Source organism: Bos grunniens, chromosome X, assembly GCF_055505025.1.
Source record: "Bos grunniens cultivar Pamir isolate PY7600 chromosome X, Bosgru_T2T1.0, whole genome shotgun sequence".
Lineage (NCBI taxonomy): Eukaryota > Metazoa > Chordata > Mammalia > Artiodactyla > Bovidae > Bos > Bos grunniens.
In genome coordinates, this window is record NC_141194.1 from 115904056 (window position 1) to 115976144 (window position 72089).

Here is a 72089-nt window from a genome sequence, read left to right on the forward strand (position 1 = left end):
GTCACGAACCTCCATCCATAGTTCATCAGGCACTCTATCTATCAGATCTAGTCCCTTAAATCTATTTCTCACTTTCACTGTATAATCATAAGGAATTTGATTTAGGTCATACCTGAATGGTGTAATGGTTTTCCCTACCTTCTTCAATTTAAATCTGAATTTGGCAATAAGGAGTTCATGATCTAAGCCACAGTCAGCTCCCAGTCTTGTTTTTGCTGACTGTATAGAGCTTCTCCATCTTTGGCTGCAAAGAATACAATCAATCTGATTTTGGTGATGACCATTTGGTGATGTCCATGTGTAGAGTCTTCTCTTGTGTTGTTGGAAGAGGGTGTTTACTATGACCATTGTGTTCTCTTGGCAAAACTCTATTAGCCTTTGCCCTGCTTCATTCCGTATTCCAAGGGCAAATTTTCCTGTTCCTCCAGGTGTTTCTTGATTTCCTACTTTTGCATTCCAGTCCCCTATAATGAAAAGGACATCTTTTTTTGGGTGTTAGTTCTAAAAGGTTTTGTAGGTCTTCATAGAACCGTTAAACTTCAGCTGCTTCAGTGTTACTGGTTGGGGTATAGGCTTGTATTACTGTGATATTGAATGGTTTGCCTTGGAAACGAACAGAGATCATTCTGTCATTTTTGAGATTCCATCCAAGTACTGCATTTCAGACTCTTTTGTTGATCATGAGGGCTACTCCATTTCTTCTAAGATATTCCTGCCCACAGTAGTAGATATAATGGTCTAGAACAAAGCTAGAACTAGAACTAGAACTAGAACAAAGAACTTGTTCTAGGTCTAGAACTAGAACAAAGCTAGTGGAGGCAATGGAACTCCAGTTGAGCTATTTTGTATCCTGAAAGATGATGCTGTGAGTGTTCTGCACTCAATATGCCAGCAAATTTGGAAAACTCAACAGTGGCCACAGGACTGGAAAAGGTCAGTTTTTATTTAAATCCCAAAGAAAGGCAATGCCAAAGAATGCTCAAACTACCACACAATTGCACTCATCTCACACGCTAGTAAAGTAATGCTCAAAATTTCCCAAGCCAGGCTTCAGCAATACGTGAAGTGTGAACTTCCTGTTCACGCTGGTTTTAGAAAAGGCAGAGGAACCACAGATCAAGTTGCCAACATCCGCTGGATCATGGGAAAAGCAAGAGAGTTCCAGAAAAACATCTATTTCTGCTTTATTGACTATGCCAAAGCCTTTGACTGTGTGGATCACAATACACAGTGGTAAATTCTTCAAGAGATGGGAATACCAGACCACCTGACTTGCCTCTTGAGAAACCTATATGCAGGTCAGGAAGCAACAGTTAGAACTGGACATGGAACAACAGACTGGTTCCAAATAGGAAAAGGAGTATGTCAAGGCTGTATAGTGTCACTCTGCTTATTTAACTTATATGCAGAGTACATCATGAGAAATGCTAGGCTGGAAGAAGCACAAGCTGGAATCAAGATTGCTGGGAGAAATATACATAACCTCAGATATGCAGATGACACTACCCTTATGGCAGAAAGTGAAGAGGAACTAGAAAGCCTCTTGATGAAAGTGAAAGTGGAGAGTGAAAAAGTTGGCTTAAAGCTCAACATTCAGAAAACGAAGATCATGGCATCTGGTTCCATCACTTCATGGGAAATAGATGGGGAAACAGTGGAAACAGTGTCAGACTTTATTTTTCTGGGCTCCAAAATCACTGCAGATGGTGATTGCAGCCATGAAATTAAAAGACGCTTACTCCCTGCAAGGAAAGTTATGACCAACCTAGATAGCATATTGAAAAGCAGAAACATTACTTTGCCAACAAAAGTCCATCTAGTCAAGGCTATGGTTTTTCCAGTGGTCATGTATGGATGTGAGAGTTGGACTGTGAAGAAAGCTGAGTTTCAAAGAATTGATGCTTTTGAACTGTGGTGTTGGAGAAGATCCTTGAAAGTCCCTTGGACTGCAAGGAGATCCAACCAGTCCATCCTAAGGATATCATTCCTGGGTGTTCTTTGGAAGGAATGATGCTAAAGCTGAAACTCCAATACTTTGGTCCCCTCATGTGAAGAGCTGACTCACTGGAAAAACTCTGATGCTGGGAGGGATTGGGGGCAGGAGGAGAAGGAGACGACAGAGGATGAGATGGCTGGATGGTATCACAGACATGATGGACATGAGTTTGAGTAAACTCCTGGAGTTGGTGATGGACAGGGAGGCTGGTGTGCTGCATTTCATGGGGTCGCAAGGAGTCGGACATGACTGAGTGACTGAACTGAACTGAACTGATAGGCTTTTCCCTTATGATTTAAGATGCACTATAAAGATTCGTCTATTTATGTTAGGATCTCTGTAAACAAAGTCCCATCTAAAGTATTGGATCTAAGTGCCTGAAGTATTCTGACTCATACAATTGCAGCATCTAAGATGATATGTCTGTCCTTAAATACTGGAAGTGAAAATAAGATTTCTCTGATCATTGATGCCTCCTAAGTTGCTAAGTCACTTCAGTCGTGTCTGATTCTGTGTGACCCCATAGACGGCAGCCCACCAGGCTTCCCCCTCCCTGGGATTCTCCAGGCAAGAACACTGGAGTGGGTTGCCATTTCCTTCTCCAGTGCATGAAAGTGAAAAGTGAAAGTGAAGTAGCTCAGTCATGTCCAACTGTTAGCGACCCCATAGACTGCAGGCTACCAGGCTCCTCTGTCCATGGGATTTTACAGGCAAGAGTACTGGAGTGGGTTGCCATTGCCTTCTCCTATCAAATACTAAAAAATTGAACAGGCAGGACTGGGGCTCTGACTGGTTATTTTCCCACTTGCTTTTAGAAATCTTCTTCCCTCAAATATACCATCATCATTCCTGTAGCAAGAACAATGCCTTTTCCTGAAGTTATCCAGAAAGTCAAAGGGAAAATTAAGTTATAAACTTGGTCCACTTTTTTTCTTAGACGTGTGATATTCCCAAGTAATTTGACTTGTCTAGGTTTCAGTTCTTTATGTAAAATATTTTAAAAATATATGATTATCAAGAGGATTAAATAAAAGTCTCCTGCATAGCATGTAAGATACTAACTCTCTCCAATACAGTTCCACAAAACCAGGAGTTATTCTCTATTATCCCGATTGATGTGCCCAGGAAAATCCTTGGCACAAAGTAGTTAATCAATAAATATTTCTGGAATGGATAAATTAATTTGATCTTATTTTATCTGACTTAAAGTTGTAAATAAAAAGCAAAAAGAAAAAGAAAACAAGACATACAGAAAAACATTTACATCAGTAAAAATGGGTAAAACTATTTCATGGAAACCGTGAGATCATAATATAGTTGCTTTGAATGGGAAACACCAAATCTGACCAAGTAGAAAATCTTAAAATATGCAAAAGAGGAGCATTCTGTGTCATAATTTCTATTCATCTCAGTTTTTAAATAAGCTTACAGTAAGAAACCAAAACAAAATAAACTTTCACCAGGAGGTAGGAGTTTTGAATATTTTTAATGCATTCTTATGTGTATTTTCTGAATTGTCTACTCTCTTCAATTAGTTTCATAAGCTAACACCACGTTTTGCCATTACCAAGTATGTCTCACCCCCAACTATGCCACCTGTGGTCACTGTGCTGCTGGTGTTTGTAATGTAGAAAGCTTAAATGCTAGGACAATTCTTTTTATGAATGAATGTTGCAAACAGGTCTATTTTTTATTTATCCGTGTATCAGACTGGAGATCCTCACATCATTTTACAAATCTTTTTCCCTTTCCATAAATTGATTTCTTTTCCTCTTTCTTTTGCTTAAACATTAGCTGCATGTTCTTTTTAAAATGCCTCTATGTTTTAGTGATTTAGATATTTAGCCCTGAATTCATTTCAATTTTTCATCATCCACTGAAGTCTAATAAACTTCCTGAATAATTTAGTGGTTGCCCAAGCGTCTGCAATATAAATTTCCTACTGATCCAATTCACCTTTCAGATAACACTATAGCATTTCATGGATAATGAAGGTAACATAACAGATGTAACCAACTCTTCGTCCTGTCCATTATAACATTGCTGTCATTCATTTAACTTATCTGTATGCTATAATCACCTAATACATTGTTAGCATTATTACTTTGAACAGTTATATAGAATATCAATGAAGAAGAAGTAAAATATCTTACTTTCCCTTCATGTATTCCTTCTCTGATGGTTGCTTTCCTTACATAGATCGAAACTTATGACCCACATCATCTTTCTTCTTGAAGAACTTTTAACATTACTAGCAGGGCAAACTTATTGGAGATAAATTCTTTCTCTTTTAATGATTCAGACTATATTTCCTCTTCACTTTCAAAGAATTATTTTGCAGGATATGGAATACTAGGTTGGTATCCATTTTCTTTAAATATTTTAATATTTCACTCTCCTCCTTCTTTGTTTGTGTGTATTTTTATGAGAAGTCCTCTGTACAGTTCTTGTTCTTGTTCTTCAATAGGTTAGGTTTCTTACCTTTTAACTTCTTTCAAGTTTTCCCTTAATCCTAGGTTTTCTCAAGGTTTAATATTGTATTCTTTTTATGGTACTTTATTATTGGAATATAATTGCTTTACAAAATTGTGTTAGTTTCTGCTGCACAACAATGTGACTCAGCCATATGTATACATATGGTATGCTTCTAAATACATATGAGAATATATATACATATATAAGCATATAAAATCTATATGTATGTAATTTTGGACTTTATCCTGCTTGGTGTTTTCTGAGCTTTTTTGTGTGCATGGTTTAGTGTCTGTCATTAATTTTGGAAAGTTCTCAGCCAATATTACCTCAATTATTTCTTCTACTCCATTCTCTACTTTACTTCTAATATTCTAATTATGTGTATGTTATATTTTTTTGAAATTATCCCAGAGTTCTTGGATGTTCTGTTCTGTTTCTTTGTTTCTTCTTTTTTTCTTTGCATTTCAGTTTAGAAACCTTTTTTTATTGATGCAACTTTAAGCTTACACGGAGAAGGCAATGGCACCCCACTCCAGTACACTTGCTTGGAAAATCCCATGGACGGAGGAGCCTTTAGGCTGCAATCCATGGGGTCGCTAAGAGTCGGACACGACTGAGCGACTTCACTTTCACTTTTCACTTTCATGCATTGGAGAAGGAAATGGCAGCCCATTCCAGTGTTCTTGCCTGGAGAATCCCAGGGACGGGGGGGGCCTGGTGGGCTGCCGTCTATGGGGTCGCACAGAGTCGAACACGACTGAAGTGACTTAGCATAGCATAGCATTAAGCTTACAAATTTTTTCCTTGACTGTTCAATTTATTTATGTGCCCAACAACGCTACTATTCATTTCTATTATGGTATGCTGGATTTCTGTCATTTTCTTTTAACATATTATTCGCATTTCCATCTTTCTACTACCATTGCTCATCTGTTCTTGTACATTTTCCACTTTTTCTATTAGCGCTGTTAACATTTTTATTAAAGTTATTTTAAATTCCGTGTCTGATAATTCCAAAATCTGTATCATACCTGAATCTTATTGTGATGACTTGCTAGTCTCATTAGACTGTGTTTTGGTCTTGCCTTTTAGGGTGCCTTGTAATGCTTTGTTGAAATATAGATGATATAGCAGGTAATATGGAATATATTAATTAGAATTCTCCAGGTAGACAGACCAAAACATTCATTCAGGTTTTCCCATAAGATGTTATGGACTATATATATTATATATATTTCATGAACCTTGAAAGAAGTAATTGATAAGTTGGGCTTCATTAAAGTGAAAAACTTCTGTTCTATAAAATGCAATGTCCAGACCATGCGAAGACAAGCTGCAGACTGGGAGAAAATATTTGAAAAAGACACATTTCATAAAGGACTGTTATCTAAAGCATACAGATAACTCTTAATACTCAAAAATAAAAAAAATCTGATTACAAAATGAATCAAAGATCTTAACAGACACTTTGCTGAAGAAGATATATAGAAGGGGAAAAAATATGAAAAGATACTCCACATCAGGGAATATGTCATCAGAGAAATGCAAAATAACACAACAGCGAGATACCATTACACATCTATTAGAATGACCAAAATCAAAAACACTGACGTTACCAATGGATGTGAAGTAAGGATGTAAAACAATAAGCACTCTTTTTTAAATTAATTAATTAATTTTAATTGAAGGCTAATTACTTTACAATACTCTGGTGGTTTTTGCCATATATTGACATGAATCAGCATGGGTGTACCTGTGTCCCTATCCCGAACCCCTCCCACCTAACTCCCCATCCCATTCCTCTGGGTTGTCCCAGTGCACCAGCTATGAGTGCCCTGCTTCATGCATTAAACTTGGACTGTTCATCTGTTTCACATATGGTAAAATAATGTTTCAGTGCTATTCTCTCAAATCATCCCACCCTCACCTTCTCCCAGAATCCAAAAGTCTTATTCACTACAGGTGAAAATGCAACACAATATAGCCACCTTAGAAGACAGTCTTGTGTTTCTTACAAAACCAAGCATATGTTTAACATACAGTCAAGCAATTGTGCTCATTGGTATTTATCCCAAGAAGTTGAAAACTTAAGTCCATACAAAATAATTTATATACAAATATTTGTGAAAGACTTATTCATAATTGTGAAAACTTGGAGGCAACCAAGAGGTCCTTCAGTAGGTGAATGGATAAACTGTGGTACATTCAGATAATGAAATATTAATCAGTCCTAAAAGTTAATGAGCAATGAAGCCATGAAAGACATGGGGAAATCGTAAATGCATATTACTAGGTGAAACAAGCCAATCTGAAAAGGCTACCTGCTGTATGATTCCAACTATAGAACATTATGAACAAAAGCAAAAGTCTAAAGAATGAAAAGATCAGTGGTGACAGAGGGGTGTGGAGGGATGTGTAGGTAGAGCACAGAGAATTTTTAGGTCAGTGAAATTAGACTGTATGATACTATAATGATGGATACATATCATTATACAGGAGGTCAAATTCATGGACTATGCAATACCAAGAGTGAACCCTAATGTAGATTAAGGAATTTGGGTGAAAATGATCTACCGATGCAGATTCATCAACTGGAACAAATGTACCACACTTGTAGGGGTTGTTGAGAATCATTTCAGTTCCTTTGCCTTGTCGTGTCTGACTCTTTGCGATCCTATGGACTGCAGCACACCAAGCTTCCTTGTCCATCACCGAGTGCTGGGGTTTACTTTGACTCATGTTCATTGAGTCGGTGATGCCATCCAACCACCTCACAGTCTATTGTCACCTTCTCCTTCTGCCTTCAATGGTTCCAATGAATATTTAGGAATGATTTCCTTTAGGATAGACAAGTTGGATCTCCTTGCTGTCCAAGGGACTCTTAAGAGTCTTCTCCAACACCACAGTTCAAAAAATTCTTAGGTGCTCAGTTTTATTTATAGTCCAACACTCACATCCATACATGACTACTGGAAAAACCATAGATTTGACTAGATGGACTTTTATTGGAAAAGTAAGGTCTCTGCTTTTTAATATGCTGTCTAAGTTGGTCATAACTTGTCTTCCAAGGAGCAAGCCTCTTTTAATTTAATGGCTGCAGTCACCATCTGCAGTGATTTTGGAGCCCCAAAAGACAGTCTGTCACTGTTTCTATTGTTTGCCAATTTCTTTCCCATGAAGTGTTGGGACCAGATGCCATGATCTTAGTTTTCTGAATGTTGAGTTTTAAGCCCACTTTTTCACTCTCCTCTTTCACTTTCATCAAGAGGCTCTTTAGTTCCTCTTCACTTTCTGCCATAAGGTTGGTGTCATCTGCATATCTGAGGTTTTGATATTTCTCCCAGCAATGTTAATTCCAGCTTGTGCTTCATCCAGTCAGGCATTTCTCATGATGTACTCTGCATATAAGTTAAACAAGCAGGGTGACAATATCCAACCTTCATGTACTCCTTCTCCTATTTGGAACCAGTCTGTTGTTCCATGTCCAGTTCTAACTGTTTCTTCTTGACCTACATACGGATGTCTCAGAAGGCAGGTCAAGTTGGTTGGTATTCCCATCTCTTTAAGAAGTTTCTACAGTTTTCTGTGATCCACACAGCCAAAGGCTTTGGCATAGTCAAGAAAACAGAAGTAGATGTTTTTCTGGAATTCTCTTGCTTTTGCAATGATCCAACAGATGTTGGCAATTTGATCTCTTGTTTCTCTGTCTTTTATAAATCCAGGTTGTACATCTGGAAGTTCACCATTCTCGTACTTTTGAAGCATGGCTTGCAGAATTTTAAGCATTACTTTGCTCGCATGTGAGATGAGTGCAATTGTGCAGTAGTTTGAACATTCTTTGGTATTTCCTTTCTTTGGGATTGGAATGAAAACTGAACTTTTCCAGTCCTGTGGTCACTGATGAGTTTTCCAAATTTGTTGGCATATTGAGTGCAGCACTTTCACAACATCATCTTTTAGGCTTTGAAATAGCTCAACTGGAGTTCCATCACCTCCACTAGCTTTGTTCATAGTGATGCTTCTTAAGGCCTACTTGACTTCACATTCCAGGATGCTTGGCTCTAGGTCAGTGATTACAGAATCATGGTTATCTGGGTCATGAAGATCTATTTTGTGTAGTTCTGTGTATTTTTGCCACCTCTACATAATATCTTCTACTTCTGTTAGGTCCATACCATTTCTGTCCTTTATTGAGGCCATCTATGCATGAAATTTTCTGTTCTTATCTCTAATTTTCTTGAAGAGATATCTGGCCTTCCCATTCTATTGCTTTCTTCTATTTCTTTGCATTGATCACTGAGGAAAGCTTTCTTACCTCTCCTTGCTATTCTTTGTAACTCTGCATTCACATGGGTATATCTTTCCTTTTCTCCTTTGCCTTTCATGTCTTTTCTTTTTTCAGCTATTTGTAAGGCCTCCTAAGAAAACCATTTTGCCTTTTGCATTTCTTTTTCTTGGGGATTGCCTGAATCACTGCCTCCTGTACAATGCTGTGAACTTCCGTTTATAGTTTTTCAGGCACTCTGTTTATAAGATCTAATCCCTTAAATAATCATAAAGGATATGATTTAGGTCATGCTTGAATTGTCTAGTGGTTTCTCTATTTTCTGCAATTTGAGTCTGAAATATCAATAAGGAGTTCATGAATTGAGCCACTGTCAGCTACCGGACTTGTTTTTGCTGACTGTGTAGAGCCTCTCCATCTTTGGCTGCAAAGAATATAATCAATGTGGTTTCAGTATTGACCATCTGGTCATGTCCATGTGTAGAGTCTCCTCTTGTATTGTTGAAAGAGGGTGTTTGCTAAGACCAGTGTGTTCTCTTGGCAAAACTCTGTTAGCCTTTGCCCTGCTTCATTTGGTACTCCATGGCAAAATTGGCCTGTTACTCAAGGTATCTCTTGGCTTCCTACTTTTGCATTCCAGTCCCCTATAATGAAAAGGAAATCTTTCTTGGGTGTTCTAGAATGTCTTGTATGTCTTCAGCAAACCGTTCAACTTCAACTTCTTCCACATTACTGGTCAGGGCATAGACTTGGATTACTGTGATATTGAATTGTTTGCCTTGGAAATGAACAGAGATCATTCTGTCGTTTTTGAGATTGCATCCAAGTACTGCATTTTTGACACTTTTGTTGACTATGAGGGCTACTCCATTTCTTCTAAGGGATTCTTGCCCACAGTAGTAGATATAATGGTCATCTGAGTTAACTTCACTGATTCCAGTCCATTTTAGTTTGTTGATTCCTAAAGTGTTGATGTTCACTCTGGCCATCTCCTGTTTGACCACTTCCATTTTGCCTTGATTCATGGAACTAATATTCCAGGTTCCTATGCAATATTGCTCTTTACAGCATCAGACTTTACTTCCATCACCAATTAAATCCACAACTGGTTGTTGTTTTTGCTTTGGCTCCATCTCTTCATTCTTTCTGGAGTTATTTCTCCATTGATCTCCAATAATATATTGGGCACCTACCAACACGGGCAGTTCATCTTTCAGTGTCCTATCATTTTGCTTTTTTATACTGTTCATGGGATTCAGAGTGCAAGAAAATCAAGTTGTTTGCCATTCCCTTCTCCAGTGGACCATGTTTTGTCAGAGCTCTCCGCCATGAGCTATCTGTCTTGGGTGGCTTTACATGGCATGGTTCATAGATTAATTGAGTCAGACAACACTGTGGCCCATGTGATCAGATTGGTTAGTTTTCTTTGATTGTGGTTTTCATTTTTCCTGCCCTTTGCTGGAAAAGGATAAGAGACTTATGGAAGCTTCCTGATGGGAAAGACTCACTGAGGGGGAACATGGGTCTTGTTCTGATGGTAGAGGCCATACTCAGTAAATCTTTAATCCAGTTTTATGCTGAAGGGCTGTGTTCCCTCCCTGTTATTTGACCTGAGGCCAAACTATTCTAGAGGTAATTAAGATAATGTCACCTCCTCCAAAATGTCCCATGCAGGCACTGCTACACTCAGTACCTCCAACCCTGCAGCAGGCCACCACCAAACCACACCTCTGCCAAAGCCTCCTGGACACTCACAAGCAAGTCTGGGTCATTCTCTGTTGGTGTCATTGCTCCTTTCCCTGGGTCCTGGTACACACAAGTTTCTGTTTGTGCCCTCTAAGAGTCTCTTTCCCCAGTCTTGTGTAACTTCTGGCAGCTCTATTGTGGGTTTAATGGTGACCTCCTCCAAGAGGGCTTATGCCATAACCTGGTCTACTGCACCCAGAGCCCCTGCCCCTACAGCAGTCTACTGCTGACCTGTACCTCTGTGGGAGATATTCAAACACAGTTCTGTCTCAGTCTCTGTGGATCTCTGGGTCCTGGTGCATACATGGTTTGTTTGAGCCCTTGCAAAGTCTCTGGCGGGTATGAAATTTGATTCTAAACATGATTTCGCCCCTCCTACCATCTTGCTGAGGCTTCTTCTTTGCACTTTGACATGGGGTATCTTTTTTTAATGGGATCTGACATTCTCCTATTGACGGTTGTTCAGCAGCGAGTTGTAATTTTGGAGTTCTTGCAGGCGAAGTTGAACGTATGTCCTTCAAGTCCGCTATCTTGGAGAAAATACTGAGAATGGAGAAGGCTATACATGTGTGGACACAGGGAGTATATGGGAGATATCTGTACCTTCCTCACAATTTTGCCATGAATCTAAAACTACTCTAAAAATAATGATCCTAAAAATGAAACAAATAAAGAACATATATTCACGGGTCACTTAATTTGTCTAAGGCTTCTAGGGCACCCAAAGTTGGATAAGCTATGTCCTTGATCCAGGTGACTGCTCTCAGATCCTACCACTCTTCTTTAAATTCTCCTATTCTCTATCAGGTTGCAGGGGGGTAGTGAAAGTATAAAAGAGAAGCACAAAGAAGTTCCTTTTTGGTGATGAAACAGCTCTGTATCTTGACTGTGCTGTAGTTACATGCACTTAACACATTTGACCACATATCCAGGCACTATGGCTAAGCCAAGTTGACAAACAAAGTTAACCATGACAGGGACTGAGATTTATAAATTGCCTTTATTGTGAGCTTTGTTGGATAAAAAACAAATATGCTCTAAAGTAATGAGGGAGTTGATTTGAAAAGATGATTACAATATGTATAATGAACAAAATCTGAAAGTGTCTCCTAGTCAGCCAGAAAGGAATTTAATTTTTGTAACAAGGAATTAACAAGGCTAGAAAGAATTGTTTATGGAAGAGTGACGTGAACCAGTGGCATGATCAGACAGTTTATATGATGTTTAGGCTCATAAGATGCTGTGAGAGGAAACTAGAGTCAAAAATGTTTTTCCTGACAGTCCACACATTCTCAAGAAGGATCCATTTGGGAGTGTTGCTTCAAGGTTCATTTGTTATTTGTTTAAGCATCCCAATATTTGTTTAAACTTAGGGCTTCCCTGGTGGCTCGCTCAAGATGTGGGAGACCCGGGTTCAATCCCTGGGTCAGAAAGATCCCATGGAGAAGGAAATGGCAACCCACTCCAGTATTCTTGCCTGGAGAATCCCATGGACGGAGGAACCTGGTAGGCTACAGTCCACGGGGTCGCAGAGAGTTGGACACGACTGAGTGACTTCACTTTCACTTTCTTTGAGGGATGAGTTAAAGTTCAGAACCATATACACAGAAGACAAACTTTAAAATTTGTTCAAGTTACAGTTCTCACAAATCACTGGGGCAAACAGTTCAGCTAATTAATGATTTACAAGACAAACAATGTGAAATTGGAGGGTCTGTGCCTGAGTTGTTCTAGGTAAACAAGGGGATGACCTACAAATCTTAGCTAGGTTATCAGGGAAAGAGTTACACTTTGCTATTTCTCAGACCACAAAACATGGTGGGATTTCTTTAATAATAATGGTTTTACAGGATCACAGGGCTCTGGTAAATTTCAAAATTGCCGGGTTTCATGTTAATCTGATTATGATTTAGACTTATTTAAGATCTCCTCTTGATAAGAGGCTTCAAAGACCTCTAGTTCTGTCCGTGGATTTCTCTCTTCTGTTGCCTTAGGTTTCCCTAATAATGCCTTCTTAAATAACAGCAGCAAATTATAAATTTGAGCTATAATCTACTGTTGATTAGGTGGGAAAGTATTCAGTTCAGTTAAGTTGCTCAGTTGTGTCTGACTCTTTGCAAACCCATGGACTGCAGCATGCCAGGCTTCCTGTCCATCACCAACTCCTGGAGCTTGCTCAAACTCATATCCATCAAGCAGGTGATGAAATCCAATTATTTATCCTTCTGTCATTCCCTTTTCTTCCTGCGTTGACTTTTAACCATCATCAGTGTTTTTTCCAATGAGTCATTTCTTCACATCAGGTGGCCAAAGGACTGGAGCTTCAGGCTCAGTATCAGTCCTTCCAATGAATATTCAGGACTAGTTGCATGTAGGACTAACTGATTTGGTCTCCATGCAGTACAATGGACTTTGAAGAGTCTTCCCCAACACCACAGTTCAAAAGCACCAATTCTTCAGTGCTCAGCTATCTTTACAGTCCAACTCTCACATCCATACAAGAATATGGGGAAAACCAAATCTTTGACTAGATGGACCTTTGTTGGCAAAGTAATGTCTCTGCTTTTTAATATTCTGCCTAGGTTTGTCATAGTTTTTCTTCCAAGGAGCAAGCCTCTTTTAATTTCATGGCTGCAGACACCATCTGAAGTGATTTTGGAGGCCAAGAAAATGTCTGTCACTTTTTCAGTTGTTTCCCCATCTCTTTTCCCAGAAGTGATAGGACCAGATGCCATGATCTTCATTTCTTTGAATGCTGAGTTATAATCCAGATTTTTCACTCTCCTCTTTCACTTTCGTCAAGAGGTTTTTCAGTTCTTCTTCACTTTCTGCCTTTAAGCATGGTGTCATCTGTATATTTGACTTTATTGATATTTCTCCTGGCAATCTTGATTCCAGCTTGTGTTTCATCCAGTTCAGCATTTCTCATGATGTACTCTGCAAATAAATTAATTAAGCAGGGTGACAATACAAAACCTTGACATACTCCTTCCCCAATTTGGAACCAGTCTGTTATTCCATGTCCAGTTCTAACTGTTTCTTCTTGACCTGCATACAGATTACTCAGGAAGCAGGTCAGGCGGTCTGGTATTCCCATCTCTTTAAGAGTTTTCCACAGTTGTGATTTACACAGTTAAAGGCTTTGGCATAGTCAATAAAGGAGAAGTAGATATTTTTCTGGAACTCTATTCCTTTTTTTGATGATCCAGCAGATTTTGCCAATTTGATCTCTGGTTTCACTGCCTTTTCTAAATTCAGCTTGAACATTTGGAAGTTCACAGTTCATGCATGGTTGAAGCCTGGCTTGGAGAATTTTAAGCATTATTTTGCTAGAGTGTGAGATGAGTGCAATTGTGTGGTAGTTTGAGCATTCTTTGGCATTGCCTTTCTTTGGGATTGAAATGAAAACTGACCTTTTGCAGTTCTGTGGCCACTGCTGAGTTTTCAAATTTGCTCTCATATGAGTGTATCACTTTCACAGCACCATCGTTTAGGCTTTGAAAAGCTCAACTGGAATTCCATCACCTCTACCAGCTTTGTTCATAGTGATGCTTCCTAAGGCCCATTTGACTTCACATTCCAGGATATGTGGCTCTAGGTGAGTGATCAGACCATCTTGATTATCTCGTTTGTAAAGATCTTTTTTCTATAGTTCTTCTGTGTATTCTTGTCACCTCTTCTTGATATCTTCTACTTCTGTTAGGTCCATATGTTTTCTGTACTTTATGTAGCCCATCTTTGCATGAAAAGTCCCCTTGGTATTTCTAATTTTCTTGAAGAGATCTCTAGTCTTTCCCATTCTATTGTTTTCCTCTATTTCTTTGCACTGATCTTATCTCTCCTTGCTGTTCTTTGGAACTCAGTATTCAAATGGTTATATCTTTCCTTTTCTCTTTTGCCTTTCACGTCTTTTTTTTTTTTTTTTTTTTCCTCCAACTATTTGTAAGGCCTCCTCATACCACCTTTTTGACTTTTTGCATTTGTTTTTCTTGGGGATGGTCTTGATCACTGTACAATGTCATGGACTTCCATCCATTATTCTTCAGGCACTCTATCAGATCTAATCCCTTGAATCTATTTGTCACTTACACTGTACAATCGTAAGGGATTTGATTTAGGTCATACCTGAGTGGTCTAATGGTTTTCCCTACTTTCTTCAATTTCAGTCTAAATTTGGCAATAAGTGTTCATGATCTGAGCCACAGCCAGCTCCTGGTCTTGTTTTTGTTGACTGTATAGAGTTTCTCCATCTTTGGCTGCAAAGAATACGATCAATCTGATCTCAGTATTCACCATCTCGTCCTGTCCATGTGTAGAGTCTTCTCTTGTGTTGTGGGAAGAGGGTGTCTGCAACAACCAGTGTGTTCCTTTTGCAAAACTATGTTAGCCATTGCCCTGCTTCATTCTGTACTCCAAGGCCAAATTTGCTTGTTACACCAGGTGTTTCTTGATTTCCTACTTTTGCATTCCAGCCCCCTATAATGAAAAGGACATCTTTTTTTTGTTGTTGTTAGTTTTAGAAAGTGTTGTAGGTCTTCATAGAACCATTCAACTTTAGCTTCTTCAGCATTACTGGTTGGGGAATAGACTTGGATTTCTGTGAGACTGAATGGTCTTCCTTGGAAATGAACAGAGTTCATTCTGTTGTTTTTGAGATTACCTCCAAGTACTCCATTTCAGACTCTGTTCTTGATTATGATGACTACTCCATTTCTTCTAAGGGATTCTTACCCACACTAGTAGATATCATGGTCATCTACTGAATGAGTAAGTTAAATTCACCCGTTCCAGTCCATTTTAGTTCACTGATTCCTAAAATGTCGATGTTCACTTGATGGCACCTCCTGTTTGACCACTTCCAATTTGCCTTGATTCATGGACCTAACATTCCAGGTTTCTATGCATTATTGCTCTCACAGCATTGGACTTTACTTGTGCCATGCTGGATTGACTGGGAGCAGATACCCCACACCTGCTGCTCAGCACTTGAACAGCAGTTACGCAGTGCTGGAGTGACTGTGAGGAGATATCTCACATCCAAGGGAAAAGGAGAAGCCCCAGAAAGATGGTAAGAGGAGCGAGATTGCGTTTAGAAACAAACCCCATAACTTTCAGAGACACTCAGAGCTCAAACACACCTGGTGCACGCCAGGACCCAGACACCACACAGAGACTGAGACAGAACTGTGTTTCAGTGTCTCCTGAGGAGGTATGGGTCAGCAGTGGACTGCTGTGGGGGCAGGGGCTCTGGGTGCAGCAGACCTGGGTTTGGCATAAGCACTCTTGGGGGAGGACACCATTAACCCCAACACAGAGCCACCAGAACTTGCACAGGTCTGGGGAAACAGATTCTTGGAGGGCAAAAACAGAATCTTGTGTGCACCAGGACCCAGGAGAAAGGAGCAGTGACCCTACAAGAGACTGACCCAGACTTCCTGTGAGTGTTCAGGAGTCCGTGGTGGAGGCGTGGGTCAGTGGTGGCCTGCTGCTGGGTTGGGGATACTGAGTGCAGCAGTGCTTGCATGGGACATTTTGAAGCAGATTGCCATTATCTTCATTACCTCTAGGATAGTTTGGCCTCAGGTCAAATAACAGGGAGGGAACACAGCCCTTCAGCAGCAAATTGGGTTAAAGATTTACTGAGCATGGCCCCTATCATCAGAACAAGACCCATGTTCCCCCTCAGTGAGTCTCTCCCATCAGGAAGCTTCCATAAGCCTCTTATCCTTCTCCATCAGAGGGCAGATGGAATGAAACCCACAATCACAGAAAACTAACCAATCTGATCACATGGACCACAGCATTGTCTAACTCAATTAAACTATGAGCCGTGCCATGTAGGGCCACCCAAAAACAGACGGGTCATGGCGGAGAGCGCTGACAAAATGTCCACTGGAGAAGGGAATAGCAAACCACTTGCCTTGAAAACCCCATGAACAGTATGCAAGGGAAGAAAGATAGGACACTGAAAGATGAACTTCCCAGGTCAGCAGGTGACTAATATGCTATTGGAGATCAATGGAGAAATAACTCCAAAAAGAATGAAGAGACGGAGCCAAAGCAAAAACAACACCAAGTTGTGGAGGTGACTGGGGATGGAAGTAAAGTTCGATGCTGTAAATAAACAACTGAACCTAATATATAAATGAATTAGAAAAGGAAAAATAAATGGAGCCCCAAATCCTCAGAATTAAGGCAGTAATAAAGATCAGAGGGGACAATAATAAAATAGAGGACCCCCCCACCCTTCCCTAAAGTAAAAAAGATCAATGAAAGAAAGATATATATTTTTTGAAACATAAACATAATAAGGAAGTCCTTAGCCAGGTTAATCTAAAATAAAAGAGAGATGACTGAACTAAACAAAATAATAAATGCAAAGGATAAATTACTAACAATATCACAGCAATATGAAAAAAGTCATAAAATAATACTATAAATTTTATAGTTTTTTTTTTTTTTGTCCAACAAATTGGACAACTTAGAAGAAATTGACAAATCTCTAGGAACTCACAGCATTCCAAAACTGAATCAGGGAAAGTGTATAACTTGAACAGATGAACCACTAGCAGTGAATTTGAACTTATATTTAAAAATCTCTTTAGTTCAGTTCAGTTCAGTCACTCAGTCATGTCCGACTCTTTGCGACCCCATGAATCCCAGCACGCCAGGCCTCCCTGTCCATCACCAACTCCCGGAGTTCACTGAGACTCATGTCCATCGAGTCAGTGATGCCATCCAGCCATCTCATCCACTGTCGTCCCCTTCTCCTCCTGCCCCCAATCCATCCCAGCATCAGAGTCTTTTCCAATGAGTCAACTCTTCGCATGAGGTGGCCAAAGTACTGGAGTTTCAGCTTTAGCATCACTCCTTCCAAAGAAATCCCAGGGCTGATCTCCTTCAGAATGGACTGGTTGGATCTCCTTGCAGTCCAAGGGATTCTCAAGAGTCTTCTCCAACACCACAGTTCAAAAGCATCAATTCTTCAGCGCTCAGCCTTCTTCACAGTCCAACTTTCACATCCATACATGACCACTGGAAAAACCATAGCCTTGACTAGATGGACCTTTGTTGGCAAAGTAATATCTCTGCTTTTGAATATGCTATCTAGGTCGGTCATACTTTCCTTCCAAGGAGTAAGCGCCTTTTAATTTCATGGCTGCAGTTACCATCTGCAGTGATTTTGGAGCTCCCTCAAAATAACAATAAAAATAAAGTCTAACACTGTTTCCACTGTTTCCCCATCTATTTCCCATGAAGTGATGGGACCAGATGCCATGATCTTCGTTTTCTGAATGTTGAGCTTTAAGCCAACTTTTCCACTCTCCTCTTTCACTTTCATCAAGAGGCTTTTGAGTTCCTCTTCACTTTCTGCCATAAGGATGGTGTCATCTGCATATCTGAGGTTATTGATATTTCTCCCCGCAATCTTGAGTTCAGCTTGTGTTTCTTCCAGTCCAGTGTTTCTCATGATGTACTCTGCATATAAGTTAAATAAGCAGGGTGACAATATACAGCCTTGACATACTCCTTTTTCCTATTTGAAACCAGTCTGTTGTTCCATGTCCAGTTCTAACTGTTGCTTCCTGACCTGCATGCAAATTTCTCAAGAGGCAGATCAGGTGTTCTGGTATTCCCATCTCTTTCAGAATTTTCCACAGTTTATTGAGATCACACAGTCAAAGGCTTTGGCATAGTCAATAAAGCAGAAATAGATGTTTTTCTGGAACTCTCTTGCTTTTTCCATGATCCAGTGGATGTTGGCAATTTGATCTTTTAGCAAAATAAAAATCAGGTCCACACAGCTTCATAACAGAATTTTCCAAGCATATAAAGAATAGTTTATATCCAAACTTCTCAAACTATTCCTAAAAACTGAGAAGATGGAGTATCTCCAAATTCATTCTACAAAGCCACCATTATCCTGACACAAAAACAAGACTAAGACACCATCAAAAAGAAAATTAAATGCTAGTATTTCTGCTGAATACAGATGATAAAATTCTTAACAAAATATTAGAGAACCAAATTCAACAACACATTGAAACCATAACACACCATGATCAAGTTGGAGTTATTCCAGGGGTACAAAGATGGTTCAATATCTACAAATAAAAAAAATTTTATGATTATCTAAATAGATGCTGTAAGACCATTTGGCAAAATTCAATATTCATTCATTACAAAAACTCTCATCATACTTGATATGGAGGGAATATATCTGAACATAATAAAGGTCATTTATAACAAACCCAACTAATATATTCAGTTGCAAAAAGCTGAAAGCTTTTCCTCTAAAATCAGGAACAAGGTAAGGATGCCTACTCTTGCCACTTCTAAAATAATGGATGTTCTAGCCTCGTAATCATTCAAGGAAAAGAAATAAAAATTATCTAAATTTATAGGAAGAAGTAAAACCATCACTACTTGCAGTTGACATGATACTATATGCAGAAAATTATAAACCACCACCAAAAAACTATTAGAATTAATAAATGAACTCAAAATGAATTCAAGCCCTAAATGAAAGACTAGAAACTATAAAACTCCTAGAATAAAAACATAGGAAGAGCACTCTTTGACATAAATCATAGCAATATTTTTTTTCATCTGTCTCCTAAGGCAAAAGAAACAAAAGAAAAAAATGAAATCTAATTAAATTTAAAAGCTTTTCCACATCAAGCAAAAACATTTACAAAATGAAAAGACAGTCTACTGAATGGGAGTAAATATTTGCAAATGACATGACAATAAGGGGTCAACATACAAAATATATAAACAGAGTATACCACTCAATATTTAAGAAAAAAAATACTAAACAATGGGAAGTTCTGAATTTATCCAAAGAAGATATGTAGAGGACTAATAGGCAAATGAAAAAATGCTGAACATCACTAAACATCAAATAAATGGAAATCAAAATCACAAGAAGATATCACCTCACATCCATCAGAATGGCTATCATCAAATCAAAATGTCTGAAAATACAAATGTTGGCAAGGATGTGGAGAAAAGGAAGCCCTTGTACTTAATTGGTGGGAATGTAAATTTGTGCAGTCACTAAGGAAAACATCATGGAAGTTTCTAAAAAAATTAAAAATAGAACTACCATGTGACCCAACAATTCCACTCCTGTTGCTGCTGCTGCTGCTAAGTCGCTTCAGTCATGTCCAACTCTGTGCAACCCCATAGACGGCAGCCCACCAGGCTCCCCCATCCCTGGGATTCTCCAGGCAAGAACACTAGAGTGGGTTGCCATTTCCTTCTTCAGTGCATGAAAGTGAAAAGTGAAAGTGAAGTTGCTCAGACATGTCTGACTCTTAGCAACCCCATGGACAGAAGCCTACCAAGTTCCTCTGTCCATGGGATTTTCCAGGCAAGAGTACTGGAGTGGGGTGCCATTGCCTTCTCTGATCCCATTCCTAGGTAAATATAAGAAGAAAATGAACACTAATTTGAAAAGATACATGAACCTCAATGTGTATTACAGCCATATTTACAGTAGAAAATATATGGAAGCAACCAGTGAACAAGACACACATGGTTCCCGTCTTCATAACACTAGTATGGGATAAGCAAGCATTTGAACACTATAGTAATCCTTAGAAATAATGGCAGATACATGTTCGTTGAGATAGAAAAATTCTCCCAGCATATTGTATAGAAAAGGATGGCTACAACATAACATACAGTTTGATTCAATTTGTCTAAATTAAAAAAAAAATCACTGATGTATATATGCTCATCCAAATATAAGTGTATTACATATATATTTAGCATTATACAACATATATAATATATATGTTATAGATATTTAGATAGAACAACAAAGACAAAATATTAACAGTATATATTTCTATTGACACACTTATTGATGTTCTCTAATTTCATTTTTATACTTCCTTTTGAATTTCCATATTGCTTTGCCTCAAGTATATATTTACAGTTAGAAACCATTAATAATGCTCCTTCAAAGCAGAGTAACCCAGACATTAAATTAACATATGCCCAGCTGTCCCTTCAAGTTCTTCTCTTTACCTTTAAGGCCATGTTTCTTCACAATTTGCCCATCATACCTTATTGCAGTCATATTCAATGCATGTATAACCAGCTTTCTTGGGTCTCAGTGCCTTTACATTTTCTCCCCCCTGTCTGGGAAGCACTTTCACACCTTTTCACTTGGTGATCTATCTACTTTAGGTGGTTCAGGCTTCATCTCGGGTGTCTTTACTTAAAAGTACCCTTCCCCCACCTCCTTGCCATCAGACTATGACAAATGCCTCTCCTCTTTACCACCACAGCCCAGTGCGGTTTGTGTACTGTGAACCAATTCATTACATTACATAAATAGAATGATAAGTTTAATATTGCTTTCCTCCTTTTCCTGCCCTGTTCTCTCTCAACAGCAGCTCATCACTTCCTAGTCTCGTCCTCACTCACCTGGTCCCACTTGCACCAACCTCCTTGTTCTATTGGAAGGACACAGACAATACCAATCGGGGACTTTTGCCCTGGCTATTTTCTCTCCCCAGAATTATTTCCCCAAGATAATCACAAGGTCAGTCCCTCATGTCTTTAATTAAGTCTTTGCTCAAATGTCCTGGATTAAAAAGGCCTTTCCTCACTAACTTCTGGGGAGGAAAAACTCCCCATTTCTCATAACTCATAAGGTTCTCTCTATACTTTATAATTCACTATTTTGTCATTAATGTTAACCTTCCATCTTCCCTAACTAGAATGTAAGCCCCACGAGAGCAGGGTCATGGATATTGGTTAGTGATGTGCCCCTTGTACCCACAACAGTGCTTGAAACATTGCAGGGGGTTAATTAATACCTGTTAAGTTGCAAATAAACATTACACCAAAGAATTTATGTCCATTTTTACTATTTAATAAAAACAAATCCAGACTAATATAAGAAGAAATTGATTTGAAATTACTATGGTGATAGGGTAATCTCTCATACTATCAAAGTAATGCTGCAAATTCTCCAAGACAGGCTTCAACAATACTTGAACCAAGAACTTTCAGATGCTCAAGATGGATTGAGAAAAGGCAGAGGAAAAAGATCAAATTGCCAACATCCTTTGGAACATAGAAAAAGGAAGAGAATTGCAGAAAAATATCTCTTTCACTGACTACGTTAAACTATCCGACTGTACGGGTCACAAGAAATTGTGGAAAATTATTAAAGAGATGGGAATACAAGACCATCTTACCTGTATGCAGGGCAAGAAGCAACAGTTAGAAGCAGACATGGAACAACAGACTGGTTCCAAATTGGGAAAGGAGTATGTCAAGAACGTATACTGTCACCCTGTTTATTTAATTTACATGCAGAGTATATCCTGCAAAATGTTGGACTGGATGAAGCCCAAGATGGAATGAAGACTGCCTGGAGAAATATCAATAAACTCAATATGCAGATGACACCACTCTTAAGGCATAAAGCAAAGAGGAACTAAAGAGCCTCTTGATGAGGGTGAAAGAGGAGAGTGAAAAAGCTAGCTTAACTCAACATTCAAAAAATTAAGACCATGGCATCCAGTCCCATCACTTCATGGTAAATAGATGGGGAAACAATGGGAAAAGTGGCAGACTTTATTTTCTTGGGCTCCAAAATCACTGAAGATGGTGAAATTAAAAGATGCTTGCTCCTTGGAAGAAAACCTATGACCAAGAAAGACAGCATATTAAAAAGCACAGACATTACTTTACCGACCAAGGTCTGTAGGTCAAAGCTAAGGTTTTTTTAGTAGTCATGTATTGATGTGACAGTTGGACAATAAAGAAAGCTGAGTGCCAAAGAATTGATGCTTTTGGACTGTGCTGTTGGAGAAGACACTTGGGAGTCCCTTGGACTGCAAGGAGATCAAACCAGCCAATCCTAAAGGAAATCAGTCCTGAATATTCATTGGAAGGACTGATGCTGAAGCTGAACCTTCAGTAATTTGGCCACCTAATATGAAAACTGACTCATTGGAAAAGATCCTGGTGCTGGGAAAGATTGAAGGCCAGAGAAGAAGACGACAGGGGATGAGATGGTTGGAAGGCATCACCAATTCAATGGAATTGAGTTTGACCAAGCTGTGGGAATTGCTGATGGACAGAGAAGCCTGGTGTGCTGCAGTCCATGTTACACAGAGAGTCAGACAATATTGAGTGACTGAACTGAACTGTTTGTAATAGGGAGAATGCTTTGACTACAAGTTCTTCACATGTCTCAAAGTAAAACAGAAAAGGATGTTTCTTTAACATGGAAGGATAAAGAGGGTAAGCAGCAACTCTGTGTGTGTGTGTGTGATGGGGCAAGTGGTAGTTATGGATGAGCAGACAGCATGATGGAGCATTTTAACAGGAAGTGTTTCTCTCTGTAGTGAGTTGACTCCCAAAATGAGCTACTAAGTGAGACAGAAAAGTCTGACTCTTAGTGCTTGATCAAGCTTAGGGAAAAGCTGAAGTTTAGAGGAGAGAAGCTTGGCTGAAGTTTAGTCAAGCCAAGTCAGTAGGTATGTTATGGATCATTGTGAGCACTTGGCCAGTCTCTGCTGTTTTTTAAAAGAGGTACAGTCTGTCCTTAGACTGTATTTTTGTTACTGAAATGGCAAGTCCATGTGCCTGATGCAAAATGAGGCCCTTAAAAACTAAACGTTAGAGTTTGGAACAGACAGGTTTATTACAATTCATACAAGGAAATGGGTGGCTTATGCCCTAAGAACCCAAAGTTATTGAAAGTTTTCAGTAAATCCATTCAAAAACAAATGTTAGAGAGAGTTGAGGTTAGTTGCAGACTTCTTGGTGTCTGACCCTTTGTTCTTAAGATCAGGTCATGGTCAGGTAATGATGTTCCTGTAAATCTCTATCAGATGAATGTTATTCTCTGTCCTGACAAGAAAGGGCAAAGCCTCAAGGCATAATTTTCACCCTGAAATGTCCCAGTCCTGGTTAAGGGGAAGCAGATCTCAGTCAGCAGCTCCTTCAGGGCCAAGTTCCCACATTCTCTCCAGGTCTCATTCCTGACAGAGCCAGGCACCCAACCCAATAGGTCCTCATTCTCCTCAGGCTGTCCAAATAGGGAGACTAGTTCTCACAAACTGAGACCCAGAAAGACGTCCACTGCTAGTAGGTCACGGAGACAGGGATGGGGGAGAGCTTCATCACTCCTCAAGGCCTGGGCCAAGGCTAGTGGAGGGCCTTATTGAGGGATCTGGAGCACTACAGGATATAGTGCCCAATCTGTTCCCTGGGCACTCGAGAACCCAAAGCTGGATGAGCTTCAAGGCCTCTAGAAGAAGGCCTGATTCTGCCTCTTATCTTACTCTTCACCTGATGACCACCACACCACCCTTGACTCAATCACTTCCCCACTGGTCCCTCATTGACAGTAATTTGTGGATAGGGCCACATGTGGTGTTGACCAATAGTTGAGCAGGACAACTAACGGTCACTCATTGACAATTGGCTGCTTGTGAATGGGGCCCTCTGAGGCACCAAGCAAGGCTGAGCAACACCTGTTGCCTAGGAACAGGGTGGGTTGAAAGGAAGCACATTAAAGGCTATCTTCTAAGGACTGTGCTCATCCTGCTCTGTTCAACTGTGAATAGAATAAGAATCATTGTGAGGTTAAGGTTGTTCAAAATAGTTTTAAAGTTGGTCTGGCCTTCACATTCTTGTTGGCTTTGAATTATCAGCTATACTATATGCTGAGAATGTGGTCAAGTGACAGTTGTTGGAAGGGCATAGAGATAAGCACTGGTGACAGGTATGCCTGGGAATACAATGAAAAGAATGATGTGCAAAAGTTAAATTAGCATGTGAAATCAAAATCTGAGGTTGGAAAAGAGTCAATCAAAAAGATTCCAGCACGTTGGACCTAAAGTGTCCTTCTGTAACAGAGCAGCATGAGCACAACCCTTAGCAGGTACCCATCACTGGGCCTTATTAGTCTGCATCCTGTTACTAGGCAATGGGTCTTGCTCAGCCATTGGTCAGTGCCTCACTGGGCCCCGCCCACAAGCAACCAACTATAAACCAGCTACCTACTGGTACTTGTCTTGTTCAGCTATTGGTTAGCACCACAGTGGGCCCTGCCTACTGGTAACTGTCAGTGAGGGACCACTGGGGAAGTGATTCAGTCAAGAGTCAGTGGTGCAGTGATAATCTGACTCTTCCCTTTGAGGACCTTACTTTTTTTTTTTTTTTTTAATTGAGGAATGTATTTCTGGTAGATGGGGCAAGTTGAGTTTCCTTACTCAATATGAGAGTTGAAGTGTCCCCAACAATATTAGTGGAGGAGACATTTAACACTCTCTTTTTTCTGATGTATAATCTTATGGAGACTGTGTATTGACCTTGGGGCAACAGACTGAGGATTCACCAAGTCTGGGGCTCTCTAAAGCTCATTGGAGTAGAAAAACATCCAACCTGTTCTTAATTATATTTTTCACCTTAAGCTTTTGCTCTTAAGTTCCTTAAGCCCCTCAAGAATACCCAACAAGAAGAGGGTGGTCTATAGTTGAAGTGACTACTGCTACTGCTGCTGCTAAGTCACTTCAGTCGTGTCTGACTCTGTGTGACCCCATAAATGGCAGCCCACCAGGCTCCCCCATCCCTGGGATTCTCCAGGCAAGAACACTGGAGTGGGTTGCCATTTCCTTCTCCAATGCATGACGGTGAAGAGTGAAAGTGAAGTCGCTCAGTCGTGTACGACCCTTAGCGACCCCATGGACTGCAGCCTTCCAGGCTCCTCCATCCATGGGATTTTCCAAGCAAGAGTACTGGAGTGGGGTGCCATTGCCTTTTCCTAATTGAAGTGACTAGAGGACTCTAAATTTCTGAAGTGGGATGGAAAGTGTTTTTCAGAGGTTCATAGAGGGCTGGAAGAGTCAGGAGTGTTGAAGGCAGATATATAAGTTAAAGAATAAAGGGAACTGAAGGAAAGTCTGAAGGTCATGAGAAGAAGTACCATGCCCCTAAATCACCACTCCCCAGAATCAGACACACAGAGGTATCAGTATTGGGAAAGCTATGTCATGGCCTCCCTTAGCATACACCAGCCCATGCTGATGGGCAAAGTGGTACATTGTGATGTCTAATTCCCTCAAGCCACCACTGGCTAGGGGAGTGCCTAGCTGACCAATCAAATTGAAGGGTGTGGCTCCTCATTGTCCTGAGAAGGTATATATAGGGAGGTCAGAGGCAGAGATTCTGGGTTAGGCCACTTCATGGTATCATCACGACTAAGGTAACAAGGAAGCCACGGCAGCCAAGAAGAGTTGCAATGAGGTTAGCTTCAAGGATGAAAGGAAGAAAGAAGACCCTTTGTCAACGGAGATACAGAGGCAGTGTGAAGGTAAGATGACTCCATCTATGCTCACCATGTTATTCGTTGACTTTGCTGCCCAAGTCCTCTACACTGCCCCTGCCTGGCACAAAAGCCCTCATCAACCCACATCCCTTTTCATGAAGTCTCCCTTCCAAATCAGTTTTTATGCTCTTTCCTCAAAACTAGTAACCTTCCCTTGCCTTTACAGGCATGAAAGATGACCATGAGGTTCAGAAGGCCTCTACAAGGAACCCTGAAAAAGAAAATCCGATCATATGCCACTCAATTGAAGAAGGTGAAGAAAACAAGAAAGCCAAAGTGTTTTTTCTATTCCTATGCATGCAAGAAACTAAATCAAAGCAAAAAAAGGTACAGAAATATGAGGCAGAGTCAAAGAAAGAGGCAGAACCAAAAGAGAAGATAAGCTCAGCTGCCCCAGAATGAGATACCCTGGAGAAGTACAACCTGGGCAGCCGGTAACTGAATAGAAAAGGGCAGACAGTTTAGAATTGTGTCTCCAGAGGTCTGCTTTCTTAGAAATGGCCAACCAGGAAAAGACTGACTCTCACACTAACATAGTAAACTGATGGCTGCAATTAAAATAAAGATCAAACAGTGAAAAGATGATATTTTTGTGTGTGAGGGTGAATTTTCTGATGGAAGGGATGGAAAGAAGAGAAGAGGTGAGCACCTGAAAAGGGAGGGATATGGGGTCCCAAGAGATTGGGGGAACAGACCCTCAGGTCCCCAGTTAGCCAGGGTGTAGAGGTCTGGACTGGGTCAGGAGTCTGCATTGAAGATGGATAACCCTGCTTAACAATTGATCTCAGCGGCAAGGAGTAGTGGTGTGGTGTTACTGCCTTTGGGGTGTAGAATGACAATAGGGTCTAGACTGCCAGAACCTAGATGGGAAGAGGGTTTCACATGGGGATGGTGAATGTGAAGCTCCCCCTGAATGTGAAACTCTGACTGTGAATGTGAAACTCTGCCCCAGGATGGGCAGAAATCACCTCCTGGCCTCCTACCTCATAATGGGGTTTGTTGCATCACCTGCCTATGCTGTCAGCTAAAGGTGCTCAGGAGGCACAAAATGCTGATACAACTAAAACCCACAACTAGCACTCCCAATGACTAAAATGATGTTTAGAGGTAGCAAATCAAATTCAATTAGGCCACTGTTATGCTAAGAAATCGGTGGGAGAAATGTATTCCCAAAGGCAGGGCAGTGGGTGTGGCCCAATCCCAGTGCTGATGACAAATAGGATCATCCCCCACAGAGAATTTTTTTATTGGGGGAGGCACTATGCAGGTTGTGGGATCATAGTTCCCTGACCAGGGATTGAACCTGTTCCCCTTCTAGTGAAAACACAGAATCCTAACCACTGGACAGCCACGGTAGTTTGTACAGAGACTTTTGATACAAGTATTAATATAACACTGAGTAAAAGCTGGTCTTTCATTTATCACCATACCCTAGAATTTCTAAATAACGACAGTGGTAAAACATTCTTCCCCAATAAAGTCTTTTGTTAATCCATGTTCTACAAGTTTATCATGGTTTAAAAGTAAGAGTATGGAGTATTTAATTTGGTGTTAACTTTCATTTTGAAATGTTTAAAAAGGTTCCAGGAGTAGTCAATCAAATGTGGAAATATATAAGGCAGAGTCTCTGACCAGAGGAATCCCGTGTGTCTTCAGAAAATAGTTTATAAAAAACTAAAACACAGAGTTTCACCATCAGCATCAAAAGAGTTGAGTTCAGATTTTAAGTCAATGATATGGTATCTTTTATCTGGACTGCAGCTCCCTAATTAAATCTTTCTGGTACTTTAACTCCTGGAAGACCCAGTTGATGATTCAAAGTCAGTCACTGAATGTGATTTAAAATCAATAAGAATGAAAGACACCCTGGGTGTGCTGTCCTTTCAAAGGAAGTGGGAGCACTTTCATGCCTTGCCTGCAGAAAATTAATTACCTAAAGCAGCTACCAGGATGATATGGACAGAGAGACCATATATCTGCATATAGGTCAGTACTGTGATTTCAGATCTGCATATATAATCACCATTTAACACTATCACACTTTAACACCTGCAGTTTGACTTACTGAAATGCTTGCTGTTATAGGGAAGGCAACCAATTGCTAGGCCTGAAGAGCTGAAAATGAAAGTCGTTCAGTCCTGTTGGACTCTTGGCAAGCCCATGGACTATACAGTCCATGGAATTATCCAGGCGAGAATCCTGGAGTTGTTAGTCTTTCCCTTCTCAATGGGATCTTCCAATCCAGAGATGTAACCCAAGTCTCCAAAATCGCGGTTGGATTCTTTATCAGATGAGCCAAAAGGGAAGCCAAAGTATACTGAAATGGGAAGCCTATCATTTCTCCAGCAGAACTTCCCGACACAGGAATTGAACCAGGATCTCCAGAATTGTAGATGGATTCTTTCCCAACTGAACTATCAGGGAAGCCCTGAGGTGGACCAAAAGCTGATGTTAGAGGGCCTTGTTTCCCCAAAGTAGCCCTGGTATATATTTAAAAATACACTGATACACTGTCACTTTCCAGAAAGAGGTGAGGATGCATAAAGTTTAAAAAGGATCCAAGGACACCTAGAGTTAAAACAGAAAAAATATAAATAAGTCATGAGTTGAGAAAGGATATATCCAAGTAGGATAACACAAAACATCAATATCGGTCGCCTGTAGCTCTCCTGGAAAAGGACGGTATATTGTGATTCAGACATGTCAAATCCTATTGCAAATGCTCTTTTGGGTTTTGTGGTGGCAGTTTTTGCTCATTAGCACTTACAAAGAGTAGTACAAACTCTTTAGACTTCCACTTTTACAGGTTCCCTATGAATAGATTCCAGTTGACCTCTCTAGCTGTGTCCATAAGACCTTCTGCTTTTCTCTATGCCTGTGTCCATCCTGTCTTCTGTGACTCAGAAACTAGCAACCATCTAAGGCCAGCCTACTGGTCACCTCCCAAAGAAACTTCCTCAATCATTCTCTTGAGTATTAATTTTTTCATGTTTTCTAATCACTTACTGTTTAATACATGCAGCTTTTATGATAATTTTTTGAGTATGTATCTTATCAGAAATGCATGCCAGAGAGGTAAATGAAATAGAAATCAACAGTGTGGTGATATAGTATTATCAGAAGTTGAATTATCTAAGACTGTAAGGGAGAGAATCACTCTCTTCTGCCATGTATGTCTAAGAATTTGTTTGAAAATATAGTAAAAACCATAAACTAGAGACTGGATCAGAAGTCAAAGGAATTTAAATGAGAAGCTGCTTTTATCAGTGGTCAAGAGTAACATCATGAAGGCTGCCCATTTGAATGACACTGAAGGCAAAAGGCAAAAGCCAAAATAGTGCCCATGAACTCATGGTAAGAGCACAATACTGCTGGCTCAGAGGCTTCTCTTGTTTGGCAGAGGTTTATATTCTAAGAGTGAGAACACATCTACACAGGACCACATCCACATATCAGCAGGAATCAAGTGGGAGTCCCCAAACTCTACATGGTCTTGGCAGGTCCCTCATGCCATTACCTTTCCTACAGGCTTGTCACACATTTCTGCCTTGAGATGATCATGATTAAATTTTACCTTGCTGTTTCTTCAATTAATCACAGTGGGCAAACTAGACATCTGAATGCAAAAGAATGAAACTGGACCCTTACTTTATACCATTCACTAAACTCAAAGTTGATTTAAGATTTAAATAAATGTAAGATCTGAAACTATAAAATTACCAGAAGAAAACATACTGGAGAATTTATACAGCATCCATCTTAGAAATGATTTACTGTATGCGACACCAAAACACAGGCAACAAAAGGAAAAAATAAAAAAAGTAGGACTCAGTTTAGTTACATCGGTCAGTCGTGCCTGACTGTTTGCGACCCCATGGACTGCAGCATGCCAGTCTTCCCTGTCCATCACCAACTCCCGGAGTTTACTCAAACTAATGTACATTGAGTCTGTGATGCCATCCAACCATCTCATTCTCTGTTATCCCCTTTTCCTCCTGCCTTCAATCTTTCCCAGCATCAGGGTCATTTCAAATAGGTTAGTTCTTCCCTTAAGGTGGCCAAAGTATTAGAGTTTCAGTTTCAGCATCAGTCCTTCCAATGAATATTCAGGAGTGATTTCCTTTAGGATGGACTTGTTGGATTTCCTTGCTGTCCAGGGGACTCTCAAGAGTCTTCTCCAACACCAGAGTTCAAAAGCATCAATTCATTGGTGCTCAGCTTTCTTTATAGTCCAACTCTCACATCCATACATGACTCCTCAAAAAAGCTGCCTCCCCCAATCAACACATCAAAAACACATCTACATAGAAGCCGAAATGATGATTACCAAATGGGAAGTTGGGAGGGAGGAGGGATAAATCAGAAGTTGAGGATTAACTTATACACACCACTATATTTAAAATAGATAACCAACAAGGACCTACTACAAAACCACAGGGAACTTTGCTCAACATTCTTTAATGACATAAATGGGTAAAGAATTTGTAAAGAAATAGGTATATGTATGCATGCGTGCCTGTGCTCAGTCATTTCACTCATGTCCGATTCTTTGTGACACTATGGACTGCAGCCTGCTAAGCTCCACTCTCCATGGGATTCTCCTTGCAGGAATACTGGACACAGTTGTCATGGCCACCTGAAGGGATCTTCCCAACCCAGGGATTGAACCTGCACCTCCTGCATTGAAGGCAGATTCTTTACTAACTGAGCCAAGTGGTAAGCCCAAATACATGTATATGTAAAGCTGAATCACTTTGCTGTACACCTGAAACTAACACAACATGGTAAATCAACTATACTCAAAAAAAAAAAAAAAAAAGAATACATCAACATGTGGAACAATTAATTCAAAAGACTAATTGGAAAATGGAGAAAGATTCCTAAACCTAGGCTCTATTAAAGATCCACAGGGAATAGGGTAAGAAGGGAAAAGGAGCATTCAAGTCCTGACCTGTGCCCATGGGAGAGGACTCAGAATATAAGGGAGATTACGTGGGTGGAGATCTGCTGTGGGTGTGAGTGGTCGGGCCATATATTGGACACGCTGGTCCTGCGGTCTGACACAGGGAAGACAAGCATCCTTAGCTGGTTACAGGGACATGTGGACTAGCAGGAGGACTGTGGGAAGCCTGGACGCCCCCCTCCAGGAGCATGTGCTCAGGGCTTGCTCCCAAGTCAGGGTGAAGAGGACTGATTGAGACCACATTTGTGGCTTCCCATTTTCCCCACAACTACCCACCCCTACACATGTCCTGCTTACTTCATGTGGCTGCTCTGCACTGGAGCAGGGGCTGCCATGACGAGGCAGAGAGCTGGGATGTGGGAAGCAGAGGTGCATCTGGCCCAGGGTGGCATCTGTGTGGGACAGCTGGGTCCATGCTCATGGAGGGTACTTACACAGTCAGCCCACCGGGAGAAGTCCTGATCTCTGATGGAGGCCAGACTGCCACAGCAGATGACCCAGTATGTGCCCAGAGCCCATGAGGGCCTCACCTGCCCAATAGAAACCCCTCTTCCACAAGGTAGGGCAGCAGAGGCAGGGGGAACTGATCAGTTGTGAGGGACCAAGGGGTCTCAGACCAGAAGCTATGTTTAAGCAGGGTGGGAGAAGCTACTGCTGGTGCTGGCACAAATGGCACATTGGAGGTAGTGTGGACCTCTGTCAGCAGCCAGCCTATAGATTGGCTCCTTTGTCCAACATGCCCAGGCCCCTCTTATCCCTCTGTGGCAAGGGTTGCAGTGCAGGGAGAGGGGAGGGCACATACTTAGAGGGAACACAGGCTGGTCTGGCCTGACAATCAGGACCTCTGCTCCAGAAACTTGGGACCCCACCCTGCCCACAATATAGCTGAGAAGGCCAATGAGAATAGAGGAAGTCTGTGCCTCACATCTGGCTTTAGCCCTGGCACCACAGATCTCCTCCAAAGGTGATAGCTGATGGCACACCCTGAGGAAATATGTGACTTGTGGTCCATCAAATCCTGCCCCACTCTGGGTACCGCACAGACTGTACAGTCATGCTCCCCCACAAGAACATCCCATCAAGACCATAATAGATAACTGATGCACTTTAATCCAGAGAGGCAGAAAAAAATGGGAAGGACTGATGCTGAAGTTGAAACTCTAATAAACTTTAATACTTTGGCCACCTGATGCGAAGAACTGACTCATTTGAAAACACTCTGATGCTGGGAAAGATTGAATGCAGGAGGAGAATGGTACAACAGAATAAGATGGTTGGATGTCATCACCGACTCAATGGACATGAATCTGAGTAAACTCTGGGAGTTAGTGATGGACAGGGAGGCCTGACATGCTGCAGTCATGGGGTTGTAAAGTGCTGGACATGGCTGAGCAGCTGAACGGAACTGAGAAAAATGGGAAGACAGTAGGAATGGTCTCCATTGAAAGACTGTGAGACAGCCTCTGACAAAACAACCAAAAAACAGAGGTATATACAGTACTAGGTAAAGATTCAGAAGAATTAGTAATGATAATGCTAACTGAATTAGAATAAAAACGAAAAAAAAAAGAAAAAAACCACCGTGAAAATTCTAAAAAGGAACTTGAAAAAAGAACCAGAGCTGAAGAATACAGTAACTGATATGAGAAACACAAAAAGTAAACAGCAGATCAGATAATACATCAGTTAGTTCTGTCACTCAGTTGAGTCCGACACTTTGTGACCCCATGAATTGCAGCACACCAGGCCTCCATGTCCATCACCAACTCCTGGAGTTCACGCAAACCCATGTCCATTGAGTTGGTAATGCCATCTAGCCATCTCATCCTCTGTCGTCCACTTCTCCTCCTGCCCCAATCCCTCCCAGCATCAGAGTCTTTTCCAATGAGTCAACTCTTCGCATAAGGTGGCCAAAGTATTGGAGTTTCAGCTTTAGCATCATTCCTTCCAAAGAACACCCAGGGCTGATCTCCTTTAGAATGGACTGGTTGGATCTCCATGCAGTCCAAGGGACTCTCAAGAGTCTTCCCCAACACCATAGTTCAAAAGCATCAATTCTTTGGTGCTCAGCCTTCTTCACAGTCCAACTCTCACATCCATACATGACTACTGGAAAAACTATAGCCTTGACTAGACAGACCTTTGTTGGCAAAGTAATGTCTCTGCTTTTCAATATGCTATCTAGGTTGGTCATAACTTTCCTTCCAAAGAGTAAAGATCTTTTAATTTCATGGCTGCAATCACCATCTGCAGTGGTTTTCGAGTGCAAAAAAATAAAGTCTGACACTGTTTCCTCATCTATTTCCCATGAAGTAATGGGACCAGATTCCATGATCTTTGTTTTCTGAATGTTGAGCTTTAAGCCCACTTTTTCACTCTCCTCTTTCACTTTCATCTAGAGGCTCTTTAGTTCCTCTTCACTTTCTGCCATAAGGGTGGTGTCATCTGCATATCTGAGGTTATGCATATTTCTCCCAGCAATCTTGATTCCAGCTTGTGCTTCTTCCAACCTAGCGTTTCTCAGGATGTACTCTGCATAAAAGTTAAATGAGCAGGGTGACAGTATACAGCCTTGACATACTCCTTTTCCTATTTGGAAACAGTCTGCTGTTCCATGTCCAGTTCTAACTGTTGCTTGCTGAGCTGTATATATGTTTCTCAAGAGGCCAGTCAGGTGGTCTGGTATTCCCATGTCTTGAAGAATTTTCCACAGTTTATTGTGATCCACACAGTCAAAGGCTTTGGCATAGACAATAAAGCAGAAATAGATGTTTTTCTGGAACTATCTTGCTTTTTTGATGATCCAGCAGATGTTGGTAATTTGGTCTCTGGTTCCTCTGCCTTTTCTAAAACCAGCGTGAACATCTGGAAGTTCATGGTTCACATATTGCTGAAGCCTGGATTGGAGAATTTTGAGCATTACTTTATACTGTGTGAGATGAGTGCCATTGTGTGGTAGTTTGACCTCTTTCGCATTGCCTTTCTTTGGGATTTGCATGAAAACTGACCTTTTCCAGTCCTGTGGCCACTGCTGAGTTTTCCAAATTTGCTGGCATATTGAGTGCAGCACTTTCACAGCATCATCTTTCAGGATTTGAAATAGCTCAACTGGAATTCTATCATCTCCACTAGCTTTGTTCATAGGGATTCTTCCTAAGGCCCACTTGACTTCACATTCCAGGATGTCTGGCTCTAGGTGAGAGTTCACACCATCGTGATTATCTTGGTCATGAAGATCTTTTTTGTACAGTTCTTCTGTGTATTCTTGCCATCTCTTCTTCTTAATATCTTCTGCTTCTGTTAGGTCCATACCATTTCTGTCCTTTATCAAGCCCATCTTTGCATGAAATCTTCCCTTTGTATCTCTAATTTTCTTGAAGAGATCTCTAGTCTTTCCCATCCTGTTGTTTTCCTCTATTTCTTTGCATTGAACATTGAGGAAGGCTTTCTTATCTCTCCTTGCTGTTCTTTGGAATTCTGCATGCAGATGCTTATATCTTCCCTTTTCTCCTTTGCTTTTCACTTCTTTTTTTTTTTTTTTTCCACAGCTATTTGTAAGAATGCATAGTAGTGGAAATCACCAATCAGAGTAGCTAAAAGAAAATTCAACAAAAAAAAACGAGAACATTTTAAGAGACTTATGGATAACATTAAGCATATCAGCATTCACATTATAGGCATCTCAGAAGGACAAAAGAGAGAGAAGATGGTAAAATGTATTTGATGAAATTATGACTGAAAACTTTCCAAACCAGAAGAAGGGAACAACCAAGTACAGAAACCACACAGAGTATGCAACAAGGTGAACCAAAACAAACCCCCACTAACATATAGTATAATTAAAATGGCAGAAGTAAGAAGTAAAGAGAGTATTCAAAAGGCAACAAGAGACAACACAGAATCATATAAAAGGGAACTCCTGTAAGGCCATTTGCTGAATTTTGTATAAAAACATTGCAGGCCAGAATGGAGTGGCATGATATATTGATATTTAAATTGTGGAAAGAGAAATATTTACAACCTGGTTTATCTCCCCAGTAAGACTTTCAATTCCAAATTGAAAGAGAAATAAAGAACTATTCAGTTCAGTTGCTCAGTCGTGTCCCTATCATACCGACCCCATGGCTTGCAGCATGCCAGACCTCAGACACACACACACACACACACACACACAATGGGATATTACTAAGCCACAAAAGAGAACGAAAATCTGCTACATGCAACAACGTGGATGGGCTTGTGAGGTATTTTCATTAGTGAAATAAGTCATATTAGAGAAAAAGAAAGACAAAGACTGTGTATTATCATTTATATGTGGACTTTAAAAATACAACAAACTACATAATGTAAATGACCAAGACTTGCCCATGAGCCTCCAGGAGTTTTCAGCGGAGGCATAGGTCAGTGGTGGCCTGCTGCAGGGTTAGGGGCAGTGATTGCAGCAGTGCAAGCAAGGGACCTTTTGAAGGAGGTTCCATTATCTTCTTTACCTCTAGGATAGTTTGGCCTCAGGTCAAATAAAAGGGAGAGAACACAGCCCTGCCCTTCAGCAGAAAATTGGATTAAAAATTTACTGAGCCTGGCCCCACCCATCAGAACAAGACCCAGGCTCCCCCTCAGTCAGTCTCTCCCATCAGGAAGCTTCCATAAGCTTCTTATCCCTCTCCATCAGAGGGCAGAGAGAATGAAACTCACAATCACATAAAACTAAACTACTGCACAATTGCACTCATCTCACACACTAGTAAAGTAATGCTCAAAATTCTCCAAGCCAGGCTTCAGCAATACGTGAACTGTGAACTTCCAGATGTTCAAGCTGGTTTTAGAAAAGGCAGAGGAACCAGAGATCAAATTGCCAACATTCACTGGATCATCGAAAAAGCAAGATAGTTCCAGAAAAACATCTATTTCTGCTTTATTGATGATGCCAAAGCCTTTGACTGTGTGGATCACGATAAACTGTGGAAAATTCTGAAAGAGATGGTAATACCAGACCACCTGACTGGTCTCTTGAGAAACCTATATGCACGTCAGGAAGCAATAGTTAGAACTGGACATGGAACAACAGACTGGTTCCAAATAGGAAAAGGAGTACGTCAAGGCTGTATATTGTCACCCTGTTTATTTAACTTATATTCAGAGTACACCATGAGAAACGCTGGGCTGAAAGAAGCACAAGCTGGAATCAAGATTGCCGGGAGAAATATCAATAACCTCAGATATGCAGACGACACTACTCTTATGGCAGTAAATGAAGAGGAACTAAAAAGCCTCTTGATGAAAGTGAAAGAGGAGAGTGAAAAAGTTGGTTTAGAGCTCAACATTCAGAAAACAAAGATCATGGCATCTGGTCCCATCACTTCATGGGAAATAGATGGGGAAACAGTGTCAAATGCCGGGGTCCAGCCCCGGCTGATCCAGGGTATTTGAAGGAGAGATGGCTTTGGTGACCTATTTATTTATTTATTTATCAAAGATATAAAGAGTAATAGAATGAGGATAGCTCAGTATGAAAATTCAGCGGAGAAAAGAAGCTGAGTAGCTTGGTTTATGCGGAAAATCAATATAACCTGTGACACCAGGTTAGCTCTGACCACGGAGGCCGCAGGCGCCCTCTCGAATAGTGGAAGGTGCCCCACCTTAGACACCTTCTCGAGTGGGTCTTAAAAGCCCAGGCAAATAAATGGTCGCAGAGGACCTCCGCACTCCAGATGGAGACTCAGCTGTAAGTCAAGGAGTAAAATGACATGGGGAGACCAAGCTTTGGTGAGCAAGGCCCGTAGCTTTATTTTCAACAGGGGTTTTTTATACCCTAAGTTACACATAGAGAAAAATAGGGGATGCAAAGTCAGCAGTCTTTGATCCTTATCAAAACCAGGGTTTCTATCCTGCAAATTTATCATATACAAATGGTTTAGGTGATTCACATCATCTTCTGGCCAGAAGGCCTATTAACATTTTATGACTCTTGACGAAGACTTATTTTCTCTAAGGGTAATTATTTTAAGGTTTGGCGCCATCTTCCGAAGGTGTTAGATAAAGTTGCATTCCTATAGGGCGGATGCGTAATGGGTTTACAACAAAGGAAAGAATTTATTACCTTAAGGGTCTAAAGTTGCTAACACCAAGGCCACTACTTATTTCTTCTACATACCAACTATATTAATTAATACATATTCAAGGATACAATACAGGGGATGTGAAAACTTGGAAACAAGCATTGGCTCATCAATGAAATCTTTTACTAGTTTTATTCTGACAGTTTCTAACTCTCTGAGAAGCTCCAAGCTATTTGAATATCTTAAGCTTCCCATGCCTCTCGAGGCTGGGAGACTGTAAACATGCATAGCTGTAGGAGTCCAGGTAAACTTGTCAGGTGAGTTAGAGAGCTATCTGAGGGGTTTAGATTTAAACACTCCTAATTGCCCAGGAACTTTATTAATTGGAGCTGTAAGTTAACTCTTTGACAGAGAGAGCGAGATGGTGGTGGGGGACAGCCCCCAGTAAAGTCAGAGGTGAGAGCACAAAGCAATAAAGTAGGCAGACTCTGGTTTTTTTTGGGGTAGATGCTCGAGAATATCCAGGGGGACTCCTGAGGCTCGATTCCGCCTTTGCGTATGCCGAGCCTCCTTCCTCATGACCTTTGTCGTGAGTGGAATGCCTCACCGGCTCCCGGCAGTCAAACTTTATCTTTTGGGGCTCCAAAATCACTGCAGATGGTGACTGCAGCTATGAAATTAAAACACATTTACTCCTTGGAAGGAAAGTTATGACCAACCTATATAGCATATTCAAAAGCAGAGACGTTACTTTGCCAACAAATGTCCTTCTAGTCAAGGCTATTGTTTTTCCAGTGGTCATGTATGTGAGAGTTGGACTGAGAGGAAAGCTGAGTGTCTAAGAATTGATGCTTTTGAACTGTGGTGTTGGAGAAGACTCTTGAGAGTCCCTTGGACTGCAAGGAGACCCAACCAGTCCATTCTAGAGGAGATTAGTCCTGGGTGTTCTTTGGAAAGAATGATGCTAAAGCTGAAACTCCAGTACTTTGGCCACCTCATGCAAAGACTTGACTCATTGGAAAAGACTCTGAGGCTGGGAGGGATTGGGGGCAGGAGGAGAAGTGGAAGACAGAGAATGAGATGGCTGGATGGCATCACCGACTCGATGGATGTCAGTCTGAGTGAACTCTGGGCATTGGTGATGGACAGGGAGGCCTGGCATGCTGCAATTCATGGGGTCACAGAGAGTCGGACACGACTGAGTGACTGAACTGAACTGAACCAATCTGATCACATGGACCACAGCCTTGTGTAACTCAATGAAGCTATGAACCATGCAGTGTAGGGCCACCCAACACAGGCAGGTCAAGTAGGAGAGCTGTGACAAAACGTGGTCCACTGGAGAAAGGAATGGCAAACCACTTCAGTATTATTGCCTTGAGAACCCCATGAAGAGTATGAAAAGGCAAAAAAAAAAAAAAAAATAGGACACTGAAAGCTAAACTCCCCAGGTCAGCAGGTGCTACTGGAGATCAGTAGAGAGCTAACTGCAGAAAGAATGAAGAGACAGAGCCAAAGCAAAAACAATACCCAGTTGTGGATGTGACTGGTGCTGGAAGTTTTCAGTCTGTCTGCCCTCTGATGGAGAAGGATAAGAGGCTTATGGAAGCTTCCTCATGAAAGAGACTGACTGAGGGGGAATCTGGGTCTTGTTCTGATGGGCGGGGCCATGCTCAGTAAATATTTAATCCAATTTTCTGTTCAAGGGTGGGGCATGTTCCCTCCCTGTTATTTGACCTGAGGTCAAATATGGTTGAGGTAATGAAGATAATGGGACCTCCTTCAAAAGGTCCCATGCAGGCACTGCTACACTCAGTACCCCCAACCCTGCAGCAGGCCACTGTTGAACCATGCTTCTGCCCAAGACTCCTGGACACTCACAAGCAAGTCTGGGTCAATCTCTTTTGGGGTCACTGCTCCTTTCTCCTGGGTCCTGGTACACACACGTTTCTGTCTATGCCCTCCAAGAGTCTGTTTCCCCAGTCTTGTGTAAGTTCTGGCAACTCTATGGTGGGGTTAATGGCGACCTCGTCCAAGAGGGCTTATACCATATCCAGGTCTACTGCACCCAGAGCCCCAGCCCCTGCAGCAGTCAACTGCTGACCCGTACCTCTGCAGGAGACACTCAAACACAGTTCTGTCTCAGTCTCTGTGGATGCTCTGGGTCCTGGTGCACACAAGGTTTGTTTGAGCCCTCAACAATACCCTGGTGAGTATTGGGTTTGATTGTAAATGCAATTTTGCCCGTCCTACAATCTTGCTGGGGCTTCTTTGCCCTTGGACATGGGGTATTTTGTTTTGGTGTGATCCAACATTCTTCTCTTGATGGTCATTCAGCAGCGAGTTGTAATTTTGGAGTTCTTTCAGAAGTTGAGTGCATGTCCTTCTACTCTGCCATCTTGGAGAAAATGTTGAGAATGGAGAAGGTTATAAATGTGTGGACACAGGGAATAGATGGGAGATATCCATACCTTCCTCACAATCTTGCTGTGAATCAAACTGCTCTAAAAATAATGACCTTAAAAATGAAACAAACAATAATCATTCACATGTCACTTATTTTGTCAAAGGCTTCTAGGGCACCCAAAGTTGGATAAGCTACATCCTTGATCCAGTTGACTGCTCTCAGATCCTTCTACTCTTCTACTTAAAATTCTATCATAGTTTCAGGGTACAGGGGGTAGTGGAAGTATAAAAAGAGAAGCACAAAGATGATCCTTTTTTGTGACAAAATAACTCCTTATCTTGACTGTGCTGGTAGTTACATGAACTTAATACATTTGATCACATATCCAGGCACTATGGCTAAGCCAATGTGACAAATAAAGTTAACCATGACATGGACTGAAGTTTATAAATTGCCTTTTATTGTGAGCTTTGTTGGATTAAAAAAAAATGCTCTAAAGAAATGAGGGAGTTGATTTGAAAAAATGATTACAATAGGTAAAATGAACAATATTTGAAAGTGTCTCCTAGTCAGCCAGAAAAGAATCTTATTTTGTAGGAGTTAACAAATGTCCATCTAGTTAAAGCTATGGTTTTCCCAGTAGTCACGTATAGATAGATATGAGAGTTGGACTATAAAGAAAGCTGAGCACCGAAGAACTGATGCTTTTGAATGGTGGTGTTGGAGAGGACTCTTGAGCATCCCTTGGACAGAAAGGAGATCCAACCAGTTCACCCTAAAGGAAATCAGTCCTGAATATTCATTGGAAGGACTGATGCTGAAGCTGGAACACCAAACTTTGGCCACCTGATGTGAAAAACTGACTCATTTGAAAAGACCCTGATGCTAGGAATGATTGAAGGTGGGAGGCTAAGGGGACGACAGAGGACAAGATGGTTGGATGGCATCACTGACTCAATGGACATGAGTTTGAGTAAGCTCCTGGAGTTGATGATGGACAGGAAAGACTGGCATGCTGCAATCCATGGAGTAGCAAAGAGTCGGACATGACTGAACAACTGAACTGAATACTGAACTGTGTGAATGTAACAACAACAACAACAAAGCAGACCTACAGATATAGAGGACAAATTAGTGTTTATCAGTGTGGGGGGGGGAGGGGCAAGATGCCAGTATGGGGTTAATGCATACAAACTACTATGTGTAAAATAGATCAGCAAGGAGGACATATTGCACAACACAGGGAAATATAGCCATTTTTTTCATAATAACATTAAATGGAGTATAATCTATAAAATAGTGAATCACTATGCTGTATACTGTTACTAATATTGTAAGCCAATTATATTTCAATTAAAAAAACAAAGTGAAAATGCAACCTAAAGAAATGGAGATAGGTTTTACATATCATACATCTGATGAGGCATTGTTGTTGTTGTTGTTTAGTCACTCAGTCATGTCTGTTTCTCTGCGACCCCATGGACTGCAGCACACCAGGCCTGGGGTACCTGTCCATTACCAACTCCTGGAGCTTACTCAAACTCATATCCATTGAGTCAGTGATGCCATCCAACCATTTCATTCTCTGTCATCCCCTTCCCCTCCTGTCTTCAATCGTTCCCAGCATCAGGATATTTTCTAATGAGTCAGTTCTTCCCATCCACTGGCCAAAGTATTGGAGTTTCAGCTTCAGTCCTTACAATGAATATTCAAGACTGATTTCCTTTAGGATTGACTGGTTTGATCTCCTTGCAGTCCAAGGGACTCTCAAGAGTCTTATGCAACACCACAGTTCAAAATCATCAATGTTTTGTTTTTTGTTTGTTTGTTTGTTTGTTTTTTGAATGCTGGTGTGCGTGTGTGTAATTTGCTGGGTTGTGTCTGACTCTTTGCCACCCCATGGACTGCAGCACACCAGGCTCTTCTGTCCATGGAATTCTACAGGCAAGAATACTGTAGTTAGGGAGCCATTCTCTTCGCCAGGGGATTTTCCTCACACAGGGATCAAACGTGAGCCACCACGGGGGCTCACACCCATCAGAATAGCTATCATCAAAAAGACAAATGAAAGTAAGTTCTGTCTGGAGGGTGTGGAGAAACGAAACTCTCCTGCATTGCCAGTGGGAATGTAAATTGGTGTGGCCAGTAGAGAAAGCAGTGTGATGTTTCCTCAGAAAATTAAAAATATGTACAAGTATATTATCCTGCATTCTCAACTCTAGGTATCTATTAGAGGAAATAAAATCAGGATCTAGAATAGACACAAGCAATCTCATGTTTATTGCAGCATTATTCACAACAGACAATAAGCAGAAACCAACTAAATGTCCACTAACAGGTGAATGGATAAAGAAAGTATGAGATATGCATACATATTCAACTTTGAAAGGAAAGGAAACCCTGTCATATGTTACACTATAGTTGAAACTTGAGACAATCATAAGTGAAATAAACCAGTCACAGAAGGAGAAATACTGGATGATTCCATCTATATAAGTTATCCAAAGTAGTCAGACTCAGAGAAGCAGATGGTAAAATGTTGCCAGCTTTTGCGGAGTTGCTTTGCAATGGGTGTTGAGTTCTGCACCAAGATTAACTATTTCTAGAGGTCTGCTGTATAACAGTGGACATCTATTTATCAAGAGTGTGCTGTACACATAAAATTTGTGTTTAAATATTATATGTTTTTAACCTGAATGAAAAAGAAAAAAATACATATCCTCCTGCTTTTTATATATGTTAATGACAGTTATGAAAAGAAGCCAAGAGTTCTGAGTCACCCATCCTTCATTTCCTGGACTCTGAAAGGCATTCTGCATCCTATTTTCTGATGATTTGTCTAACCTGCCCTCAACTCCTGAAACTCATTCTCTGAATTCCTTGGAAGTGATCACCATCAATATAAATGCCTCCATTTGCAAAATATCTCATCTTTTCACAGCACAGACCCCACTGTTCCTCCTCCTTGTTGCAGGCATTTACAGACCCTTGGCTGGCTATCACTCTCTCACACACAACTCTTGACTTAATTATGGGCAATTTCAATATAAGCAAAGATAGTCCAACCAGTCCCCTGTCCTCTCACTTCCTTTTCCTCTACTCCAGTGAACTTATTTTCCACCCCCTTACTCAATCATTCCCATGTGCGTGTTCAGTTGCTCAGTTGTGTCTGACCCTTTGTATCCCCGTGGATGTAGCCCTCCAGACTCCCCTCCCCATGGAATTTTTCAGGAAAGAATACTGGAGCAGGTTGCCATTTCCTGCTCCATGGGATCTTCTCAACCCAGTGCCACCTGAGAAGCCCAGTCATTCCCATGGCCATGTCCTAAGACTTTATTCTTTACAATAATGACAACTCTTTCACAGTCCTATTCCTTAACTGTAACCTCCTAGCTTTTGGAAATAGGAATTGTGGAAGAGTTGTGGTTATTGAAAAGAATAAAGTCTAAAACATTCCTCAATCACTCTACGATCTGTAATACACTGAACCTACAACATTTTGTTATCTGTCACTCCACTTATATCCTCAGATTCCTCATTATACAGATTATTTTATAGTCAGTTATCAGAATCACTAATTGCATGCATGTCTCTTTCCAATAGCACTGTTGTTTTAATGTGGGTAAATCATTACTATGATAGGTTAATATTTCAAAATTCCCGGTACTACATGAACTAAAGCTTTGTGGATGGATTAGAGAGGGGTGAATCTGGGTTATAAGAATGGAATTGGCAAGACTTATTAACAGTGGGAGATTAGAAACAATAAGTAACTAAGGATGACTTCTATTTTTCTATCTTGGGACATGGAGTATAGATTGTAGAGACATTAACTGGCTTAAGTGAATACAAGGAGGGACATTCATTTGTATGGGAGAAGATAATGTGCTTCCAGTCCCAATGTGTTTTAATTGCCTCTGTGTCATTCAGATGGACATATCCAGCTAGCAGCTGAAATACATGGCCAAAGACCTCAGAAGAAAATTCAGAACAGAAGTTACTGAAGTATATAGTAAGGAAGTTAAATCCATATGAGTGAAGGAAATCATTTAAGGTAAACCATATAAAACGAAAAAAAGAGAAGAGACTACATCGAGATCAAAATAAAACCTGCTTTGTAAATGTTTGGCTTAGTTTTTTTTTTTTTTTTTTAATTTTTATTGATATCAGTTACAGTGTGTAGTCAACATACGATTATCTAATTCTCTCCCCAAAGAGGGAAACTATAGAAAAATAGAAATACATTTATCTGTATAACAAGCTATATAATTCTTCTAAAATACATATTTATTGCATAGCACCAAAGAGACGGACTGTGGTGCTTCCTAGTTGGACAGTGCTAAAGAATATGCTTCCAATGCAGGAGATGTAAGAGATGCAGGTTCGATAAATTATAAGAAAAATTGTTTTCTGATTAGAACATGACCTTACATGGTAAGAAGATGCACTGCTTTATTTCATTCTCATATATTTTGTTCCTATGGGCTTTTTTTCTTATGATATAAGATGCACTATAAAGATTCATCTATTTATGTTAGGATCTCTGTAAACAAAGCCCTGTCTAAAATATTAGATCTAAGTGCCTTAAGTATTCTGACTCTCATACAAATTCCAGCATCTAAGATGATATGTCTGCCCTTAAATACTGGAAGAGAAAAGAAGATTTATCCAAAATCATTGATTGCCTATTAAATCCTAAAAAAAAAAAAAAAAAAAAAATTAAACAGGCAGGACTAGGGCTCTGCTTGGTTATTTTCCCATTTGCTTTTAGAAATTTTCTTCACTCAAATATAGCATCATCATTCTGTAACAAGAACAATGCCATTTCCTGACGTTATCTATAAAGTCAAATGGAAAATTAGGTTATAAATTTGGCCCTGTTTTTTCTTGGATATGTGATGTTCACAAGTCATTTGCTTGCTCTAGTGCTCAGTTCCTTATGTAAAATGATTTAAAATATATAATTATCAAGAGGATTAAGTAAAGGACTGCTTCACAACATGTATATTAACTCTCTCCAACAGAGTTCCACAAAACCAGGAGTTCTTCTCTATTGTCCCAACTGATGTGCCCAGGAGAATCCTTAGCACAAAGTAGGTAATCAATAAATACGTTTGGAATGGATGAATTAATTTGATCTTATTTTACATGACTTTAACATCTTTCAAATTGCAAACTAAATAAAACACACACACACACAAAAAAAAGACATACAGAAAAACATTCACATCAATAAAAATAGGTAAAACTATTTCATGGAAGCCTGAGATCACAATATAGTTGTTTTCAATGAGAAACACAAATCAGACCAAGTAGAAAATCTTAAAATATGAAAAAGAGGAAACACTCTATGTCATAATTTCTATTCATCTCACTTTTTAAATAAGCTTACAGTAAGGAACAATCCCAAAGAAAGGCAATGCCAAAGAATGCTCAAACTACCACACAATTGCACTCATCTCACATGTTACTATAGTAAAGATCAAAATTCTCCAAGCCAGGCTTCAGCAATACATGAATCATGAACTTCCAGATGTTCAAGCTGGTTTTACAAAAGGCAGGGGAACCAGAGATCAAATTGCCAACATCTGCTGGATCATCAAAAAAGCAAGAGAGTTCCAGAAAAAAACATCTATTTCTGCTTTATTGACTATGACAAAGCCCTTGACTGTGTGGATCACAATAAACTGTGGAAAACTCTGAAAGAGATGGGAATATCAGACCACCTGACTGGCCTCTTGAGAAACCTATATGCAGGTCAGGAAGCAACAGTTAGAACTGGACATGGAAAAACAGACTTGTTCTAAATAAGAAAAGGAGTACCTCAAGGCTGTATATTGTCATCCTGCTTATTTAACTTATATGCAGAGTACATCATGAGAAACGCTGGGCTGGAAGAAGCACAGACTGGAATCAAGATTGCTGGATGAAATATCAATAACCTCAGATATGCAGATGACACCACCCTTATGGCAGAAAGTGAAGAGGAACTCAAAAGCCTCTTGATGAAAGTGAAAGAGGAGAGTGAAAAAGTTGGCCTAAAGCTCAACATTCAGAAAACGAAGATCATGGCATCTGGTCCCATCACTTCATGGGAAATAGATGGGGAAACAGTAGAAACAGTGGCAGACTTTTGGAGCTCCAAAATCACTGCAGTTGGTGATTGCAGCCATAAAATTAAAAGACGCTTACTCCTTGGAAGGAAAGTTATGACCAACCTAGATAGCATATTCAAAAGCAGAGACATTACTTTGCCAACAAAGGTCTGTCTAGTCAAAGCTATGGTTTTTCCAGTGGTCATGTGTGGATGTGAGAGTTGGACTGTGAAGAAAGCTGAGCACCAAAGCATTGATGCTTTTGAATTGTGGTGTTGGAGAAGACTCTTGAAAGTCCCTTGGACTGCAAGGAGATCCAACCAGTCCATTCTAAAGGAGATCAGCCCTGGGTGTTCTTTGGAAGGAATGATGCTAAAGCTGAAACTCCAGTACTTTGGCCACCTCATATGAAGAGTTGACTCATTGGAAAAGCCTCTAACACTCGAGGGATTGGGGGCAGGAGGAGAAGGGGACGACAGAGGATGAGATGGCTGGATGGCATCACCGACTTGATGGACCTGAGTTTGAGCGAACTCCAGGCATTGGTGATGGACAGGGAGGCCTGGCGTGCTGCAATTCATGGGGTCACAAAGAGTCGGACATGACTGAGTGACTGAAATGGACTGAACTGAAGATACCATTACACACCTATTAGAATGTCAAATTCCAAAACACCGACACCACCATAGGATGCGAAGCAAGGATGTAAAGCAACAAGCATTCTTATTCATTGCTGGTGAAAATGCAACATAATACAACCTGAGAAGACAGCTTTGCGTTTCTTACAAAACTAAGCATACTTTTTCTATACAGTCCAGCAATTGTGCTCGTCAGCATTTATCTGAAAGAGTTGAAAACTTATGTCCATAAAAATAACTTATATACAAATGTTTGTGGCAAACGTACTCATAATTGTGAAAACTTGGAGGCAGCCAAGTGGTCCTTCAGTAGGTCAATGGAGAAACTGTTGTACATTCAGATAATAAAATATCAATCAGTCCTACAAAGTAATGAGCAATGAAGCCATGAAAGACATGGGGAAAACTGAAATGTGTATTACTAGGTGAAACAAACTAATGTGAAAGGGCTACCTACTGTATCATTCCCACTATACAGCATTATGAAAAAGGCAAAATTCTAAAGACAGTAAAGAGATCAATGGTTGCAGAGGGGTGGGGAGGGTTGAATAGGAAGAGCACAGAGGATTTTTAGGTTTGTGTAACTAGACTGTATGATACCATAATGATGGATACATGTCATTATACATTAGTCCAAATCTATGGACTATGCAACACCAAGAGCAAACCCTAATGTAAACTATGGACTTTGGGTGAAAATGATCTATCAATGAAGATTCATCAATCAGAACAAATTTACTACACTTGTAGGGGATGTTGAGAATGATTTGTTATATATATTTTAAGCATCCCAATATTTGCTTAAACTTAGGGGTGAATCTAAGTTCAGAATCATATACACAGAAGAGAAACTTTGAAATTTGATCAAGTCACTCTTCTCACAGATCACTGGGGCAAACAGTTCAGCTAACTAATCATGTATAAGACAAACAATGGGAAATTGGGGGGTCTGTGCCTGAGTTCCAGGTAAACAAGGGGAAGACCTGTAAATCCTAGCTAGGTCATAAAGGGAAGAGTGACACTCCACTGTAGGCTGTTTCTCAGGCCAGAAAACATGGTGGGATTTCTTTAATAGTAACTTTTTTTGAGGATCACAGGGCTCTGGTAAAGCTCAGCATTACCAGCTTTCATATTAATCTGATTATGAGTTGGGCTTATTTAAGGTTTTCTATAGCTATAGTGGCCAGAGGCTTCAAAGTCCTCTACTTCTACTGTCTTTAGCTTTTCCTAATAATGCCTTCTTAAATAACAGAGGCAAATTATAAATTTGAGCTAAAATCCATTGTTGATTGAGTGGTAAGATATTCAGTTCGCTTCAGTTACTCAGTCGTGTCTGACACTTTGAAACCCCATGGACTGCAGCATGCCAAGTTTCCCTGTCCATCACCAACTCCCGGAGCTTGCTCAAACTCAATTCCATTGAGTCAGTGATGTCATCCAACCGTCTCATCCTCTGTCGGCATTTTCTCTTGTGGCCTTCAATCTTTCCCAGCATCAGTGTTTTTTCCAATGAGTCAGTTCTTCATATCAGGTGGCCAAAGTATTGGAGTTTCACCTTCAGCATCAGTCATTCCAATGAATATTCAGGGCTGATTTCCTTTAGGATTGACTGCTTGGATCTCCTCGCAGTCCAAGGGACTCTCAAGAGTATTCTCCAACACCACAATTCAAAAAAATCAATTCTTTGGCACTCAGCCTTTTTTATGGTCCAACTCTCACATGCATATATGGCTACTGGGAAAACATAGCCTTGACTAGATGGACCTTTGTTGGCAAAGTAATGTCTCTGCTTTTTAATATGCTATAAAAGTTGGTCATAACTTTCCTTCCAAGGAGTAAGCATCTTTTAATTTCATGGCTGCAGTCACCATCTGCAGTGATTTTGGAGCCACCAAAAATAAAGTCAGCCACTGTTTCCACTGTTTCCCCATCTATTTGCTATGAAGTTATGGGACTGGATGCCATGATCTTTGTTTTTTGAATGTAGGGTTTTAAGCCAGCTTTTTCACTCTCATCTTTCACCCTCATCAGGAGGCTCTTTACTTCTTCTTTGCTTTCTGCCATAAGGGTGGTGTTATCTGCATGTCTGAGGTTATTAATATTTATCCCGGCAATCTTGATTCCAGCTTATGCTTCATCAGCCCAACATTTCACATGATGTACTCTGCATATAAATAAAAGAAGCACATTGACAATATACAGTCTTGATGTACTCCTTTCCCAATTTGGAACCAGTCCATTGTTCTATCTCTATTCTAGCTTTTGCTTCTTGACCTCCATACAGATTTCTCAGGAGACAGGTAAGGAGGTCTGGTGTCCTCGTCTCTTTAAGAATTTTCCACAGTTTGGTGTGATCCACACAGTCAAAGGTTTTAGCTTAGTCAACACAGAAGAAATAGATGATTTTCTGGAATTCTCTTGCTTTCTTTATGTTCCAAAGGATGTTGGCAATTGGATCTCATTTTCCTCTGCCTTTTCTCAATTCTCCTTGAACATCTGGAAGCTCTTGGTTCATGTACTTTTGAAGCCTTGCTTGGAGAATTTTGAGCATGTCTTTGGTAGCATGTGAAATGAGTGCAATTGTTTGGTACTTTGAACATTCTTTGGCATTGCCCTTCTTTGGGGTTGGAATGAAAACTGACCTTTTCCAGTCCTGTGGCCACTGCTGAATTTTCTAAATTTGCTGGCATATTGAGTGCCGCACTTTAACAGCATCATCTTTTAGGACTTGAAGTAGCTCAGCTGGAATTCCATCACAAGTACTAGCTTTGCTTGTAGTGATGCTTCCTAAGGCCTACTTTATTTCACTCTCCAGGATGTCTGGCTCTAGGTGAGTGATCACATCATCGTGGTTGTCTGGGTCATTAAGACCTTTTTTGTATAGTTCATCTGTATAGTCTTGCCTCTTTTCTTAATATCTTCTGCTTCTATTAGGTCCACACCATTTCTGTCCTTTGTTGTTCTCATCTTTGCATGAAATGTTCCATTCTTATCTCTATTTTTCTAGAAGAGATCTCTAGTCTTTCCCATTCTAATATTTTACTTTTTTTTTCTTTGTATTGATCACTGAGGAAGTGTTTCTTATCTTTCCTTGCTATAAGGTGTGTGTACATCAAAGTTTTTAATCTCATTAAATCTGTCTTTTAGTGTGTTCCTGGGCTGTGGCCTTGACAAGAGAATTTACTTTTCTCCTCCTTCTGCCAGAGATTTGAAATCCTGGACCCCATGAAAGTATGGAGTCCTTCCTAAATTTTTCAGTCCCTAGAAGTTTCTGACACTCATTCTAGTCCATACTCCGTCTCTGGCAATTCATAAGAGTTTCTGTTTAAGTGGACTTACCAGTTTGTGGCTCCAGCATCATCCATTTCAGGTAAGCAGATCTGAGCTGTGGTTCTCTGTATTTGCCTGTTACCCAGATTTAGGAGTGGGTTTTGCTCTGTGACTTCAATTCTCTGATGGTTTCAGGAAGTCATTTATTTTCAGTTTGTTCAGCTCTTTTCTTTCTTGAAGGGTGGGAGTTTTGACTTCTAAGCCCTTTCCATGTCAGAGCTGAAACCAGAAGTCCTCAATGTCATTATTTTTTATGATTAAGAATCACTGTGCAAAATTTAAAGTGCATAAAATCAAATGCACTAATTAAATTTTTCTTGTATATTTTATCTTAGTTTATAATTATCCTTGTGAAAGACTTCTTGTTTTCACTGACATAAAATGTGGAATTTTATATATTTTTTTATTCACACAATCAAAAGTGGAAGGAAATTCTAATTTTCTCAATTTGGATATAAAATGTGCATATCTATCATATAATTTTATTGATACATCAGGAATACAGCTTCAGACACAGAAGAGCATGCAGAACACCAGCTGAGAGTGGACAGGAGTACCTGACCAGTGGAAAAGAGTATATAGAAGCATGCAAAACTCAGTAGGATGAAGGAACTAGAGGGGGGAAACAGGAGTGTTAGTAGTACTGGACCTACCATCAGCTGGCAGGGGAACTGAAGCAGGAATCCAATCCCCACAGCAGGGCAATTGTCTGAGTCAGAGGAGAAACATTTAAGGCTAAGAGTGAGACAGCTGATCTGTGGGAGCACAAATGGAATGAGATCAGACAGTCCTTGCCACAGGCATACATATCCTGGACAGAAATGCTGGTCTCCTGGAAGGGGCAGCAGCTGGGAGCTGGAGTTTTAGGGATCATGGAGCAATCCCAGGGTGGTGCTGCTGTTGATGGTGGAGAGGGGATCAAGGGGGTATGATGGAGGAGACTGTTGTGGGAAATGCTGGTGGAGGAAAGCCAGGCAGCCATGGAAGCAAGGTGATACTGCTGAGTCATATGTAGGGGTGGAACCGTAACCATAGCCTCCCTCTCCCCACATGCCATCAGCAGCAGCTGAACAATAGAGAGGACACCCATCAAAGGCCTTGACACACTGAACTACAGTGTAGATCCCACCCAGGGTACTCCTTTCAGTGACTGATGCTCCAAATTACAGAGTAGGACCCCATCCAAGGTGCCCCTTTAAGTGCCTGACATGCCAATCTACAGAGTAGGACTCCAGCTAAGAGGGCCCCTCTATGTGCCTGACATGCTGAAAAACAGAGAAGGACCCCAGGCAAGGGAGCACTCTAAATGCCTGAATGGGTGGAGCTATATGGGAGTAAGACTGGCCAAAGAGGACTTCTGATCGCCAGCTACAAGAGGCTGGAAAAATGACTCTGATAGGGCCATAACTGGAGAAGGCAATGGCAACCCACTCCAGTACTGTTGCCTGGAAAATCCCATGGACAGAGGAGCCTGGTAGGCTTCAGTCCATGGGGTCGCTAAGAGTCAGATATGACTGAATGACTTCACTTTCACTTTTCACTTTCATGCACTGGAGAAGGAAATGGCAACCCACTCCAATATTCTTGCCTGGAGAATCCCAGAGATAGGGGAGCCTGGTGGGCTGCCATCTATGGGGTCGTGTAAAGTTGGACACGACTGAAGCGACTTAGCAGCAGCAGCAGCAGCAGGGCCATAACTTTTGCGGTGGAGGCAGTCCATGTCCTTGCAAACTTGGCACCAAGAGGGTCCCCACAAGTCAAGCAGCTGTGCCACCTTCACGCTTACCTCTCACTGGAGCTGAGCTGCCACAGGCAAAAACGTCTTGTATATATGCATACAGAGTCACTTCGGTAGTGTCCAATTCTTTGCAACCCTGTAGACTGTGACCTGCCAGGCTTCTCTGTCAGAGAGGGGGTTCTCCAGGCAAGAATACTAGAGCATATTAGCCAATACTGGTTGCCATACCCTTCTAGAGCACTCTATTTCCTGCTGCCCTAGTCACCAATCTCCCTGAGTACCTCATGCTGCCAGCACCCCTGTGACCCAAGTAGCTGCACCACCTCCACACCTAGCCCTCTCAGGGGAAAACCCAAGCCCTCCAGGGAAGCCTCAGGAGCTAAACCCCTGTGGACAGCTCACATGTAGAGGTGGAAATAAAACCACAGTTGAAACCCAGGGGCATTGTGGCTAAAGGAGAAGACTCAAAACCTTCACACCAGCTGTACAAGCTGCAGATTAAATCCACAAGATCAACCAGACAGACTCTGTGTCTATGGAATATATAAAAGGCCATTGAGAGAGCCCACAAAAGAAAACACACTAGCTCTGATAGCTGTGGACATTGGAGTCAAGAACACATAGGAGTACGACCAGATTAGAATCTGAGCTGCCCCCACAGCAGGTCCAGAGATCAGCGGAGGTCGGAGGGCATCCTAGGGAGGTAAGGTGGACTGTGACTCCCAGTGAAGGAAAGGTCTCTGACAACATTGACTCAAAGAAAATATTTACTATTCTTATCTTTTGACTTGCTTTGTAGATTCTTTCAGATTTTTTTTTCTTCCCCCCCCTTATCCCCCCTCTGTTATAGTTGTCAGTTTTACTGGCCTAAGAAATCCAATTTTTTGAATCTTTTTTTTTTTCTCAGTCACTTTTTTTTTGTTGTTGTTGTCATAAACTTCTGCCTCTACATTGGGTATTTGCAGTTCTGTGGAGTTTTCCTTTTCTATTTTTTTAATTTTAATTTTTTAAACCTGTTACTATTTTTTCTACATTTATTCCTTTGTTTGATTTTCCTACTGTTCTTTTCCCCTTGCATTTAATCTTTAATATATATATATATATATATATATATATATATATATGTCTTCTTTATCTACCTCTATTTAACTTTGCATATCTATACTTTCTTTCTCTCCTTTCCTCTCAAAATAATTGTTACTTTTATTTTCATTGTTTTATTCCCCAATTGGTCCCTTGCTTTAGTTTTGCTTTCCAGTTTGTGCTTTAATTAGTTTTATTCTGGTAGATATAATTTTTGGTTTCGTTTGTTCACTGGGTCAATCTACTGTATTTTTGTCAGACTGTTCTGATTTTGCTCATGGGTGTATATGTTTATGTGTATATTCAGTCACACTTTCTACTGTTGTTATAAACCTCTGCCTCTACATTGGGCTTTTGCAGTTCTGTGGAGTTTTCCTTTTTTATCCTTTTTCCTTTCTTCTTCCATATTTTTTCTTTTCTCTTATAATTTTAACTTTTATTTTTTAAGCCCATTATATTTATTCTACATTTATTCCTTTGTTTGCCTTTCCTACTGTTCTTTTCCTCTTGCAGTTAATCTAAAGTGTATATAAATCTTCATCTGTCTCTATTTAATTGCATATCTATTCTTTTTTTCTTTTCTTCTTTCCTTTCCTCTCAATATATTTCTTAGTTTTGTTTTCATAGCTTTATTCCCCACTTGACACCTTGCTTTAGTTTTGTTTTCCAGTTTGTGCTTAAGTTAATTTTGTTCTTAAATGGTAAATATAATTTTTGATTTCCTTTGTTCTCTGGGTCAGTCTACTGTTCTTCATTTTTCTCATGGGTGTATATGTACAAGTGTATATTCCATTATTTTAATTATTATTTGCCTGATTTTGTAAGTGCAATTTGTCTGGGGTTTATCTTTGGGTTCTCGTTTTTGGATATTTGTTTTAAACTCACTTAATTCTATAACAATCCACTTGTGGAATCTTCATTCCTGACCAGAGATCAAGCCCTGAGCCTTTGGAGAGGGAGCACCGAATCCAGAACATATACTACTAGAGAACTAACCTTCAGTTCAGTTCAGTTTAGTCAGTCAGTCGTGTCCGACTCTTTGCGACCCCATGAAACGCAGCACGCCAGGCCTCCCTGTCCATCACCAACTCTCGGAATTTACTCAAACTCACGTCCATCAAGTCAGTGATGCCATCCAGCCATCTCATCCTCTGTTGTCCCCTTCTCCTCCTGCCCCCAATCCCTCCCAGCATCAGAGTCTTTTCCAATGAGTCAAATCTTCACATGAGGTGGCCAAAGTACTGGAGTTTCAGCTTTAGCATCATTCCTTCCAAAGAACACCCAGGACTGATCTCCTTTAGAATGGACTGGTTGGATCTCCTTGCAGTCCAAAGGACTCTCAAGAGTCTTCTCCAACACCACAGTTCAAAAGCATCAATTCTTCAGCAGTCAGCCTTCTTCACAGTCCAACTCTAACATCCATACATCCATACATGACTACTGGAAAAACCATAGCCTTGACTAGACGAACCTTTGTTGGCAAAGTAGTGTCTCTGCTTTTGAATATGCTATCTAGGTTGGTCAAGGAGTAAGCGTCTTTTAATTTCATGGCTGCAATCACCATCTGCCGTGATTTTGGAGCCCCCAAAATAGGAAGTATCAAATAGTGAGAACTCACAATAAGGAAACCACTTGAATACAAGCCCCACCAAAACCCAACCACCAATAGCACCCTGTGCAGGATGCTTCATCTAAACAACAAACAAAATAAAAATATAACCACAATCATTAGCAGACAGGATTACCACGTAATTCAGCCTGGCCCATCAGAGGAAAAACAAACAAATAAAAACTCAGCACAAATCTCACCCTATACAAAGCTCACACATATCACTCGACCCACTTTAGGAAGGCAGAAACCAAAAGGAAGAAATAATTCAACCTTCTTCAAGAAAATAATTCAACTTTATTTGAAGCCTAAGAAAAGGAGACCTCAAACACAATAACTGGAAAAAAAAAAAAAAAAAAAAGAAAAGGCAGAGAAATACTGCACAAATGAAGAAACTCAGAAGTCCAAATAAATGAACAGGAAATAGGCAAATTACCTGAAAAATAATTCAGAATAATGATAGCTAAGATGATCAAAAACCTTGACAACAAAATGGAGAAATGCAAGAATCAGTTAACAAAGACCTAGAAGAATTAAAGAATAAATACACAACACAACTCATACAACAAAATTATTGAAATTAAAAACACTCTAGAAGGAATCAATAGCAGAATATCTGAAGCAGAAAAAAGAATCGGTGAGCTGGAAGATAAAATGTTGAAAATAAATTCTGAAGAGAAGAATAAAGTAAAAAGAATGAAAAGAGCTGAGGACAGTCTCTGTAACCTCTGGGACCATATCAAATGCACCAACATTCAAATTATAGAGGTCCCAGAAGAAGAGAAAAACAAAGGGTATGAGAAAATTTTTGAATAGATTATAGTTGAAAATTTCCCCAACATGGGAAAGCAAATAGTCCATAAAGTCCAAGAGGTACAAAGAGTCCCATATAGGACAAACCCAAGGAGAAATACACCAAGACACATACTAATCAAACTAAAATAAACTAAACACAAAGAAAGAATATTAAAAGCAGCAAGGGAGAAACAACAAGTAACATACAAGGGAAACCCCGTATACTCAACAACTGATATTGCAGCAGCAAATCTGCAGGCCAGAAGGGAGTGGCAAGATATATTTAAAGTACTGAAAGGAAAAAATCTGCAACCAAGATGACTATACCCAGCAAGGATCTCATTCAAAATTAAGGGAGAAAATAAAAAGCTTTACAGACAAGGAAAAGTTAAAGAGAATTCAGTACCACCAAACCAGCTTTACAACAAATGTTAAAGGGCCTTATATAGTCAAGAAATACAAGAGAGGAAAAGATCTACAAAATCAGCACCAAACAAGTAGGAATTGGCAATAGGAACATGCTGCTGCTGCTAAGTCGCTTCAGTCGTGTCCGACTCTGTGCGATCCCATAGACAGCAGCCTACCAGGCTCCCCCATCCCTGGGACTCTCCAGGCAAGAACACTGGAGTGGGTTGCCGTTTCCTTCTCCAACACATGAAAGTGAAAAGTGAAAAGTGAAAGTGAAGTCATTCAGTCATGTCCGACTCTTAGCGACCCCATGGACTGCAGCCTATCAGGCTCCTCCCCCATGGGATTTTCCAGGCAAGAGTACTGGAGTGGGATATATATATATATATATATATATATATATATATATGTGTGTGTGTGTGTGTGTGTGTGTGTGTGTATATATATATATGTGTGTGTGTGTATATATATATATATCAATAATTACATTAAATGTAAATGAATTAAATGCTTCAAGCAAAAGACACGCACTGGCTAAACAGATACAAAAACAAGAACCTTATGTATGCTCTCTACAAGAAACCCATTTCAGACCTCAAGACACATATAAACTGAAAGTGAGAGGATGGAAAACTATATTCCATGCAAATGGTAAGCAAAAGAAAGCTGGAGCAATAGTCTTCCTATCAGAAAAAAAAAAAAAAAAAAACAGAATTTAAAATAATGAAGATTAGAAGTGATAAGGAAGGATACTACATAATGATCAAGGGATCAATCCAAGAGGAAGACATACACCCAACATAGGAGCACCTCAGTACATAAGACAAACACTAACAGACATAAAAGGAGAAATTGACAGTAACACAATAATACTAGGAGACTTTAATACCCCACTTATACCAATGGGTAGATAATCAAAACAGAAAATTAATAAGGAAACACAAGTCTTAAATGATATATTAGATGAGATGGATCTCATTGATATCTTCAGGACATTTCATCCAAATGCAGAAGAATACATCTTCTTCTCAAGTGCACATGGAACATTCTCTAGGATAGACCACATCTTGGGTCACAAATCAAACCTCAGTAAATTTAAGGAAATTGAAATCATATTAAGCACCTTCTCCTATCACATGCTATAAGACTAGATATCAATTACAAGAAAAAAGAAGTATAAGAAAAACAAACACATGGAGACAAACAACACACTTCTAAATAACCAACAGGTTACTGAAGAAATCAAAGGGAAATCAAAAAATTTCTAGAAACAAATGACAATGAAAACACAACAACTCAAAAGCTATGGGATGCAGCAAAAGCAGTTCTAAGAAGGAAGTTTATAGCAATACAATCCTACCTAAAGAAACAAGAAAAACATAGACAGCCTAAGTTTACACCTAAAACAACTGGAAGAAGAACAACAAAATCCCAAAATTAGTAGAAGGAAAGAAATCATAATTATCTGAGGATAAGGAAATCAAACAATAGTAAAGATGAATAAAACTAAAAGCTGGTTCTTTGAGAAGGTAAACAAAATTGACAAATCTTTAGCCAGACTCATCAAGAAAAAAAGAGAGAAGAATCAAATCAACAAAATTAGAAGTAAAAAAGAGGTTACAATAGATAATACAGAAACACAAAGGATTATAGGAGACTATTATGAACAACCATATGGTAATAACGGAGAAGGCAATGGCACCCCACTCCAGTACTCTTGCCTGGAAAATCCCATGGGTGGAGGAGTCTGGTAGGCTGCAGTCCATGGGGTCGCTTAGAGTCACACAGGACTGAGCGACTTCACTTTCACTTTTCACTTTCATGCACTGGAGAAGGAAATGGCAACCCACTCTAGTGTTCTTGCCTGGAGAATCCCAGGGACGGGGGAGCCTGGTGGGCTGCCGTCTATGGGGTCGCACAGAGTCAGACACGACTGAAGTGACTTAGCAGCAGCAGAAGCATATGGTAATAAAATAGATAACCTGAAAGAAATAGACAGATTCTTAGAAAATTTCAATCTTCCAAGCCCAAACCAGGAAGAAATCGAAATTATGAACAACCCAAATACAAGCACTGAAATTGAAACTGTGATCATCAATCCCCTAAAAACAAAAGCCCAGGAGCAGGTGGCTTCACAGGAGAATTCTATCAAACATTTAGAGAAGAGCTAATGCCTATCCTTCTAAAACTCTTTCAAAAAAAAAAAAAAAATGCAGAGGAAGGAACACTTCCAAATTCATTCTATGAAGCCACCATCACCCTGATACCAAAACCAGACAAAGACAACACAAAAAAAGAAAATTACAGGCCAATATCACTGATGAAAATAGATGCAAAAATCCTCAACAAAATTTTAGCAGAAGATTCAACAACACATTAAAAGCTCATGCAAAATGATCAAGTTGAGTTTATTCCAGTGATGCAACGATTGTTCAATATACACAAATCAAACCATGTCATATACCATGTTAACAAATTAAAAGATAAAAAGCATATGATAATCCCAATATATGCACAAAAAGCCTTTGACAAAATTCAGCACCCATTTATGATTAAAACTCTTCAAAAAATGGCCTAGAAGGAACCTACCTCAACAGAGTAAAGGCCATATATGATAAGCCTACATCAAACAATAATCTCAATGGTGAAAAACTGAAAGCATTCCCCCTAACATCAGGAACAAGACAAAGGTGCCCACTTTTGCCACTAATATTCAACATAGTTCTGGAAGTCCTAGCTACAGCAATCAGAGAAGAAAAAGAAATAAAAGGAATCCAGATGAGAAAAGAATAAGTAAAGCTGCCGCTGGGTGCAGATGACATGATACTGTACATAGAAAAACCTAAAGATAGTACGAGAAAATTTCTAGGGCTAATCAGTGAATTTAGCAAAGCTGCAGGATACAAAATCAATACACAGAAATCACTTGCATTCTTATATACTAACCATGGAAGATCAAAAAGAGAAATTAAGGAATCAATCCCATTTACCACTGCAACAAAAAGAATTAAATATCTAGGCATAAACATAGGCATCAGAGGGCAAAAACACTGAAACCATACTCACAGAAAACTAGTCAATCTAATCACACTAGGACCACAGCCTTGTCTAACTCAATGAAACTAAGCCATGCCTGTGGGGCAACCCAAGATGGGCGGGTCATGGCAGAGAGGTTTGACAGAATGTGGTCCACTGGAGAAGGGAATGGCAAACCACTTCAGTATTCTTGCCTTGAGAACCCCATGAACAGTATGAAAAGGCAAAATGATAGGATACTGAAAGAGAAACTCCACAGATCAGTAGGTGCCCAATATGCTACTGGAGATCAGTGGAGAAATAACTCCAGAAAGAATGAAGGGATGGAGCCAAAGCAAAAACAATACCCAGCTGTGGATGTGACTGGTGATAGAAGCAAGGTCTGATGATGTAAAGAGCAATATTGCATAGGAACCTGGAATGTCAGGTCCATGAATCAAGGCAAATTGGAAGTGGTCAAACAAGAGATGGCAAGAGTGAATGTCAATATTCTAGGAATCAACGAACTGAAATGGACTGGAATGGGTGAATTTAACTCAGATGGCCATTATATCTACTACTGTGGGCAGGAATCCCTCAGAAGAAAAGGAGTGGCCATCATGGTCAACAAAAGAGTCTGAAATGCAGTACTTGGATGCAATCTCAAAAACGACAGAATGATCTCTGTTCGTTTCCAAGGCAAAACATTCAATATCACAGTAATCCAAGTCTATGCCCCAACCAGTAACGCTGAAGAAGCTGAAGCTGAACGGTTCTATGAAGACCTACAAGACCTTTTAGAACTAACATCCAAAAAAGATGTCCTTTTCATTATAGGGGACTGGAATGCAAAAGTAGGAAGTCAAGAAACATCTGGAATAACAGGCAAATTTGGCCTTGGAATACAGAATGAAGCAGGGCAAAGACTAATAGAGTTTTGCCAAGAAAATGCACTGGTCATAACAAACACCCTCTTCGAACAACACAAGAGAAGACTCTATACATGGAAATCACCAGATGGTCAACACTGAAATCAGATTGATTATATTCTTTGCAGCCAAAGATGGAGAAGCTCTATACAGTCAGCAAAAACAAGACCAGGAACTGACTGTGGCTCAGACCATGAACTCCTTATTGCCAAATTCAGACTGAAATTGAAGAAAGTAGGGAAAACCACTAGACCATTCAGGTATGACCTCAATCAAATCCCTTATGATTACACAGTGAAAGTGAGAAATAGATTTAAGGGCCTAGATCTGATAGATAGAGTGCCTGATGAACTATGGAATGAGGTTTGTGACATTGTACAGGAGACAGGGATCAAGACCATCCCCATGGAAAAGAAATGCAAAAAAGCAAAATGGCTGTCTGGGGAGGCCTTACAAATAGCTGTGAAAAGAAGAGAAGCAAAAAGCAAAGGAGAAAAGGAAAGATATAAACATCTGAATGCAGAGTTCCAAAGAATAGCAAGAAGAGATAAGAAAGCCTTCTTCAGTGATCAATGCAAAGAAATAGAGGAAAACAACAGAATGGGGAAGACTAGGGATCTCTTCAAGAAAATCAGAGATACTAAAGGAACATTTCATGCAAAGGTGAGCTCGACAAAGGACAGAAATGGTATGGACCTAACAGAAGCAGAAGATATTAAGAAGAGATGGCAAGAATACACAGAAGAACTGTACAAAAAGATCTTCTCAACCCAGATAATCACGATGGTGTGATCACTGACCTAGAGCCAGACATCCTGGAATGTGAAGTCAAGTGGGCCTTAGAAAGCATCACTACGAACAAAGCTAGTGGAGGTGATGGAATTCCAGTTGAGCTATTCCAAATCCTGAAAGATGATGCTGTGAAAGTGCTGCACTCAATATGCCAGCAAATTTGGAAAATTCAGCAGTGGCCACAGGACTGGAAAATGTCAGTTTTCATTCAAATCCCAAAGAAAGGCAATGTCAAAAAGAATGCTCAAACTACTGCACAATTGCACTCCTCTCACACACTAGTAATGTAATGCTCAAAATTCTCCAAGCCAGGCTTCAGCAATATGTGAACCGTGAACTTCCTGATGTTCAAGCTGGTTTTAGAAAAGGCAGAGGAACCAGAGATCAAATTGCCAACATCCGCTGGATCATGGAAAAAGCAAGAGAGTTCCAGAAAAACATCTATTTCTGCTTTATTGACTATGCCAAAGCCTTTGACTGTGTGGATCACAATAAACTGTGGAACATTCTTCAAGAGATGGGAATACCAGACCACCTGATGTGCGTCTTGAAAAATTTGTATGCAGGTCAGGAAGCAACAGTTAGAACTGGACATGGAACAACAGACTGGTTCCAAATAGGAAAAGGAGTTCGTCAAGGCTGTATATTGTCACCCTGCTTATTTAACTTATATGCAGATTGCATCTTGAGAAACGCTGGACTGGAAGAAACACAAGCTGGAATCAAGATTGCTGGGAGAAATATCAATAACCTCAGATATGCAGATGACACCACCCTTATGGCAGAAAGTGAAGAGGAACTCAAAAGCCTCTTGATGAAAGTGAAAGTGGAGAGTGAAAAAGTTGGCTTAAAGCTCAACATTCAGAAAACGAAGATCATGGCATCCGGTCCTACCACTTCATGGGAAATAGATGGGGAAACAGTGGAAACAGTGTCAGAATTTATTTTTCTGGGCTCCAAAATCACTGCAGATGGTGACTGCAGCCATGAAATTAAAGGACGCTTACTCCTTGGAAGGAAAGTTATGACCAACCTAGATAGCCTATTCAAAAGCAGAGACATTCCTTTGCCAACAAAGGTCCGTCTAGTCAAGGCTATGGTTTTTCCTGTGGTCATGTATGGATGTGAGAGTTGGACTGTGAAGAAGGCTGAGTGCCAAAGAATTGATGCTTTTGAACTGTGGTGTTGGAAAAGACTCTTGAGAGTCCCTTGGACTGCAAGGAAATCCAACCAGTCCATTCTGAAGGAGATCAGCCCTGGGATTTCTTTGGAAGAAATGATGCTAAACCTGAAACTCCAGTACTTTGGCCACCTCATGTGAAGAGTTGACTCATTGGAAAAGACTCTAATGCTGGGAGGGATTGGGGGCAGGAGGAGAAGGGGACGCCAGAGGATGAGATGGCTGGATGGCATCACTGACTCGATGGACGTGAGTCCGAGTGAACTCCGGGGATTGGTGATGGACAGGGAGGCCTGGCGTGCTGAGATTCATGGCATCACAAAGAGTTGGACACGACTGAGTGACTGATCTGATCTGATCTGAAGGAGAAAAAATTATTCCACACAGAAAATTATAAGACACTAATGAAAGAAATCAAAGATGACATAAAAAGGTGGAGAGATGTTCCATGTTCCTGGGTAAGAAAAATTAATATTGTAAAAATGACTATATGACCAAATGCAATCTACATATTCAGTGTGACCCCTATCAAATTACCAGTGGCATTTTTCACAGTACTAGGACAAAATACTTCACAATTCATATGGAAACACAAAAGACCGTGAATAGCCAAAATAACCCTGGGAAAGAAGAATGGAGCTGGAGGAATCAACCTTCCTGAATCCATATTATACTACAAAGATACAGCTATCAAGAAATTATGGTACTGGGACAAAAACAGAAATATAGACCAATGGAATTAGATAGAAAGCCCAGAAATAAACCCATGTACCTACAGATACCTTATTTTTGACAAAGGAGGCAAGAATATACAATGGGGCAAAGATAGCCTCTTCAGTCAATGGTGCTGGGAAAACTGGGCAATTACATGTAAAAGAATGAAATTAGAACACTTCCTACCACCATACACAAAGATAAACTCAAAATGGATTAAAGACCTAAATGTAAGACCAGAAACTATGAAACTCTTGGAGGAAAACATAGGCAAAACACTTGATGACATACATCAAAACAAGATCCTCTATGACCCATCTCCTAGAGTAATGGAAATAAAAACAAAAGTAAACAAGTAGGACCTCATTAAACTTAAAAGTTTTTGCACAGCAAAGGAAACTAAGCGAGGTGAAAAGACAACCCTCCGAATGGGAGAAATAAGTAGCATGTGAAATAGCTGACAAAGGATTAATTTCCAAAATATACACGCAGTTCATACAGCTCAGTACCAGATAAACAAACAACCCAATGAGAAAGTGGGAGAAAGATCTAAACAAACTTTCTCCAAAGAAGACATACAGATGGCTATCAAACACATGAAAGGATGCTCAACATCACCTATTTTTAGAGAAATGCAAATCAAAAATACAAAGATATCATCTCATACAAGTCAGAATGGCCATCATCAAAAAGTCTACAAACAATAAATGCTGGAAAGGGTGTGGAGAAAAGAGAACCCTCTTGCACTATTGGTGGGAATGTAAATTGCTACAGCCACTATGGAAGACGGTATGTAGATTCCTAAAAACAACAACAACAACAACAACAACCAGGAATAGAACCACTGTTGGCCCCAGCAGTCCCACTCCTATGCATATACCCTAAGGAAACCAAAATTGAAAGAGACACTTGTATCCCAACTCCTATGCATATACCCTGAGGAAACCAAAATTGAAAGAGACACTTGTATCCCATTGTTCATTGCAGCACTATTTACAATAGCTAGAACAAGAAAGCAACCTATATGTCCATCAACAGATGATTGGATAAAGAAGTAGTGGTACATATACACAATGGAATATTAGTCATAAAAAGGAACGTATTTGAGTCAGTTATAATGAGGTGGATGAACCTAGTACCTATTATACAGAGTGAAGTGAGTCAGAAAGAGAAAGATAAATATCATATTCTAACACATATATACGGAATCTTGAAAAGTGGTAGTGAAGAATTTATTTACAGGGAAACAATGGAGAAACAGACATAGAGAATAGACTTATGGACATGGGGAGAGGGTGAGATGTACAGAAAAAGTAACATGGAAACTTACATCACCATATGTAAAATTGATAGCCAACAGGAATTTGATGTATGGCTCAGGAAACTCAAACAGGGGCTCTGTAGCAAACTAGAGAGGTGGTTTCAAAAGTGAGGAGGGAGGGAGTTTCAAAAGTGAGGAGATATATGTATATCTATGGCTGATTCCTGCTGAGGTTTGACAGAAAACAGCAAAATTCTTAAAGCAATGATCCTTCAATAAAATAATTAATTAAAAAAAAAAGAAATGAAGGGAGAATGAATACAGGTATATGTATAACTGAGTTTCTTCACTGTTCACCTAAAATTACCACAACATTGTTAATCAGGTATACCCCAATACAAACTGTTTTCAATGTTAAAAATTAAAATTAAAAAAGAAATATATCAGAAGTTGCCTGTATATTATATAACTTGAATGTGAATGAGTGTCAATAAAACCTTCTGAAACATCAAAAATAGTTCAATAGCTCATAATTTTATACCAATGTTTAAGACATGCTGTTCAATTTTAGAAGATGTTCTTAAAATAACAGCAAAAATATACACAAAATTGCCATTTGGAAAAATAAATACTATTTATAAAGTGTATTCTGTCTCACTCAAGGGCCCAACAATGTATCAGAAGAAGTCCACAGCCAAAATTCTTTAATGGGCTCAATAAGATAAAGGCCACAGAATTAGAAAAGTAAGGGTTTATAGAGATCATATGATTTCTATTGGGTAAAGGAGAAACATGAATCCTGAGAAATAAATATTATATATTTTTGTATGTGTAGAATGGTAATTTAAAAAAATGACATCTTGAAATGTTGCGTGGGTCGTGAGACTTAGCACTGACTTTGTATGGCAACTAGGACAAATGTCATAGTTTAAAAAATACACGGAGAATAATATATTTGAATAAATGGTAAAACATTATGAAAGTATCATGAACAAAGTGACAAAGAACTTTAAAATGAAGAAAATTATAAGATTACAACAATCAGGTGGTTTTAGTTATGAGTGACAGCACAAATTACACTGCTTTAAAGTATTTTTTTAATTATACTTTCTCAGTTTGAGGAGATTTCTAGCATGGTTATATCCCAGCTCTGTGTCTAATCATTTTTCTTGATTCCTTATAATTTCTAGTGTTGGCTTCATCCTCGATTTGGCTTCTTTCAAAATCATAAGATGTTTGTGACTGGCAACTGGGGCTGTATTATCCCTTTTTTATTCCAAGAGGAAATGTTATTCTATTTCCCATAACTATACAAAAACAACTTAATATTAGTTCTGATTAGATCACTCAAATTCAAACACTCTGTTCAGGTACTATTTCCATCACCTGTTTCACTTCAGTTCAGTTCAGTTCAGTTGCTCAGTCTTGTCCGACACTTTGTGACCCCATGGACCACAGCACAGCAGGCCTCCCTGTCCATCATCAAATCTCGGAGTTTACCCAAACTCATGTCCATTGAGGCAGTGATGACATTCAACGATCTCATTCTCTGTCGTCCCCTTCTCCTCCCGCCTGCAATCTTTCCCAGCATTAGGGTCTTTTAAATGAGTCAGTTCTTCACATCAGTGGCCAAAGTATTGGAGTTTCAGCTTCAACATCAGTCCTTCCAATAAAGACTCAAGAATGATTTCCTTTAGTATGGACTGGTTGGATCTCCTTGCAGTCCAAGGGATTCTCAAGAGAATTCTCCAACACCAAAGTTCAAAAGCATCAATTCTTCAGCTCTCCGGTTTCTCAGGCTTCCCTGGTGGCTCAGACGGTAAAGCGACTGTCTACAGTGTGGGAGACTTGGGTTCGATCCCTGGGTCAGGAAGATTCCCTGGAGAAGGAAATGGCAACCCACTCCAGTACTCTTGCCTAGAAAATCCCATGGATGGAGTAGCCTGGTGTCCGTTACTCTGTCTATGGGGTCGCAAAGAGTTGGAAATGATGGAGTGACTTCCCTTCACTCACACTTTCTTTATAGTCCAACTCTCACATCCATATATGACTACTGGAAAAACCATAGCCTTGAGTAGATGGATCTTTGCTGGCAAAGTAATGTCGCTGATTTTTAATATGTTGTCTAGATTGGTCATAACTTTCCTCCAAGAAGCAGGCGTCTTTTAATTTTATGGCTGCAGTCACCATCTGCAGTGATTTTGCAGCCCCAGAAAATAAAGTCTACCAGTGTTTCCACTGTTTCCCCAACTATTTGCCATGAAGTGATGGGATCAGATGCCATGATCTTAGTTTTCTGAATGTTGAGCTTTAAGCCAACTTTTTCACTCTCCTCTTTCACTTTCATCAAGAGGCTCTTTAGTTTTTCTTCACTTTCTGCCATAAGGTGGTGTCATCTGTATATTTGAGGTTATTGCTATTTCTCCCAGCAATCACGATTCTAGTTTGTCCTTCATCTAGTCCAGCGTTTCTCATGATGTACTCTGCATATAAGTTAAATAGGCAGGGTGACAATATACAGCCTTGACATACTCCTTTTCCTATTTGGAACCAGTCTGCTTTTCCATGTCCAGTTCTAACTGTTGCTTCCTGACCTGCATGCAGATTTCTCAGGAGGCAGGTCAGGGGGTCTGGTAGTCCCATCTCTTTCAGAGTTTTCCACAGTTTACTGTGATCCACACAGTCAATGACTTTGGTGTAGTCAATAAAGCAGACATAGTTGTTTTTCTGGAACTCTCTTGCTTTTTCAATGATCCAGCAGATGTTGGCAATTTGATCTCTGGTTCCTCTGCCTTTTCTAAAACCAGCTTGAACATCTGGAAGTTCACGGTTCAAGTATTGGTGAAGCCTCGCTTGGAGAATTTTGAGCATTACTTTACTAGTGTGGGAGGTGAGTGCAACTATCAGGTAGGTCGAGCATCCTTTGGAATTGTCTTTCTTTGGGACTTGAATGAAAACTGACCTTTTCCAGTGCTGTGGCCACTGCTGAGTTGTCCAAATTTGCTGGCATATTGAGTGCAGCACTTTCACAAAATCATCTTTTTGGATTTGACATAGCTCAACTGGAATTCCATCACCTCCACTAGCTTTGTTCGTAGTGATGCTTCCTAAGGCCCACTTGACTTCACATTCCAGGATGTCTGGCTCTAGGTTAGTGATCACAGCATAGTGACTATTTGGGTCATGAACATCTTTTTTGTACAGTCCTGTGTATTCCTTCCACCTCTTCTTAATATCTTCTGCTTCTGTTAGGTCCATACCATTTCTGTCCTTTATTAAGCCCATTTTTGCATGAAATGTTCCCTGGTATCTCTTATTTTTTTAAAGAGATCTCTAGTCTTTCCCATTCTATTATTTTCCTCTATTTCTTTGCACTGATCACTGAGGAAGGTTTTCTTATCTCTCCTTGCTATTCTTTGGAACTCTGCATTCAAATGGGTATGTTTTTCCTTTTCTCCTTTGTTTTTAACTTCTCTTCTTTTCACACCTATTTGTAAATTGTCCTCAGAAAGCCATTTTGCTTTTTTTCATTTCTTTTCCTTGGGGATGGTCTTGATCCCTCTCTCCTGTACAATGTCACGAACCTCATTTCATAGTTCATCAGGCAGTCTGTCTATCAGATTTATTCCCTTAAATCTATTTGTCACTTCCACTGTATAATTGTAAGGGATTTGATTTAGGTTCCACCTGAATGGTCTAGTGGTTTTCCCTACTTTCTTCAATTTAAGTCTGAATTTGACAATAAGGCATTCATGATCTGAGCCACAGGCAGCTCCCAGTCTTTTTTTTTTTTTTTTCTTTCTCACTGTATAGAGCTTCTCTATCTTTGGCTGCAAAGAATATAATCAACCTGATTTGGTGTTGGCCATCTGGTGATGTCCATGTGTAGAGTCTTCTCTTTTGTTGTTGAAAGAGGATGTTTGCTATGACCAGTGTCTTCTTTTGGCAAAACTCTATTAGCCTTTACCCTGCTTCAATCTATACTCCAAGGACAAATTTGCCCATTACTCCAGGTGTTTCTTGACTTGCTACTTTTGCATTTCAGTCCCCTATAATGAAAAGGACACCTTTTTGGGGTGTTAGTTCTAAAAGGTCTTCTAGGTCTTCATAGAACCCTTCAACTTCAGCTTCTTTTGCATTACTGGTCCAGGCATAGACTTGGATTACCGTGATATTGAATGGTTTGCCTTGGAAATGAACAGAGATCATTCTGTCATTTTTGAGAATGCATCTATGGACTGCATTTTGGACTTTTTTTTTTTTTTTTTTACTGTAATGGCTATTCCATTTCTTCTAAGGGATTCTTTCCCACAGTAGTAGATATAATGGTCATCTGAGTTAAATTCACCCATTCCAGTCCATTTTAGTCTGCTGATTCATAAAATGTTGACATTCTCTGTGGCCATCTCCTGTTTGACCCCTTCCAATTTGCCTTTATTCATGGACCTAAGATTCCAGGTTCCGATGCCATATTGCTCTTTACAGCATCAGACCTTGCTTCTATCACCAGTCATATCCACAACTGGGTGTTGCTTTTGCTTTGGCTCCATCTCTTCACTCTTTCTGGAGTTATTTCTCCACATTAAGCCTGAGCTAATTCCTATCCCTGTGGACTGTAGCATGGAATTACCCTAATTTCCTTAGTTTAGTGTTCTTCCATGGGAATGCTACTTGCCACCTCTGAACCAATCACTGATTGTCCTTGGGCTCAGTTGGGTGCCAGTTCCTGAACTAATCACTGAGGAAAGACAATGGAATTATTCCTTATAGTTTAGGACAATCCAAGTCTATTACTGGAACTAGGTGTGGGGCTAATCAATTTGAAACCATGTGAATGATATATAATTTGGAAAGGGTAAAATTAATGCTGTAGAAGCAACTCCAATATTTTCTGCCTAGAAAAACAGACAATAATTTCTTTCATAAAAATAAAAGGCTATTATAAAATAGGAAAACACAAACACAAAATGAAAAACAGCAAAGGATGTGATCAAGAAACTCACAAAAGAAAAAACACAAGTGATAAATGTCAATAAAATATAAAAATAATTTTCTTCAAGAAATTAGCAAAGATATGGAAGAAATAACAAAAACATCAACTGACCAGACCTCATTAGTTTTATAGAACATTCTACCCAACAACATCAAAATACATATTCTATCCGTGTGCATGTGGAATACTTACCAGGTAGACCATATTCTTAGCCATAAGACACACCTTAACAAGCTTAAAAGAATCAAAATTCTCCAGAATATGTTCTTTGACTACAACTGAATTATATATTAACAAAGTCTGGAAAATCCCAACACAGCTGTTTATTAAAAACATCCTTCTAATTAATCAATGAGCCGAAGAGAAAATCTCAAGAGAATCATGTTGAACTGAATAAAAATATAACACCAAATTTGTCAGGTGCAGGTAAAGCCGTGCATAAGGGAAATTTCATAACATTAAATGCTCATGTTAGAAAAGAAGAAAGGTCTCAAGTCAACAATCTAACTTTACACCTTAAGAAACTAGAAAAAAATGAGCAAAATAACCCAAAATTAAGCAGAAGGAAGAAAATAAAAAAGAGCAAAAAGAAAAATGGAGTATTACTCAGCCATTAAAAAGAATACATGTGAATCAGTTCTAATGAGATGGATGAAACTGGAACCTATTATACAGAGTGAAGTAAGCCAGAAAGAAAAACACCAATACAGTATACTAACGCATATATATGGAATTTAGAAGGATGGTAACAATAACCCTGTGTATGAGACAGCAAAAGAGACACCGATGTATGGGTCAGTCTTATGGACTCTGTGGGAGAGGGAGAGGGTGGGGACATTCGGGAGAATAGCATTGAAACATGTATAATATCATGTATGAAACAAGTCGCCAGTCCAGGTTCGATGCACGGTACTGGATGCTTGGGGCTGGTGCACTGGGACGACCCAGAGGGAGGGTAGGGGAGGGAGGAGGGAGGAGGGTTCAGGATGGGGAATGCGGGTATACCTGTGGCAGATTCATTTCAATATTTGGCAAAACTAATACAATATTGTAAAGTTTAAAAATAAAATAAAATTAAAAAATAAATAAATAAAAAAAAATAATTTTCTTTTTCAATCCAAAAGGATATCAAGTTTGAATATTCATTGGAAGGACTGATGCTGAAGCTATAATATTTTGGCCACCACATGCTAAGAACTGACTCATTGGAAAAGTCCCTGATGCTGGGAAAGATTGAAGGCAGGAGGAGGAGGGGGTGACAGAGGTTGAGGTGATTGGATGGCATCACTGATTCAATGAACATGAATTTTAACAAATCCCGGAGATAGTGATGGACAAGGAAGCCTGACATGGTGCAGTCTATGGGGTCGCAAAGAGTGGGACATGGCTGAGCAACTGAACAACAACAAGTTATCACATATATACATATTTTAAAGTGAGATTATCTTTTCACATATCATATTTGCAAAAATTGATATTTTGTGTTGGCAAATATTGAAGAAAATGACATTCTCATCTATTTTTGGTGAGACTGCGAATTGGAAATAAAATATTTTCTGAAAGATGATTTGGCAATTCATATAAAAAGTCTTAGAAAGAACATCCACTTGAAGAAATCAAGATGGTGAATTTGGTGGATGCTGAGCTCACTTCCCACTATGAACACATCAAACATATCTATGCTCACTGAAAATAAACTGGAGTCTGGCAGGTAGAAACTTAGACAACCAAGGCTGTAGAAGGAGGTCAACAAGGAGTTGGGTAGGAAGGGAAAAGAAGCCATTAGTTTAAGACCTGCACTCCTGGCAGGGGATGTAAAGAAATGGGAGATTTCACAGGCTCAGAGAAACTCATGGGGAGTGAGCAGTTCAAATTACATCTTGGAAACCCCACCCTGGAGTCAGAAACTGGGAAAATGAGTCCCCTTAGCTGATTTGAAAACCACTGAGACTAACAAGAATGCTGTAAGAAATCTAGACTCTATATGTGAAGAGTTTGTGGAGGCAACCACACGTTTGCTTACTCACAAAACAAGACAGAGGAAACATACTGAAATTACACAGGATTCTGGCTGTTTTCCCATAACAATCCCAGGTCATGACCTAACCCACTCTGAATGCCTGCTCTAGCCCCTCTTATTTCATAGAACACCCCTTCCCAAAACTATGGCAAAGGTTTTCATGGCTGAGAAGAATGTACAGGTGCCAGGAATGGAGCCAACTCAGATCTGGCCTACATCTGGACAAGTTGAGAGCAGTCATTACCAGTGCTTATGGAGGTGGCACAGTGGGAGTATCTGGAAGTCTGACTGGTGTGCTGGGACTGTCCCATTATGCACCCAAGCCCATATTAGGCACCCCTTCTTGCTCCAGAACTTCTTTCTTTTGGGGAAAAATTTCCAATGCTGGAAGAGGATATAGCACACACATGAAATGGAATCAGTATGGATCTGAAACTCAGGGCTTCTGTACCACTAACTGGAGACTCAGCCTAACTCTCCAATAGGCAGGGTTGGCTAATGAGCACAGAAGAAGTCCGGGCTCATATCTGGCATTGGTTCTGGCCCCTCTATCTCTAGCCCCAACTCTCACCAAAGTGAGAGTTGCCAATACATAAGAATAAAATTAATCTGGAACATAAAATTATGGAAATCGCCCAATAGGAAAAGCAAGAAGAAAAACAAGTTAAAAATGAGAACAGTTTAATAGACTTCTAGACAACATCAAGTATACTAACATTCACTTTATTGGGGTCGTAGAAGGAAAAGAGAGAGAAAGGGTCAAAAATGCATATTTAACATGCTGAAAGGAAAAAACTTGCAACCTATAATACTCTACCCAGAAAGATTATCATCCAGAATTGGAGAGAAGAACTTCTCAGACAAGCAAAAACTAAGAGTTTATCCATACTAAACCAACTCTGAAAGAAATATTAAAGAGTCTTCTCTAAGTGGAAAAAGAAGTAAAAATCTACAGAAAAGGGGAAAACTCCCACCAGTACACACAAACACATAGTAAAGGCTGTGGATCAACCAATTAGATAATCTAGTATGAAAATTAAAAGACAAAGGAATTGTAAATTAAACACTAACTACAATAAACACCTTATTACATCAATGGATGGAGCATCCTGATAGAAAAGCAATAAGAAAACTGTAAATCTAAATTACAGATTTAGAGTAGTTGAATTTAATAGATACCTACAGAATTTGTTGTTGTTCTTCCGTTACTAAGTTGTCTGACTCTTTTGAAACCCCATGGATTGTAGCCCTCCAGGCTCCTCTGTCCATGGGATTTCTCAGGCAAGAATACTGGAGTGTATTGCATTTTCTTTTCCAGCGGATCTTGCTGACCCAGGGATCAAATCTGCATCTTCTGTGTTGTAGGCAGATTCTTTACCTCTTTGCCACCTGGCATAGTCTATCCCAAAATACCAGAATACACATTTTCAGGCGTGCACAGGACATTTTTTCAGGGATGATCAAATGCTAGGCTACAAAACAAGTCTCAACACATTTAAGAAGACAGAAATTATATGAAGCACTTTTTCTGACCACAATGGTACAAAATAATAAATCAATTACAGGAGGGGAATATGGGACAAACACAAACATATGGAGACTAAACAACATGCTACTAAAAACCAATGCACTAATGAAGAAATCAAAAAGGGAATCAGAAAATACTTTGAGACTAATAAAAACACCAACTTTCCAAAATCTATTGGATTTAGCCAAAGCAGTTCTAGGGGGAAATTTATAGTGACAGATGCTTCCCTCAAGGAAAAAAAAGAAAACTGAAATAAACAACTTAACTTACTATATAAATGAATTGGAAAAAGAAGAATAAATAAAGCCCCAAATCCTCAGAATGAAGGCAATAATAAAGATCAGAGAAGACATTAATAAAATTTAGACTTTCCCTTTCCTAATGTAAAAAATATCAATTAAGTGAAAATATATTTTTTGAAAAGATAAACAAAATAAGTCTTTAGCCAGGTTCATCAAAAAAAAAAATAGATGACTCAAATAAACTAAATAAGAAATGCAAAGGAGACATTACTGCCAATATCACAGCAATAGGAAAAAAAAATCATAAGAGGATACTACAAATAGTTATATGCCAAACAATTGGACAAGCTAGAAGAAACTGACAAATCTCTAGGAACATACAATCTTTCAAAACTGAATCAGGAAGGAATGTATAAACTGA

General features: G+C 39.9%; 2 long non-coding RNA genes across 2 annotated transcripts; both read left to right on the forward strand.

Moving 5' to 3' along the window:
• The first annotated feature begins 25711 nt into the window (after positions 1 to 25711).
• On the forward strand, positions 25712 to 26454 carry LOC147341229 (uncharacterized). Its single transcript, XR_015158262.1, has 2 exons — positions 25712 to 25854; positions 26036 to 26454. It is a non-coding gene; the product is annotated as an uncharacterized LOC147341229 (long non-coding RNA).
• A 3572-nt stretch (positions 26455 to 30026) lies between these two features.
• On the forward strand, positions 30027 to 44487 carry LOC147341230 (uncharacterized). Its single transcript, XR_015158672.1, has 3 exons — positions 30027 to 30585; positions 43229 to 43352; positions 44323 to 44487. It is a non-coding gene; the product is annotated as an uncharacterized LOC147341230 (long non-coding RNA).
• The last annotated feature ends 27602 nt before the right edge of the window (positions 44488 to 72089 follow it).